Below are 72089 nucleotides of genomic sequence, written 5' to 3' on the forward strand. Positions count from 1 at the left end.
GTTCAGTGAGAGAAAATAGAGGGAAAGTGAAAGGGGAAAGAGTAATAGTTTTTTCTTTAAATTATTTTGTATGATTAAAAGAAGAGTAAATATCAAATACTTCTCCTTGTTCGGTACAAGAAAAATAGATTGAGAATGAAAGAATAATTTTTAAAATTTTATTAAGAACAATTTCTAATCATTTTGTACTAGTAAAATATGAACTTTTTTTCTGACTTTGTGGCTTTGGTATTATAAGTCACTTTTTCTTTCAATTTTTGACGAAAATAAAATTAAATTTCAGATAATTTTTATATACATCTAATTTTAGTTTTTCGTCGTCTATTCTTTCTAATCAAACACTAATTTTTTCTTATACGTCCCATTTTACTTTTATTTTTTTTAGTACACCTATTTTCGCCCCAATACACAAAAGAGTTTAAGCCTATTTTTAGATGAAATGATTTGAATTTGACCGAATAATTTAGGAAATTGATTTCAAATCAAAAGAATTTGAAACTCATCGACATACCAAAAAAACATAATTAAAATTATCCAAATAAATTCATAATTACTAGCTATATTAGTCGGTCAAAATTTTCCACCTCCGTATTAATTAATCCAAACACAGTGTAAAAACCGCTGCGTAATTAGTATACGATACACGTATTTTTCAGCTTTATATGTTCAAATATATAGAAAATAAGATATTAATTATATATCCATCCAATTTCCCACCAAAATTGCGTTGCAAACAGACCTATTAGTAGAACAGTCATACGATGTGCATTGAGTGAGGCCGTATATATGTATATACATATATATATATGTGAGTATTACGTGCACTTTGTTTCCCATGCAAATCCATGCACGTATTCACAGTTTACGCATACTCCCACATTCATGCACGTATTCATAACCCAACAGACAACTACTGGTGAAAAGTTAACTAAATTATTTAATACTCGGTAAAAATTAATAAACAAAAACTCGTTGGAACTAAATTCTTTAAATTGAATAAATCAAATTAAGTAAAAGTTTGGATGGAATTAAATTTTTAGCCCCATAAAAAAGAAATTCAATATTTTTTGTCCTCTGCTTTAGAGATTATTAAAATAGTATCAAAATAAAAAAAACTCGATGTATTTAATCTTATACTCTACTTGATTTTCAAAATGGTCCAATAATTTGAAAAACTGGACACATTTTAATTCAATAAATTCAATAAAATAGTAGGTCGAGTTATCTCAATTTGGGGTTATTTTAAAATCCCATAAAATAGAGGATAAAATGTGTTAAATTTTCATAATTTTGGAACTAGTTTGATAATTCCGTAAAACAAAGGACCAAAAACGTTGAAACTCCTATCCTAGTGGAAAAAAAAAAAAATACTTAAAGTTATCAATTACTCAAACTCGATTTTTGTTTGATCAATTAAAGTTCGTTTGAGTTTAATTAAATCAACAATCAAATCAAATTCAAGCACAAATTTTAAAACCCAATAGTAATTCATAAAAAAATTAAATAATGATATATTTGACTCGACTCTCGATATAATTTACAAGTCTACTTACAACCTCCAAAGTTTTAATCTACCAAATTTCTTATTCTAAATCATGCTATTATATATTTATTTCCATTTAATATATAGACTTCATCATCTATATGAAAGTTATGTATTTTTTTTAATTGAAGAAAATTATTTACATATGGAGTGTTTATATATTAAATAAAAAAGTAAATTACAAGGGCTCTACTGAGATTTGTCTAAATTATATATACCTCCTTATTACTTAAAAAATTACAAATATTCGTGCAATTTATAAAGATCCTAATAAATACCCTACAATTAGTTGACACAAAGAATTATTTGCTAGTTAGTTATAACCTTATTGGGGTATTTATAAATTTTAAATATCGAAAAAATATTTAAAATTATCATAAATTTGAGAAGGGCTCGTTGTAATTTGCACTAAATAAAATTTAGAATAAAAATCGAGTCTTTTCCTCCCACCAGTGTTGCAAGAAATAGAAAAATAGAGTTATCTCAGTACCGTAAAAAAAGAAAAGAAATGATGGAAAAGCATTGACAGACTTAATTCGCAAGGATTAAGAGAAGACAATGTGTGTGTGTGTGTGTGTGAGAGAGAGAGAAGGGGTTTGAGCTGCACCTACGTTTGTCGATACATCACATGAGGACCGGGGAGAAATCTATGAGGGTCGGCTACACGAATATCACATGGACCACCATTTCAGCAGCGAAAGAAATTGATCCACGTGTCACAAGTCTACATATGAATCCACCTGGCTAATTGCGTGGGGTTGACTACTCCGGGTATGTGGGCCCCTTCGCTCCTCAGCAGTTGTGCCACCTCAGCATAGCCCTGCGGCTTCGACTTCCCGTTCGGCTCGCCTTCCGTACACGGTTGGTTATGACTCAGGCTAAGCCTACTTCTCTTCGACTCAGCTAAGCTCACCGGCACAGCACCGGCTCGAGCCGGGTCAAACTTCTGCCCTAACAGCGTTCCCTTTGTTAAAAACTCGTAAGCCATGTAGCCAGCTAAAAGGCGGTTAGACGACACCGCTTGCTGCTCTGCTCCTTTACACGACGTCGTAGCTGGGTTCGTCCAACTAACGGCACGACTGACGGCCGTTGGCGGAACTAACGGCTTTGACAACGTGGAAGAATAAAAGGCCTCCATCTCTTTCCGCTTCCTTGACGCCCCTGGCATCACTAATCTGCGAGATTGGTAACTCATCCTGGCCGTTGATTTTATTTCAGGGAAACAAAAAAAAAAAAAAGTGAAATTGGACGCCGCGTCAGCAAAAGGACAAAACCGTCATTTCAGTGAAAACGACAGAGAAAAATTAAACTAAATTATACTGCAAATTGTTTAACCAAAATAACAAAAAAATAAAAAAGACGAAAAGCGTAAAACTTGAGGAATCAGAAGCGCAAATAGAGCTGAAAAATATCCATTTTTCACCCAAAAAATTGACAAAAAAAAGGGGAGTTGGATTTTATTTATATAAGGCGTAGAGAATTATTTAAGAATTCGAGAGAAATTTTACTGAACGGATGGAGAATGGGATTATCGGAAATTATAAATCTCCGGGCGGCGGATCTGGAGCGGAGGCGGCGGCGGGCTTCGCCGTGGGCGGTGGCTGAAGAGAGAGAGAGAGAGAGAGAGAGAGAGAGAGGAGTGCTGCAGATGAGAGGAACGAGATTTTATATATATATACATATAGAGAGAGAGAGAGAGGGAGGAATGGGGATGGAGAAAGGAGTTGTTGGGGAGGGAGCATTGTGGATTTTATAGCAGATGGCCGATGTTATGCCCTCTGTTTTTAGAAATATTTACTGAACTGCCATCGGATAACGTTTTGCTCCACCTGTTCTCTTTATATTGTAAAAATGTATTAGTGAAATGGCTATAACAGTTTACGGTTGCATAATTGATCATCCAATAATTCATTTATGAAAAATTGATTTTGAAATAATTCATTTTAGAAGAAATAATCACCTTTAAATTTATATGTTCTATGATTGACTATACGCATTGTAATTAAATTCCAAAATTATTATTTTTTAAAGTTAATAAAGAAATTAAAACATTATTTCTTGTCTGTTTGCCTCAGTGATCGAGCAGGCAAATCTTGTGTTTCGAGTACTAATGCACTTCTGTCCGTTTAATCTAATTACCCATTACGCCAGCTAAGTAAATTTTTAATTCCGTCTTTAACTTTAAAAATGAGATAAATTTTGAAATTTAGCTACAACCTGTATTTATATAATTAATTAGAAAATTGTGAATCCATACGTCATAATCATTTTTTTTAAGTCAATTATTCAAAATTCGATCTCACATAATAAAATATTTTATAACCAAATATGCCACTGTCCAGACAAAATGGACAATCAAATGAAAAACAATTATGACAAGCTAAAAGCTACAAATTGCGACTTTACATATGATTTTAATAAAATTTAATTCCAGAACCAATTATTTAAAAAGGGGTTAAACATCTTAGAAAATTACATTTTTACTCTGTTTAATTGCAAGCTCAGCTTTGGTGAAAATCCATGTGAGGGTATTTAGGTAATTGACACATTCTCAGCTGCATTTGGTACTCTTTTTTTCTAATTATGGATGATTAAATCAATGCGCATGTAATAAGATGTGATCTACTTACATATTATTTAGTTATTGGGACTGAAAAATTATATGATTCTTTTATATAGTAATATCAAATCTCATTTAATAATATCAAAATTATGTACAAATTATCAAATTTTATGCAAAATAATATAAAGTTGACGTATTTTTTTGTTATCATGGTATGATATGAGATGTCAATACACTATTTTATATGTAACTTAATTTGATAATGGCCCGAATAATATCTCGGGGCTGGTAGAACAACTACATTAAATTAATTAATTGTTCGAAAATTATGAATTTGTCTCTACAAAAGAAATTGATTATTACCTACAATACTATTGAATCAAAAGTTTAAAATAAATTATTAATTAAAAAATAAAATAAATTAATTAATAATTGAGTTTGAAATTAAAAATTCATCATAAAATTGGGTGTTTTATATTTTTATAACCATAAATTCAAAGGTCCACATCAAATTTGGGCCTTACGAGTTGGGAAGGATCGATCTAATATGAATACAAATATACTTTTTGGATTGGCTAATCGGGCTAAAACGTGTTAAAGTATAACCCGATAGCTGATGGGTCCATATCAAAGCTTATGGATCCAATAGATGTGAGCCCAGCTCATGGCTATCTAAAGAGGTCTCCAGCATACAACATTCCACACAATTCAATTCTATACAACACAAGGTTACACGTATACAATAAATCAAAAGACTCAAATTCAAAAGCTCTATGCCACGACAAAGCTCTGCAATCGCGAAGGTTTTACATCTTTCTTGGCATCAAATTCTTCAGCCTTGATACCAAATTTCAAGATGGCACATAGTTTGCTCTACAAATTTAGACGAAACTACACATCCATATTCAAGAACAAGCTTCAATTCCTTGGATCGAAACTCGAAGTGAAGAATCAGGGAATTATTTTTTTTACATAGACGTAGCCATTTTTTTCATTTAAATCAATAAAATTTATTTGTCCGTATTTCTCTTATCCCGCAATTATTTTTTGCAGACATGACTTTTTGTGTGAACAAATTTTTAACATGTCCAGTGGGACAATCCCTGCTTGAAGGTGGGGGTTCTGAGGGCTGGTCCCCAAATTTCTTTCTTCGGCTTAGAAAATAGTGTATAACACGACCAAACCATGTTGTTTTAGCTAAGTTGTGCTTCTTTTGGAAAGAAATTCAAACAGAGCTGAACACGATCATGTTTGAAAAAATCAAGTGGAACACGCTTTGGGCAGTTCAAAAATATAGATGACTCGTAAAAACGAGCGTCGCCAGCAACAGCATGAGAGTCGTGTTCCTTGACATGGTCATTTTCCTCTCCTCCATGTTCATAAAAAAAAAAAAAAAAAAAAAAAAAGGAGAAAATGACAATGCAGAAGTTAGGCAATTTTGTCTTCAAATTAAACAAGTTTTGAGGTTCCAACTTTGTACGATGTACTTTGTGATTGTTGATAATTAATGTTAACACAAACAAGAAACATAACACCTCATTTACCCAGAATGTAGTCATTTTTCCTTAACAAGCCCATTCATCTTCCCTGTAATCCCATCATGAAATAAGTAGGGTAAAAAGTTGCACGACGATTCAACCCTTCTTTCTAAGAAGTGGGAATAGCCGGTTCCCAATGGGAATGAGAGATGGGACCTTTTTGTAATATTTTTTTATGGACAAGAGACTAGCAGATAATCAAGGAACATGCAACACACTTTTTAGGAAAAAATCAGTAAATAAAGGGATGGTTCCCTTACCTGTAACCATAGCAAGAAATCCTTCTATAACTTTGACTTTTCGATTAGCAGGACAAGGTTATAAGTAATAAAAGAATAATGGGAAGTAGTCATATAGTCTGTAGCTTTTGAATCAACTACCCATTAACTACTTGGAAGGGTAAATGAGGCATTATGAGCATGAGAATTAAAAAATTTACCTATTTGAGCCAATGAACATGATAATCCATCAGAACCTTCTAGGGAATTCATGATGCTCCTTGAGCACTCAATCTCTTCTTTGCTAAGTTTATGTGTGATCTAGATTGGTCTTGACCCTCAGAGTTGCCAGAATCAGTAAAGAAGGCCTTTGCCTAACCTTCCTTCCAAGCACCTTTTTTTCTTGTTCTTGGAGGCTTCCCATATAGCTTCCAACATGTCTCATTGGTATGGTTTGACTTCTTACAGAAAGAACACCAAAGCACATCTCGATTTTTAGCTATTGGAGAGTCCAAATTAAAGTTTTGTTGTTGGTTTCTAGAGTCTCTCTTGTTGGATTTCATGGACATGAATGTTGAGCCTTCAGTAGCCTTAGGCTCCAACATCACCATTCTACGACTTTCCTCTGCTCGATTGACTGAGAAAGTGTCATTTAAAGATGCTACAGTTTCTCAGCCAAGTAGTTGAACTTGAATTTGGTGAAAATCAACATTTAGTCTTGCCAAAAACTTAAAAGTTTTTTCCGTTTCCACAAGTTTTTGAAGCTTCAGACTATCGGTAGCGCATTTCATACTAATATTCTGATAGTAGTCCAATTCAAGCCAAAGACTCTTCATTAGATTATCATACTCAATGACAGAACATGTATCTTGCTTGGTGGATGATATTCTGGTCTTAATCTCATAAATCAGAAAGACATCATTTACTTTAGAATATGACCAAGATACAACATCTAGGTCTCCTTAGAAGTTGAACGTGTATGCTCCTCTAATCTCTAGCTCCATTGAATTCCAAAGTCAAGATATGATCATTGAGTACTCTTCTTCCCAAGTTGCAAACTTAGGATCATTAACAGCTGGACCGCTTCCTAATAGATTAAGTTTTTATCCCTTGAGAAAAGTCTTAACTATATGTGACCAATGAAGGTAATCTTCCCATTTAACCAGTAAGAAAGAAATAGATTTTGCAGATCAACTATAACACACAAAAACAAGGTCATCAACTAACACATGAACATTTATGTAGTTGTTGTGTATTAATGAATTCAAGACAATAATCAGACTATTTTTGTCTTTAAGACAATATTGCGTAGCACTGGTGTTAATACTGATGGCAATTTGTCATCTAAGATACACTGATTGTCATTATCTCAAAATAGTAGGACTACAAATTTTAAGAAATTTCGAACAAAAAAACAAGTATCTTGAAACTTTCAATCATAAACACAAGAAGGCCGTTACTGTTAATAATGCTGGAATTCGATTCTGAATCTGATGGTGAATGAATTGAAATGGGGATGTTTATTTACACAAGTTGGAAAAATGTTGTTGCTAGACATCTCCAGTTGCAATTAACACTCGCTAGGTTAACAAGACACGATTGGATGATGATTGTCGTCATCAACTATTATTCTCGTATTACTAGGTTGCCATATAATAATATAACACAATCTGATCTAAATAAATTTATTAATTAAATTTTATATTTTAATTTCGCATTCAGCATTCTCCACCATTAATCATCACTAAATATTTATGATAATGTGATACAATGTTTTGGATTTGATTTGTTTAATTTTTAGCTGTTTTTTTCCCGGATCTAATGGGATGACACATACCAAGGAAATTCATGTATCACAAGTAGCATACAAATGGAAATTAATAGCTCTTGACTTTCTGATCCGAAGAGTAATTATTTCAAATACATCATCATCTTCATGCATCGAATATCGCACTTTTTCAAACTATAATTTATTAGTTGATGTTGACATATGACATTTTTCTGTTTCAATTACTCGATAAATTGTAAAAATAATAAATAAATTATAATAATTCATATAAAATGTGACGAATATTCGTACAAAATGAAACAGATATCTTGTATATCTAATGGAACTCAAACAAGAGGTGTTCAAAATTTAATTTTTCGGCCGAAAACCGACTAAACTGAATTTTCGGCTCATAGCGGTAATCGAATCGAAAATTCAATTCGGTTTTTGGTTATTTTTTAAAAAAATCGATTATTTTGGTTTATAAATTATCCTTGTTCAGTTAATCGTACTAAATTGAGTAACTAATTTTTTTAATTAATTATTTAAATAAATTAGTTTTTTCGATTTAAAATAGAGAAAAATCGAAATAGATTCAGTTAAATCGATCCTTTTTAATTCGATTTCAGCATAGAATTTCGATTCAATTTGATTTGCCAAACTGAACGCTCCTATTTCGAATCTATAACCTCAAATTTATGAATAAAATATTAAAATTGGGGTGCTTCCATTTAATCAAGTTAGCGTATTTTTCTTTTTTATTCTATAAGGTCATTATTCTGAAATATTTTTTATATTTATGTGACATAATATTGTATATGTATTTATATATATATATATATTTATTTATTAAAATATCAACAAAATAGAAAAACTTGAAATATTTTAAACTCGAGATCGGAAATATTAGGCTTGTTTCTAGACTGATAACAAATATATTTTAGTGCACAGGAAATCAAAATGTATTACATTGTTGATTAAGCTTATTTTTAGATAATATAAACTAAAATATCATATTATAATATTATTTAAAATTAAAATATGATATATTAACTAACAATTCTAATATATGATGAATTTAAAAAATAAATGCATTTTTTTGTACTTGATTGAAATTGTAACGATAAAATTTATATGCATTATATGAAATATGTATTTAGAAAAAAATATCGAAACGTATTAAATTGTTGATTAAGCTTGTTTTTAGATAATATAAATTAACAGACCTTATTGTAATATCATCTAAAATTAAAATAAATTTTGTTGTAGTGGATATTGAAATTATAACGACAAAATTTATATGCATTACACTAAATATTTATTTAAAAGATATTATCAAAATGTACAGAATTATTGATTAAGTTTTTTTTAGATAATATAGACTAAAAAAGCCATATTTCAAAATCATTTAAACTAAAATATGAGATATGGACTAATAATTTTAATATATAGTGATAATTGCATTTTGTTGTAATGGATTGAAATTGTAACGATAAAATTTATATACATTATATTTATTTATTTACAAAATAATTATCAAAACATACTAAATTGCCTATTAAGCTTGTTTTTAATATAAACCAAATATCATATTTTAATGTAATCTAAAACTAAATATGAGATATTAACTAATAATTCTAATGAATGGTGATTTTTAATACTTATTTACAAAAAAAGTATCAAAACCTTACTAAATTGTTGCTTAAGCTTATTCTTAAATAATATAAATAAAAATACTGTATTCATCATTATATAAAATTAAAATAAAATTAATAATTCTAATATATGGTGAATTTTGATATAAACTTGATATAATATTAAATATGCACTTAAATAATATTTAAAAAATTAAAAAGAAGGGCTGCTCACGAGCTCACGAACATGAAATATAGAGCTTGAGCTCGAGCTGAAGTCGAACTCAAATGCGAGCCGGCTCGGCTCAACGTGAGCCCTAGGCTTGAGTGCGCCGCTTGGGTCATTTGGGCTTAGGCCCAAGTGACAGTCGGGCCTTCAGCCCATTATCAGCCGAACCATAATTGGACTTCAGGTGGTTTTAGGAGAATGACCCAACAAGCTTTGAAATCCCTATTTTTGTTAATGGGTTTGGATCTAAATCTAATAACATATATTTTGGATTGAGTAATACATTTTTGTTCTCTATACATTTTCTTTTATTCGTTTTCTATCCCTAATTTTTGTGTGCTATGATTTTAGTTCATAATTTTTATAAATTTTTACAGGATTTTATAGATGGTAAAATTAATGAATTAGAGAATACGACTGTACTGCCCTACACGATCAGACCTTGTAACGCTCGAGAAAAAAGAGAGAGTTTACATGGCCTCTCCATGTTAGAGAACACTGCCACGTAAATCATATTATAGTTAGATAAAATTTATTATACATTTCTTGAATTTTAATTCCTTTTAGTGTTTCAAAAAACTTTTTTATCTTTCTGTTTCAGAAGAGTATTTTTGAAACATTTGAAATGACAGCTTCTACTACTAAAATTACTAAAAAAATATATTTTTAGGTCAAAAGCTAGAAGCACATTGAAAGGTGTTTTTAGTTGCTTTAATTTTTTTTTTGGTAAATAAATTTAACTTTATTTTTTATTATTTTATTTTTATTAATAATAAATTTAATTCAAATTTATTAATTTTAATTTATTTTAGAATTGTATATTCAAAATTGATATTGGAGTTTTCAAATAATTTGAATAATTTCAGTATAATCAAATTTACACTTTTTACATATTCAATAATTTAGAATTTTGATATTCTATTTGTTATATTATTTAATTATATTATTCCTGAATCATTAAAAAATACAAATTAAATAGTTATAATTAATTAATAATATATGTATATATATATATATATATATTATCTATCATGTAAGTTGGGCAATCTCTAAATGACCTAGGACTTCGTGGTCAGAGACTCAGAGATCAATTAGGGGTGGCAATGGGGTGTGTTTGGGTGGATCAGGGACCCACCACACCAACCTCAGGACGGACTCGGGACCCCCCCGCCTCGGTTTTTTTTTACACCCCACCCCGCCCCCACCCGCTCCAGTACAAAGCCCGTCGGGATGGGTCTAATTCGGTGGACTCGGTTATGTTTTAATTTTTCATTTGTAGTGAAAATATAAAAAAAGTTCAACATATCTGTTATAAATAAATTTGTTCCTCAAATATTCAAATCCAAAAATAATTTCTCAAATGAAAATAAATACAACATTATCATTCATCTTCTTCCTCGTCAAGAATTGTTTGGACAATTTTTCAATTCTTCAATTGTTGAAAAAGTACCTAACAATAAACAAATAAAAAATATAATATTTTCTTAATATTTATTCTACCAAAATAAAGTAAAAAAATATAATTAAAATTTTACTTACCATCTACCTCATTCCACAATCAACGACGAGAACACATCAATGCCTCCAAAGTAAAAATATATATATATATATTATATGCATACATATTATATTATATTATATATATATTATCCGGTCGAGTCTGGGGCGGGTCTCTATGAACCTGAGACACGGCCTGGACCCGGTGTTAAGGGCCGCCCGTGCACTCGGCACCCTTGACACACATTCCGCCACGCAATCGCTCAACTCAGCCGAGCAACAACCTTCACTGACAGATGCTGGTTTCTGCAATCTTAGAGTTTTAGGCGTAGGTCTTTTGTCTTGTACATGTTATACGCTTGTAAATACTTTTGCTTGCTCAGGGGGACGTTATACTTCCTGAGGTGCGATGTTCAACTTTCTTTGTATCTACTGTTGTCAATAGAAAAAATCTTTTTAAACCTATTATAGGGGGGAATGAGTTCTCGAAGTTTGGTGTAGTGTTGCGTGCTAGTGTCCCCCTCAAGGCGATCCCCTTGCTCTAGCATCGTTTATACAATGTATATGCAATTTGCTAGTCAATGAAATCCACATTCTGAATCTCGTGCTCAATTTATTGCTTTCTTACTGCACCTTACTTATTGTTGTTGCTGCTGTCGCGATCTGTGTTGCTATTCCCGTTGGCGTGTTGTGCTAGTGTTAGCGGGAGTTCGATTGTGGTGTTACTATTGGCAGAAGTAGTCATTTACTGCAGACTGCTAGCCACACGGTGCCCCTTTCTCCACATTGCGGAAGGTGCCTCATGAGAAGTGGTATCAGAGCCTCGATGCTTTTATGGGGCCGATGTGGATTGCTGTGACCCAAGCAAATTCTGCTGCGAGAATAGTGGGCCAAGATGCTGAGAGCCCGAGCGAGCCGTAAACCTAGAGGACAAAAACTCCTGGTTGACTGAATTGGTGATGAATTTGGAGGAGAAGGCCTTTTCCCTAGAAATTGAGATCACGGTGCTGAATTCCGAGCGGGATGAATATCATCAGGTGGTCCAAGAGATGGCTAGTGCCTTCGGAGGCAGTAGCATTGCAAGTATGCGGCATGAGATGGAGCAGATGTCTATTTAGATTGGTCTGCTGCAACATGCAGTGAGTAACGCCCCTGTTGTTGCTCATGATCCTAGTGCTAGACTTCGGATTCCTGAATCGAATGCTTGTGGTGGTGCTCGTGACACGAAGGAGGTCTAGAACTTTGTTTTCGACATGGAGCAATACTTCCTTGTGGCAAATATGGAAGATGAGGCGAGGAAGGTGTCGACTGCAACAATGTATCTGACGGGTGATGCCAAGCTGTGGTGGCACACCAAATATGTTGAAATCTAGGGTAACCAGGTGCGACTGGATACCTGGCCCCTTTTTCAGAAAGCGATTCGAGAGCAGTTCTTCTTGAAGAACATCGATTACAATGCCAGGCGGGCATTGCGGAAGTTGGAGCATACAGGCTCCGTGCGAGATTATGTGAAAGCCTTCTCGGTGCTGATGCTGGATATCCGAGACATGTCGAAGAAGGATAAGCTCTTTACTTTCATGGAGGGCCTGAAACCGTGGGCGCGTCTTGATCTGCAACGCCAACGGGTGACTAATTTGGGGTCGACTATGGTAGCGGCCGAACGCTTGACAGATTTCAACTTGAAGAACCAGAGAGATAGGCAGACGACGTCTGGCCCCATACAGAATAAGCCGAGCGAGGCGAGATCGAAAGTCCCATGCTCAGAATAGTTTGCAGGGCAGTTCGAGCAGTAATAAGCCCCAGGAGAACAAGCAGTGGGCGCCGTAGAAGATCAGCGGATGCTTCGTATGCGATGGCCCGCATAGATATCGGGATTGCCCGAAGAAACAATTACTGAATGCTCTGTTGACCTTTACCGACAAGATGTCGCCTGCAAAGACTGTGATGCCACAAACATCTGCGAGTGGCGGAAATGATTCGAAGGAGGACGAGGACAACTTGGGTGCCATCTCCCAATGGTGCAACACGTTGTCCCAGGTGGCGGCAAAGAAGACTATGCCACCCCGGATGGGGAAGAGTGCTCCGACTCTTATTGGGAGCCATCCTGAAGAAGCATAGCCCCGGAATCCTAGGAAGAAATGGTTGACGTTCATTGATGTGAAGATTGATGGCAAACCCATCTGTGCCATGATTGACATTGGAGCTTCTCACAACTACCTTGCGAGAGCCAAAGTAGAGACTTGGGCTCGTGCCGGAGAAGGGAATTGGGCGAGTGAAGGCAATTAACTCAGCTGCACAACCTATTACTGGTGTGGCCGAATTGTGCTGATTAAGATTGGTCCTTTTGATGGCAAGACCAATCTTTCTGTCGTGGTGATGGACGACTTCAAACTCATCCTTGGGATTGAATTTTTGCGAGACACAAGTACCGCGGTTTTGCCGCACGTTGATTCAATGATTATACTGGGCCCAAACCTTGTATCATCCCCACATTGGCTGGGCGCACAGGAGAGAAAATTTTTTCGGCTATGCCATTTGAGAAGGGGCACAAGCGGAATGAGCCATCCTACTTGTGCACTCTTCACTTTGAGAAACTTGAGGAGGCGTCAGGGCCCATCCCTGGCGAAATAAAGAAGTTGCTGAAGGAGTTTGAGGACGTGATGCCAGATGGCTGCCTTGAAAGCTACCGCTGACGGGGGCAGTGGATCACGACATTGAGTTGGTGCCTCGCATGAAGCTTCCCGCCAGGGCACCGTATAGGATCTCGCAACATGAGCTTGTGGAGCTTAGGAAGCAGCTGAAGGACATGGTTGAGAGCGGCATCATTAAGCCCTCTAAGTCGCCGTATGGGGCGCCGATCCTATTCTAAAAGAAGGCCGACGACTCCCTACTTATGCAAATTGGGCAGCTTGTCAGCCATAAGGAGATCATTAACAGGATTTTGCTTCTTTTTGGGGGTAAGTCTGGTTTTATGGAAGACAAAGGAACAGACAATAGCGGCAAGGTCATTTGCAGAAGCATGGCAACAACCACTTATGAGATCACTTGGGTTATATATCTTCTTCACAACTTGAGTGTCAACGTTGATACTCCAGTCCCATTTTTCTGCGGCAACAAAGGCAGCATTACACATCACAACCAACCCAGTGTTTCATGAAAGGACCAAACATTAGAAATTGATTGTCATATTGTTAGAAATAAGTATAAGGAAGGTGTGATTCAGCCAACATATATAGTTTCTAAACAACAAATTACGGATATTTTCACTAAGCCTCTGTCTAGTGCGTCATTCCTTCATTTACTTTCCAAGTTAGGCATGGTTGCCTTGTATCCACGCCCATCTTACGAGGGGGCTGATGAAGTTATTGAAGATGCTGAGCCTGAAGCAGCAAAACAGAGCTTAAAGAAGTTGGCAGAGCCTGAAGCAACAGAACAAACCTAAAAGAAGTTGCTGTGTTTTTTTATTTAAAGTCGTGTTGCGTTTTCCACTATACGTTAATTTCAATTTTTTAGTTAAAAGAGGTTAGTTTCTTTTCTTTTCTTGCTATTTAAGCAGATAGAGTGAGAGAATGTTCTACAAGTTCCATTCTACATATTCTCGTTTTTCTTCAATGCATCTATTCATTCTTTTTCAGTACTCTTCTTGTGAATGTTAGCACAAATCCCTTACACTGCCATCGCAACTCCTTCGTCCATTTGAATGCTACACCCACCTATAACGTTTTATATGCATAAATATTTACAATATAATATATATAATATTTATTATACATATAAAACTATTAACAAATATTGTATTAAATAAGCGGGAAATTATGTCATTTAATTGAAAAAAAAGCCCGTTATGCTACATTTTTAGTATCACAAGGGAGTTTTTTGCTGTCTTTTTCAATTACAGGGGTTTATTTTAACATTCGAAATAACACACGGGTGTAAAATGCATTTAAATCCTAATATAATTACTATTAACAAGAATTGTGCATTAAGTTGTCGTTACACATAATATATATAACACATTTATAATGACAATTTCGTGAAAACACAAAATATACCGACAATTATATTTGTTATTCACCACTAAAAAAAAGAATTGACTATTTTCTATGTACATTATAAATTACTAAAACTTAAAAAAAAAAGTATTAAATTAAGCCTATGTACCACAGTCAAACAAAAAATAGATGTGAAAACTTAAATTATGACCAGAGTTAATCAACGTTCGTTATGATTTTATATATTTATGGCCAAAATATTTGCTACAATGAAACAACAATTTATGATCGTTATACAATCGTAGTTAATTAATATGATCTCTAAATTTTTACTTTTAATTATAATAAAAAATTATATTTTTTTGAGTGCACTACATTGTCAATATATCAGTAATTATGTACAAGAAACTCATGCACAATTTTCCAAGTACAACACTATGAAATCTTGTTTTGTAATGCAAAGGTTGTTGTCCTCAGTTGACTTCTTACAAACCGCAATTTCCTCAGCCTCCTCTTTCTTTTTAAGTGTGTACACATCCATTTGTCTCCTATTGCAAGTGGATGAATTAAACTCTTCAACTACTGCTGCCAATGATTATCGCTGAAGTTTTTTATATTTAAACAAAAAAAAAATTAAAAAAAATGCGAGCAACACTCTTGTGATATTCTAAACGAGCAAATTATCTTTCATAAAAAAATAACAATTTATCTCTCTATATTTTTAAAAGTGCAGTAATTTATCCACCTGTATTTTTCAAAATAAAGCAATTTACCTCCATTCACCTCCTTAGATATGAAGGTAAATTGTTTCATTATAGAAAATACGGGAAGATAAATTGCTATTTTTTTGGGTAAATTATATTTTGTCATTTGAACTATGCCCGTTTCTGTACTTCACCATCAAAATCCTTTTTTGTGTCAACTTACCATCTCAAATTTGCGAAATTTGCACTTTGCCATATATATATATGATCATCTTTTCGTTGATTTTTCTGCCAGAAAAACATCACATATTGTGCATAGGTGAAAAATAGACACAACCCTTAAATATCACATGTGTACTGCATGTGATATTTTTTCGGCAAAAAACTTGGTTGAAAAACAGTTATAAATGACAAAGTGTAAAATTTTGTAAAGTTGAGATGGTAAGTCGACACAAAACAAAGTTTAGATACCAAAGTGCAAAACTGCCAAAGTTCGGATGACAAAATGTAATTAACCCTTATTTTTTTTATATGAAAGTAATTGGCTCATTTACAATATCATAGGGAGATAAATTATATGAAACCCCCCAAAAAATATACCGACACCATTAATTAAATTTTATATATATTATTAAAAAAATTATAATTTAGATTAATTAAACATACAACCTACATTCATATTTTATATTACGTAAAAGGTCCCTCGTAAAAACCGGACGACCAGCAAAAAAATATGAATACAGCAAAACAGTTACATTAATGACAATTTTAAAATTGTCATAATATAATTATTCATGACAAGAATTGTGCATTAAATTGTTTCTTATATTATACGTTATTAATAATATATTAATAATAAAATATATTTTGCTTCCCTAAACTATTTTTGATATAATATTTACCCTTTAAATTAACAAATATAACATATTAAATCAATACAATTAACGTACATTATAAACCACTATGGCTCAAAACCATATTAAATCAATACAATCTACCACGTTAAAATAAAATCGATACAAAAACTTAAATTTTGACCACGGGTAATCAACATTGATTATGGTTTTATATATCTATGGTCAAAATATTTGTTACAGTTTTTAATTGTAGCAGGCCCCACTTGCAAAAACAACGACTAATAGCTGTTGCGTATCCATGGTTAATTGTTTTCCGCCTTGACTTTTTACTTTTAACCAAAATTATTAAATATATACAGTGAAAAATCATATTTTCTCTAGTGCATTACATTGGCTATATATATATCTATATCTATATATATATGCATACTAATTATTTCCCTTTTTTTCATGGTCAATATTCCCTCTTTTTGTAATAATCATCATTAATTATATCTGGATTCTGGGGAAACAATAAAATTTCAAAAAAATATATATACTCTTTGGTAATACACCGAAACTTCGAGGAGTCCTACGCAATATAAAAACAATAGTCCAATAGTACAAGTCTATAAAAGGACAGACTTGCTAGTAAGAACCATACAAACACAAAGGATAGTAGACAAAAACCCTCAGTTCTCAACCCCCCCCCCCCCCCCCCAACTCCACACACACACATACATATATATATATATATATATATATATGGCTATGGAGGGTGAAGAAAAGGGATACACAGAAGATGGAACTGTAGATCTCAAAGGCAACCCCATACTTAGATCCAAGAGAGGTGGATGGACTGCTTGTTTCTTCATTGTTGGTATATTTTTCTACTCTAATTATTTCTTTTTATTTAATTTTTATAATAAGGTTAATTTTTCGCGTCAACGGTGCTAAATATATATCTTCTTTTTTCCTTCTTTAAAGTCTGTCATGATTACAAAAATCCTCTCATTGTTTAAAAAAATACAAGTTTTTTGTGACAGTAAGCATTTGTTAGACAACTGCTGATTTTGGGGAAATATTTATAATTTTTTAAATAATAAGAGAGTACTTGTAATTATGATAAACATTTGGGAAGTCTTTTGTAATTTACTCTTATTTCGTAGACCTTCTTCTCGTCCTGGTTTTCGTAGTTTCATGAAATAGTAATCTGCTTGATTAATTTCTCATTGCAGCAGACTTTTGTAGTAAAATAAACAACGTAGGAATGGTAAATGATATAATGATGTTTTGGACATTTATCAGCAGAATCTCGTTGTTTTTGTATACGTATCATACGTGTACTGATGTGTATAATGAAAAATACTTATATCGTGCACGCACGTATTGTACATCGTTTGAGTGCGTTGCTTATATATCGTCATTCAGATACAGTATGGAGACGACAAATATTAGGGGTAATTATATTTACAATTAGACGATCTATTTACATAAATTATTTTTTATTTTTTGGATAATTATATTTACGTACATTCACTAAAAATATTAATATTAATTACACAAACACCCCTGTTTTCTGAAAAGTTACATGTACACCCCAAATACGTGAATAATAATTTCTTATAATTGTACAAAATATAGAAATAATTTACGTAAACTGAACACATTGATAGGGGTGTTAATGTAATTATCCCTAAATACGGGATAATTATAGTTTTGGTCATCATATACTACCACTAATTCGTTTTCAGTCGCTAAACATATTGAAGTTCTATTTTAGTCCTTTAACTTTTAAAATATTAACAGTTTTGGTCCTTAAACCTAATTAATGACCATATTGCCTTATTAAAGAGAACATATAGCCCAAATGTCTCTTCTCTATGCTCATAATCAGACCCAACATGCTTCTGAAAAAAAAAATTAAGCCTCCATATATTTGTTGAGACTTAATTTTATTTTCAAAAATATATTGAGCCTAATCATGAGTATAGGAAAAAGATAATTGGACTATTTCAATTAGGTCTAAGGATCAAAATTATTAAATTTTAAAAGTTGAAGGACTAAAATAGGATTCTAATATGTTTAGAGATTGAAAACGAATTAAGGACAATATACGACAGACTAAAATTGTACTTATCCCCCTAAACACAGTTGTGTTCATGATTTGTAGTTAGCTTGAGTTAGACAACACAAGTGTTGGAGTTTATTGCATAAAGAAGTTTGGGATAGAAACTACTGATCTTTTAGGTAGAAAGCTTGACTTTATTCCTCCACATGTTAGAGATCGAAGATATTTTTGTTTTTAATAGGGTTCTTTTAGTCAATTAATAATAGTTGGTTGACTTGTAAAGCGACAAGCTTATATAAAAATTTAAATGATCAGACACGAAAATTATTTTATATTAATATCTTAACATATTTTACGTAAAATGTTTGACCACAAGTTAGCTAACCCTATGAAAAGCATATACATCAATTTGGACAAGCAGAACGTTAGATATATTTCCCATCGAAATTAAGATTGAAAATACGCAACGTACATCTTAAGTTCATTTAATACTTAGCGAAATTAAGTGCTCAAAAAGTTAGGCTCATAATTTTTTCTAAGAAAATTATGAATTTTATGTCGACAGAATTTAGAAAATATATAAAAACTAAAATTACGTACGCACGCGTACCTGTCGACCTATTCTATTAATTAAAGCACGCGGACCTATCTATTCTATTAATCAAACGGGAGGAGCTTAATTAAAGCACGTAACTATCACTGGTTGATTATATGCACAAATTAAGATGCCCTCAAATAATAGAATTTTTCAGTCAGTTTCTTTAAAGTTTAACTTAATTTCTGCTTGTAAACATTTCTTATTCGTACATTTTAGTGTACTCATTCTGATCAACCATTCATATTAACTTTATTTATTATAAAATATAATATAAAATTTAAATTATACACACGAGTCGAGAGTATTCTGATAAGCAGAATACACAATTCTTGCATCATACATTTATGTATATTCTTCGTCTACTTGTTTCCCATAATTATTACATAGGTAATTAGGCCCCCTCCCCAACAAACTTCTTGCACTAATTACGACACAACTCATCACATAAATTCATGAACAAGTTGTTGGATGCATCAAATTAAGGTTGTTGGAGAATTGAATGGGGATGACATGTTGTGCGCGCAGTGTACGAAGTGTTCGAGCGCATGGCGTATTATGGGATATCCTCGAATCTGTTCATTTATTTGACCAAGAAACTGCACCAGGGCACTGTGAGGTCGGCCAATAATGTCACCAATTGGGTGGGAACCATCTGGATGACCCCTGTTTTGGGTGCCTACATTGCTGACGCTCTTCTTGGCCGCTACTGGACTTTTCTCATTGCTTCTGCAATCTATCTCTCGGTATGTCTCGTCAAAATTATATTTTTAATCCTATAACATAGAAATTTGATATTTTTTTAGTTTTTGTTCTATAGGAATTCTGAAATGATCTTAAAATTAAACAAAAATTGACATATTTGGTTCTCTACTTTACGGGATATTTAAAATGATTTTAAAAAATTGAGAAAGTTCGACACATTTAGTCCTATATTTTATGGGATTTATGGGATTAAATGTGTCGAGTTTTCTCAATTTTGAAACTATTTTGAAAATTTAATGAAGCATAAAACTAAATGTATTAAGTTTTTGGTAATTTTGATACCGTTTTGAAAATCTCATATAAAATTAAAAGTGTTGATCGCCTTCGCCTCTCACGCTTCTACATATATATATGTGTGTGTGTGTGTGTGTGTGTGTGTGTGTGTGGAAAAATAACATTTATGTCCCGCAAGTTAGTCCTTTTGTGATGTTGGTCCTATTGGTTTTGAACTCACTAAAATGTACAATTTTAATCACAAGCCTTAATTCTATTAGATTTCTAATGAAAAACAACCTTAATTTCCCCTCAACTCATGGCATGCACGTGCTGTTTCTGTAAAAAAATTAAGAGAGATTAAAATTTGAGACTAAAATTATTAATTTTTTAAAATTATAAAATACAATGTGGTGAGTTAAAAATTAATAACACCAAATAAATCACTTTATGAGACGGAAAATGTAAATTTTCCACATGTTATATATATATATATATATATATATATATACACGGATACTGGATAGAGATAAAGTATACGTGACGTAGTATAGTTCCAAGTGTGATACGTATTGTGTTGGACATTTGTTTGTTATGCATTATTGCATTTCGTACAAGTGATTGCATCGTTAGACACATCGTGTCCGTAATTTTTTTATTCTCTTATAGGTTGAATTACAATTTTTTTTAATTCCATATAACTACAAATATTTTTTCACTTTTTTAGAAAATATACGTATCTTATATGATTTTAAGGTTCGTTTAACAACAAATTTATTTCGTTAAGCCCTTGTTAGGTTTACATCTAATTTTAATAGTGAACAACTAAAATTCTTTTGAAATATGAATTATATTTATATATATATTTTTAAATTTTTTTAAAATATTTTATGAACTAATATTCCTTATAGATTATTTATTTTACTTACCCGTATTTTTTTATATTTTTCAAACATATTTCTTTTTTATAATTTTTTTAAATAATTAGCTAAGGCAGAGTAGTGATTTGCACTTCACCGTCTAAAAGCTACACAATTATTTTTTATTTAAAAGAAATATTTATAATTTTTTAAATAACGAAAGGAATATTCATAATTAACGAAACTTAAAAAAAAGATAGTTGTGATTTGCCCTTTCTTATATTGTAGGTACGTACATTTTGAATTTCAAACATATATTTCAAAACTTTCCGCAAGCTATATTACATTATAGGTAAATTACAATTATCTCCTCTAATATTTGGACCATTTGACATAATTACGAATACTCATTCATTGTTGGGAAGCTACAAATCCCCTTGAAATGAAATATAATTGTGTAGCCCCTAAATGAAAATTACTATTTCACTTTTATTTTTTTCAAAAAAAGTTGAAAAAATATAAAATAAATTGAGGATGGGTAATAATCCATAAGGCATATTAATCCATAATAGAGGGTGGGTAAAGAAAATTAAAAAAATAATATAAAAATATAATTCATAATTCAAAAGGATATTTTGATCAGTTTACCACAAAAATTATATGAAAATCTAATAAAGGCAACGGAAACGACTGACTCGTTGTTAGATGAATATTAAAATTAGGAAAGTATTTATAATTTTTTAAATAATAAGAAAATATTTATAGTTATATTCAATTTCAAGAGAAGTAGTATATTATTATAATTGGGTAATTTAATACTTGAATGACTTGGTTTTGGAAAGTATATACTCTTATCTCTTTGGGGGGCTCAAAAATATTTAAACGTAATTTAAAGTCAGCAAGTAGTTGCACGCATTATTTTATCAACTTTAAATGCTCAATTATTAGTAATTTCAGTCCAATCTGCAAAATTTTGTTTATTATATTTACAATAAAAGCGACGTTTATATATGACGTCCACCACACGACTAATGTATATGACTTGAATTCACAAAATATAATAATGCAAAAATTATATTTTTCTTCTTCGAAATTTGATATATTATATATAAATTTTTTATAGTTTAGAAAATTATATTTGTACCTCTGAGGTTTGCTTCCGTCTAATAAATAATTTCTTGTATTAGTCAAATTCTTCGAATTTATTGATATTAACAAAAGAAAAGATTAAAAAACCACATTTACTACCGATTGATTTATTACTGATTTGTTGTAGGTCAGATAAATCTTTTTATGATCAAACTATTCTTATACATCTTCACACGTTAATGCTGTGAGGAGGTATATCTTCACCGCTATAAGAGTACTTTAGTCATCAAAAAATTATTTGACCTGCAATAAGTCAGTAATAAATCAATTAAGGTAAATATCAATTTTCATTTACTTGTTTTTATTACTATCAATAAATTCAATAAATTTTGATTAAAGGGAAAACTATTTGTTAGACTGATACAAATCTCAAAGGTATTATATGTACTACAAAAGTTATACCTTAGAGGAGGAAACTGTAATTATCCCTATAATAATTGATCTTTTTATAATTCATACACATATATAAATTATGCATATATGTAATTTGGTCAATTATGGCGATTATTGTTTACTTTGGTTGTATGACTAATGATGCAATTTTAGTTTGTTCAATCAGTTCCCAGTAGACTAAAATTCAAGTTTTCAACATGTCATACATGTTGTATATTAATTTAATTAGCACATAATTTTATAGGATATTCTGTTAAGAAAATAAAAACAAATAGATACATATTTACAACTTTATTCGTAAAAATAAATAATACCGAAAATTAGTCGACTCGTAATATATCTTAAAGAAAATAACTCTGATTTTCGAAGATAACATATTATTTACGAGGGTCTTCAAAAATAATATTTGATTTGGTACAATAGAGAGTACTAAAATATTTTTGAGCCATTAATTGCTAAAATGTTGTTTGAATTTTATTTTAGAGTTGGATTAAAATTTCACGATCTATACCATTTATTAAGACAGAAGAGTAAACCTAGAGTAGCAACTGGAGTTGACAAAATATGAATTATCTGTAGGAATAATTACATCGTCGTTTTGGATATTTATACGTAGGCTCCATATAGTTTGAAAAATTAAATTTAGTATTTTTCAAATTTGTTTATGTCAACAAATAGATCCATCCGTAAATAAAATTCACGAAAATTACTGACATCAGCAAAAGGTTGAATGAAATATATATTTGCTCCCAATTGACTTGTTACAAACTTATTGTATGTTTCCTATTGACTTGAACAGAAACAAACATTAAGGGTACTAGGTGTAATTTTTCAAATTATAGGGAATTTATATGTAATTGTACTAAAATTCTGAAAGGTGGAAGGTCTAATTATCCCTCACCTAAAATACCCTTAATCACACTTATAGTTTCTTTCACAAACTAACATATGTCTTAATTAATTAGTTTTATTAATAATTTTCTGTTGATACACATCTAAAATTAATTCATTTTATTAATTTTGATCAGTTATTCATTTCATCTTCATTATTTACCATTCAATTAAATAAATATAATAAAAAATTAAATTATGTACATATCTCGAATGCATTTTCATTGTTAATTTTAATAAAATTCTTTCTCTAATTAACAAAAAGAAAAAGGAAATCTTAATATTTTTCTCTTTTTGGACTTGAAAAAACAGGGAATGTCCCTCCTAACACTCTCAGTATCAGTAGATCCACTGAGGCCAGCTCCATGTTCAGATCCAACCGGTGCCAATTGCAAGAAGGCCACACCACTGCAACTGGCTGTGTTCTTTGGTGCACTCTACACATTGTCACTGGGCACCGGCGGAACGAAGCCCAACATCTCGACGATCGGGGCGGACCAGTTCGATGAGTTCGACCCCAAGGAGAAAGCTCACAAGCTCTCCTTCTTCAACTGGTGGATGTTCAGTATCTTCTTCGGTACGTTATTCGCAAACACGGTGCTTGTCTACATACAAGACAATGTCGGGTGGACCCTAGGGTACGGGCTCCCGACCGTTGGTCTGGCCATATCTATAGCCATATTCTTGGCTGGGACCCCATTTTATAGGCATAAGTTGCCCACGGGCAGCCCTTTTACTAAGATGGCTAAGGTCGTTGTGGCTGCACTACGAAAGTGGAGCGTGCCTATCCCCACCGACCCTAAAGAGCTGTACGAGCTTGATTTGGAGGAGTATGCTAAGAAAGGGAAGTATCGGATCGATTCTACGCCCACATTGAGGTTCGTCCTCGTATTTGAAATTATAGCTTTGATATTCTTTTTTGGAACTTGTGGAGTGAGTCATTAATTCGTAGTTGTCCAAATTAGGGGAAATAACAACTTTTTTCCCATATTTCAGGATCAACACATTTTTAGTTCACTTAATTATATAATTTTCATTAATGGTCCCATAAGTTACAAAAAAATAATATTTTAATCATTTCATCAAATTTCATTAATATTTTGAGATGGAAAGGCACATATGTGCTTAGCACGTGATTTTATCTAGAAAACTAAAGACTTAACGGCTATGTACTGGTAAGTGGTATTTTCCGTCAAAATATTAATGCAATTTAACGAAACAACTAAAAATAAAATTTTTTTATAATTTGTGGAATCATTCTCATAACTATGAAATGAAAAACACACAGACCCCAAATTACAGGACGTAAAATGCAACCTCCCCACAAAATAGTTAGTGACATCTATTATGGGGTCGATGATGGATCCCACGTAGTGTCATATTGTCAATGTTTAAGCGTGAAATGAAGAACCAAGCATTAGAAAACGAGTGATGGTCGTGATGGAGAAAGGGACAAAAGGAATGGAGGAATTGGACAGCATCTCAATTTTGGGTGGGTACGAGGTAGGTCCCGTTCACATGTTAGAGGGTGTCCCATTAAACTTATTTAAAAAGATTTCGTAAAAGATTTTTTAAAATTACAAGATATTAATAATTTTCTACTTTTTTTAATATTTGATTAAAATAAAATTACAAGATTATAAAATATTAGTATGAATACTTTTGTAATTGATATAATTAAATCAAAAGAATATGTTAAAACCTTAAAAATAAACCAAGAACATCTTATTATTTTTTTTAATAGAGTTTATAAACTTTTAACATTTTATTTTCGAATTTTATAAGTTCTTGTTCTAAAAAAATATATCAAACACTATTACACTGGGAAAAATTCAAGGACCCCCCGTGATTTTAGAAATATTCAAAAAAGCTCCTGTAAAAATTAAAGTATTAGTTACATTCCTTGTGATATAAAAAAAAAGTTAAAAAAGAATTCCTGAAGCCAAGGTTGGCACCACATGTGCGTTGACTGCAAAATTGGTCAGAAAAGTACATTTTTTGATATTTGTGCCCTTTTCTCAAATCTAATATATAATATTATATATATATTTTATAATAAATCTTAAAATAATATATAAATATTTATTAATAATAAAATATAATTTTATATGTAAATATATAATTATATTAATATTTTTAATATAATTATTTAATTAAATTATTTTTTAAAAAAACAGAAGCAGCAGTAGCTTCGAATAAGGGCGTGGCCGTGCCTTCCTCACCCAGCAGCGAAGGCGATCACCATCGCCCATCATAGGTGAGGGCGACAGGTGGGGCGTGGGGGCTAGGGGCTGGGGCGAGATTGGGACCTAGTGAGCGGTGGGGTGGGGGGTTTTATTATTATTTTTTAAAATAATAATTTTATTTTTTATAAATTATAATAATTCATATAATGTAATTTTGTCTAACATGTGACCCAACTCATTTTTTAAAGCCACATAGGACTAGAAACCACAAAAAAATATCCACTTGACATGTCCTGTCAATTTTTGATAAAAAATTAAATTTTCAGCCGCTGAAGGATTAAATTTCATTATTTTAAAACTTAATGGATTTATAAAAAATGGGTTCTATGGAGCATATTTAACGGACTAAAAACATACTTTTTTCTATATAAAATTTTGATATAAATAATTTTATACGTATATTTTAGTAGATGTATTTTTTCTATATAAAACTTTTCCTATAGATATTTTTTCTAAATAATTTTTATATATTATAGATATATTATAGGTATATTCTAATAGGCCTAATTTGATCAAGTTGACTAGGAGGGACATTTTAATCATTGTATCTAAAAAAATAGGTTTAAATTGATCAGGGGCAGCGGCGTGAGTCATTGTTCATAACATAAGGGTGATTTTTTATATTTAAGTTTTCACAAGAATTTTTTTACATTTTTTTATAACATAGGAGGTCAAAATTAATTTAATTCCTATAATATCATATAAACTTTCAGATATACTCTTTAAACTATTTTAGAAAAACCTAACACCGACAAAATGTGCGGACAACTGATCCCATGTCAGCTCAAAACCTCTAATTTCTTGATCACATTGGTCAAAGATCCATATCCACATTTGATTTTTGGGCGAAATTTTGATGTGATTTGTCAAATGGAATGCGATAACGTCTAGTTTCCTCCACCTTCATGTCCATGTCCTTCTAGGAAGTCTACTCTCAAGTGTCAACTTGCCATAATATCAAAATGGATTGAATTTTCAATGTTCAATTTTCTTACATCATTTATTTTAATTTTATATATACACACCATTTGTATAATTTTATCGCAAATAAAATAAACGACGTTTATAAAAGTTGTGTTGGTATATTAAATAGAATAAATTGATTAAATTGCACTTTTAGTTTTATAAAATAAAGAATTCAATAGTTTTAGTCCTGTTTTATAAAATTTTTTAAATGATCACAAAATTAACTTTTTTTTGACAATTTAGTCTTTTGTTTTACAAAATTTTTAAAATGATAAAAAATTTGAAAAAACTCGCCACATTTAGTCCTATGTTCAAGTTTCAATAAAAAATATAGATGACAAGACTACGTGTAATGTAGGTGTTCGTTAGCTTGGCTTCTCATACAACTGATGCGCAGGCGCATTGCACTGCCCTTATCGTCTATTTTTTACTACGGAAACTTGAACATTACACTAAATGTGTCAAGTTTTCTCGATTTTGGCACCGTTTTAAAAATTTCGTAAAATAAAAGACTAAATATGTCGAGTTTTCTTAATTTTAATACTATTTTAAGATTTTGCAAAATAGAGAATTGAAAATATTATCTCCAATCTTGTAAAACTAAAAGTGTAATTTGGTCGGATTAAAAGATACAAGAAGACTTGAAATAGAAAACAGCCAATTCGATATACAAACTTCTTCAAGAACAGATTGAGCACTGATTTTTGCATTGTTTTGCTGCATTCAGACAACCTTAGTTCTTGTGAACTTGACATTTTCCGTGCCTAAATTCATGCAGGTTCCTCAACAAAGCCTGTGTGAAAACAGGTTCCACCAGCCCCTGGATGCTGTGCTCAGTCACACAAGTCGAAGAAACCAAGCAAATGCTGAGAATGATCCCGGTTCTGATAGCCACCTTCGTCCCAAGCACGATGATAGCTCAAATCGGCACCCTTTTTGTCAAGCAAGGCACGACCCTCAACCGAAACATCCGCAACTTCAAGATCCCTCCCGCCAGCCTAGCCGGATTCGTCACCATATCCATGCTAATATCTGTCGTGCTGTACGACCGTTTCTTCGTGAAAATTCTTAAAAAATGGACAAAAAACCCTAGAGGCATCAGCCTTCTCCAGAGAATGGGAATTGGGCTGGTTTTTCACATAGTGATCATGGTAGTCGCCTCGTTGACAGAACGACATAGGCTCGATGTCGCCAGGGCCAACGGCCTGGTCGAGAATGGGAATCAGGTCCCATTGTCCATCTTTATTTTGCTGCCTCAGTTCGTACTAATGGGGACTGCTGATGCGTTCTTGGAGGTTGCCAAGATTGAGTTCTTCTACGACCAGGCGCCGGAGAGCATGAAGAGCTTAGGGACGTCGTATTCGATGGTTAGCCTTGGAGCTGGGAATTTCATCAGCAGCTTCCTGTTGTCCACAGTGTCGAAAATCACAAGGGGGGACGGGCACGAGGGGTGGATTCGGAACAACCTGAACGCGTCCCATTTGGACTATTACTATGCCTTCTTCGCGATATTGAACTTCTTGAACTTCCTCTTGTTCGTGGTTGTGGTCAGGGCTTATGTGTATAAGGCAGAAGTTTCAGACTCGATGAGAGTGCTTAGAGAGGAACTGGTGGCCTCAAGGCTAAAGGTGACTAATGAACAAGCAGTAACGAACTAGCAGTGATATGCCAAAGGCCCAAAGGAAACTATTGTTATAATGTAGTATTGTAGGCGTTGAGACAATGTCATTGATATGAACCAAGGGAAAAAGTGAAATATACTTCTTTTTTAACAGCTTAACGAGCTATCTGCAATAGCTTTATTTTGTAGCGGGAATATGGGGAAATTCTAATTCAAATTCGACTCGATTGAAGTTGAATTATTAATATGACAATTAGTGTAATACACTTATCGTATGATTGGTGTAAAGTTTATAAAATATGACCAATCATATAACAAGTATAATGCACTTGTTCAGTGATTAATTTGGTTCAACCAAATTTAATTCGGGTAAAAATTTTCTTGGGAAAACATATATGTTATAAAAAAATTAAAAGTTTAAGTTCTAGGGAAACTTGGGAGGGTTTGAAAATAAAGTTAGAGCATTTGGATAATGAGAAGCTTAATGAGTATAATTATACATGAAAATAATTTAATGGGTCTTTTAAAGTTTGGTGTAATTACATGTAAATCTCCTATGATTTAAAAAATTACATTTAGTACCTCAAAGTTTACTTCAATCTAACAAATAAGTCCCTCTGTTTGTCAAAATTCACTAAATTTGTTGATATTAACAAAACACCTAAATGAAAATTGATATTTACTCTCGATTGACTTATTGCAGGTCAAATAATTTTTTTCGACTAAACTACCCTTATAACGATGAATATATACTTTCTCACATGCATTAACGTGTGAAGAGGTATGGGGGTAATTTGATCATGAAAATATTTATTTGACCTGCAATAAGTCAGTAATAAGTTAATTGGAGGTAAATTTAGATTTTTTTTTTCAAATTTTTTGTTAATATCAACAAATTCGGTGAATTTTGACTAATGGAGGAACTTATTTGTTAAACGAAAGTAAACCTCAGAGATGATAAATGTAATTTCCCAAACAACAAAGAATCTACGTACAACAAAATTTCAGAGGAGGAATGTAATTATCCCTAATTTAATACAATGGTAAAAGGTAAATAGTTATATATAAAACTTCAAAAGGCCGCAACTCATAATAATTGATCAAAAAGCTATTAATATCAAGTAAGATACATAATATTATTTTGTATTTTGATGAAATAAATGGAATACTAATTTCCGTTCACCTGAAATAGCATGTGCAAAAACTATCGATCATTGTGGTTCAATAGTTAAAGTTAAACATTGTCAAATCCATGATGTAGTTGTTAAGGTATTTGGTGAGACTAAATATATATCCTAATTTGTGTGTTGATTTTGACGTGGTTACGACCTTGATTCTTGAAGATAACAAGTCAGCTATAGAACCTTGGTCGGTACACATGGTGCACACACAATTTTTCCTGATAGATCTATAGGGTGGCACCCTACTTCGCATTTTTTTAACCAAAAAAAGAAAAAAAACCCAAAAGAAAGGATTTAATGTAATTTTGATTCTCTATCTTTAGGGGTTTGGCAATTTGGTCATTTATCTTTTTGGTATGGCAATTTAGTCATGTATCTTCTTAAATATTCACGATTTTGATCCTTTAGCCGAATTAAGTCAAATTAATGCTCATTTTGCCATTCTATTGAGAAAACCCCTTATTGTCCATTCACATGCTCTTAGTTTGACCCAATCGAAATAAAATTAAGCCTCTATAAAATCATACCGTATTTCGACGGTCTTGTTTTCAGGTATTCCAAGTCTTCGATTTTAAAGACTTCCTCCAACCATACTACCACAACAGATAGTTTGCAAGCACTTAACTCCAACAGACAACACAATCTTATTTCGTTTTCTACCTTAGAGCATAGAAAGTACTCTGATATAGAGACTGAATAATATTTTTGGATGAACAAGTGGAACAGATTAATTTATTCAAGATAATTTGAAATATTACTTAGATACCTCTTCTCTATAGGAGGAAACAACTATTTAGCCTCTCATAGGACTATACTTGTTGGGGAAAGCCCCATAAACTGAAAATTTTGTACACAAGAATTTGAAAGACTCAAAATATTATCTATTGAAGAGTTGGAGAAGTTTTCTGATGGCCTCTATTTGCTTCATTGCATTCTTATTTATAACTATCCGCGGACTTCAAACACAAATTTCAAACTAATTCTTTTATGACATCATTGCGTTCATTATCTCTTTGTCTTTTTTGGATGACGTCATTGAGTTCATCATCCCCACGTCCTTTCCAGCTGTTGGCAATAATGGATTGTCGTTCATGTGCTTGTTAGCTGGCTTTTTTTGCTTTTTGATTGTTGGCCTTTGTCATTTTCTGCCGACAACTCTTGTTTTTAAATTTTACATTCTAGGATTTTTACCTCATCTTGTAAAATTTTTTTCTTTTACCCTTGTCATGTTTTAGTTCGTGTTACTTTTGGGTTACCCGAATTTTAGTCCCCAGCAGGAGCTTTTCTTGTTTGTCACAGCAAGGGCATACATGTCTTCATCCTCGTAGCTTCAGTTGTAGGCAACTTACTCCCATATTAGCATTATCTTTTTCTCAAACAAGCTCTTCACAAACTCGGTGCACGTCCTTGTCAAGGAGTTTAACAGAAATGATCCATTTAATTTATCTGAAAAACTTTTAGATGGATACTTGATTTTGTCCATCTCCGTAAGATAGACCCATAATCTCTAAGCTCTTCTGGTAAAAATATCATCTTCACTTATAGATGATATCAGTGGAGCTTCTCTTGAGATAGTTTTGATTTTGTTGAAAACCACCAACATCTGGTTTCTACAGTTTGATGAAATGAAATGCTGGATGAGACCCTTTTCATGTGGTTTCTGGAGCTACTGAAATGAATTTTAACTCCAAAATATCTCCTCTTTCAAGTGGGGGTTATTTTGATCCACTTCAGAAGCTTTGAAATTTTTGAAAAACTTGGTGACATAGTATGAACCAAAGCCAAGACTGAAATAATACCATTCTCTCACATTTTCTGGTTTAGACCCCTCTAGCATCCAGACTCAATTGTATTTTTCGAATATTTCGATTATGGTTTTGCCGGGTTCACTGTTTTGCAAGAAATTAATTTTTCCTAGATTTGCTGATATACCTGCCAAGCAAAAGATGAAGATATCAAATTGTTACTATTAACCTTAGATGTACCGGTCATTGGCATAAAAGGCTAATATCTCCATCTTTAATTCTAGATGTGTTGGGTTGACTTGAATCATCAGGAGTTTGCACTTCTTGTGACTTAATTGTTGCCTTTTTACAAGAGTCTGGTGATGGCCTCATGGAAGCGGTACTTGAATCCACCGCTATAGGTGTAGAGCCCTGTACTATAATTGGAGGTTTAAAGTTCTGCTTTCTCAACTCGCTAGTCATCACTTAGGGCAATGTCTTCCCAATTAGTTTCATGAGATCATTCTATAGTGAGCTAGAAGCCAGCAAGGTACGACAAGAGTGAGCTAGAAGCCAGAAAGGTACTCCTTGTCGCGATCTAAACCGTGTCAAAATCTGCTTTTTGAGCTTGATCAGCTATTTGGGCTTTCACCGTTAGCTGTCCAAACTTCTTATCAAGCTACTCAAGATTTTCTCTAAGATATCTAATCCTTAAAATGGTGGAGTTTGTTTTAGATGCCTCCAACTCTTGTCAAAAAAATCTGTAAGAATATTTTCATGAGATTTTATAATGGCAGTACTATAACAATACTATTGGCATTCTGCTTGCCATATGACAATACGTGCCTTCACAATTTTGATTCTAACTTATTTTTTAAAAAAGCTTTAACATTTGTATTATTAACTTTCAATGTAAATATTTAGCAAGTAAAAATAAAGGCCATTTCTTGAATACCTTCCAAACTGCAAATAACTCTTTATCATTGATGTGTCAAATTTGGGCTTATTGTTTAGTGAACAACCCTCCTATTTATCTACATGGTTATTTATTACTAAACGTCTTTTTTGTGAGCAAGGTTGTCCATCAATAGTTATTGGCATCTATATAGACTGTCAATTTGTCCTCCTGTGGAATAACAAGTTTGGGCAGGTTATTGCAAACCTGTTTTAGCTTATGAACCTTTGCATATGAATTTCCTCCCATTTTCACTTTGAACTCTCCGTTTCTTTCAAGAGTGGTTAGAAATCCTTCCTGTACTTCGCAAGATCCTTGATAAGATTCTTGCAAAATTAACAACTCTCAAGAAGCTTTGAAGTTGCTTCTTATCTTTCAAGATATCAGGAAAATTACTAATCTTTTCCATAATATGCTCTTATAACTCAATCCCTATTTTATCAATAAAATTTTTTAAAAATTCAATTTTATTGTGGCTATAGTAGTTTTTCTTTTCAGAAACTACCGAACCTTTCATATGGCATGTATCAGAAAATATTTCAAGATGTTTAATATGCTTTTACATATTTTTTGATGCAATTAATATGTCCTCAATGTAGACAAACATAAACTCAATATAGTCTTTAAAAAGATTATCCGTTTTTTTTTAAAAATATTAGGGGTGCATTAGCAAGTCCCATTGGAAGCACGTTCCAGATATATTGTCCCTGTGGTATGGAGAATGTAATAAACTTCTTTGGTTCACTCTCCATTTTTATCTGATAAAAACCATATTTGCAATCGAATTTAGAAAATACTTTTTCACCTTTAATGCATCAATTAGGTGCTTTATGCTAGAAATGTAATAACCATCAAATTCTAATATTCGATTAAAACCCTAATAGTTAATTACCAACCTGAGCTTACCTCTCAAATTTCATCATGATTCCTTACCAGAAAATCAGGGCTAATGTAGGCAAAGACTCCAGGCTCTATGAGTTTAAGCTTGATATGCTCCTTAATAATTTCCTACATATCTTTCTTATCATTTATGTTCATTTGAATAGGCTTGTATCGAACATATTTGTACTTTCATTCGTCTTTGACTTTTAGAGTAGTTTCAATCTTATTCCTATCCTACCATGCAAGAGGGTTCTCACTGAAATTTTTCTGGATGAGTCTCTTGATATTTTCTCGTGATAGCCTGCTCTCCTCGCTTATGTCCAGTGACTTTATCTCCTATAGTGCTTCTTTGAGGTTCCTAATATCTTCTTTAGAAACCTTATTGAAACTATCGCTATCACTTAGACCCTGTTGCCTGAAAGACAAAAAAGCTATACCAAATTTTCTCTTATCTTGTATTTTGGGATGAGGTAATTTGGCCTTGTCATAATCACCATATTTGTTCCGAAATTTATGGGCATTATCCTGTTAAATGCCTTTTCTCTTTGCAAAACCTATATCTAACTACTATAGTTAGTAGTAAATCTCAACTAATTTCTATTGTTATCCTATATATATATTTTTCCAAAGGTTTGGATAAAATCATTTTCCAACAAAATATCTGCACTTGTAACATGAAAATAGATAGGAGTTTTTACCCTGTACCAAGATGTTTCAAATATTCCTCCATTTATGATCTTTACTTATTGTATTCCTTCCTACATTAACGGATAAGGTTTCTATAGTTTCTAGAGTGAAAACTCCAGGTTTTGTTGTGCAAAATTCTGATCCAGAATCAATATAAACTGCAAAATATTCTGTCTTATATTGATCATATAATATATCAATAGATATGTATATAGAAAAGGGACTGGTCATTCAGTCCTTATGGTAACCCCATCAAGACTGAATTCCATACCGTTACCTTTTTTTTCCTCATGATTTATGATCTTCGAGAAAGCATAACCTCAAAGTCATATTCCCATTTTCTTGTCCTGCAACACATGCAATCATGACCTCATGACCTGCTATTTCTAGCATGTCTTCATATTTATCAATAATAGGTTGCTGCAAATGATATAAGTTATCACAAGAAAAATAATTTTCTTTCTCAGTGATGTCAAATGTAACTTGAATTTCTTTCCAACCTTCAGGACATCTAAATTTTACATTATCTACCCGAATTGACTAAGGAGTTAAAGCTTTTAACAACTCTTTCTCCCTTCCTTTATAGCTTGTAATCCTATCTTCCGAAAATGGCATCCTGCTACTAAACTCAATTCTAGAGCTAAGTGTTCGATCTAAAACTGGGCGATCCTTTATAACGATATCAACACCACCTATTTTAGGTACCCAAATTGGATCTGGTGTCATTACCTTGGCAAATTCTTTGAAAATTAGTAATCTCAATATATTCTTTTCTAATAAACAAACCAGAAAGATGTATATGGAAAAGGTATACACTATTCTATAAGTTGTAGAATATGGTATATTTCCTTCTTTCATAAGATCTTTTCTCTTGAAATCCCGGTGAAGGGTCAAGGCACGACTGAAATATTGGCCAGGTAGGTTGTATGCAATCCTAGGGCGAATATTGAACATTAATTTTTCTACATAAAAATTATTATCATTGTTCTAAGACATCCATCTCTTAGGTTGTTGATTCTTCCATCCATTATACATAAATGTATTTCTGAATTAATCCATTCTTTAAAAATTTCTTTTATTACTACTTTAATAGTTCCTAAGTGGATCCATTATATAGTAACAACTACTTTTTCTTAGAGCTTTTACTTAATTCTTGAAGAATTTCTTCCTTATGAATAAGTTGCATTTCCATCACACTACCAGTAAGTTCCATAGAAATAACAAACTCATCTGAATTTACTTTGTAGATTATGTGATGTTTTCTCTGGTTCAATCCTATATGGTTGAGGACTCTACCGATTCCTCCAATCCTAAATCCATCATATGGGCTGAGATTGAGGTTTTGATGCATTATTCTTTTCATGGTTTTGTTTGTCATCCTTGAAAAATCCTGACAGGCTTTTAGAGGAAGCCCATCTCCTTTGTTGTAATTTTCTAACTCAGTTGAAGATCCATCAGAATTAGTCTCTATTTCTTTTTCATAGACGCTTTCATTTGAAGAAAGGTCTTTGAATTGGTATATGAGTACCAAATCGCCATCGTAGACTGCATCTAGGTTATCATCTATGGCCTCAAATTTTTGTAATTCACCATATTTCTACGAGCAGTCTTGATAACTCTGCAATTATAATGATTTTATAGCAATTTAATCTTCCTTTTTTAAGCCAAAATATTCCTAATTATGTGATTTTATTGCATATTCAGCAAAAAGGAAGATTACAAGGACGTTTCTGCAAAATTGACAAAGTGCGCCCACGCTTAATGGAGTAGTCAACTCGGGATAAGGATAAGCACGAACGATTCTCCTAAGAGATAAAGGAATCAAGTGTTTAGATTTAGAAAGGATTCTTTTAAGCTTATCTTTTGTAATCTTTTTACCTTTTTTAGAGTTTATCACATATCTATCCCCCCACTACGTCTAGATTCGTAGGGAACTTTTATTATAAATAGGGGGGATCTCTTCATTAGAAGACATTCAGTTTTTATCTTAGAACTCTATAGAATTCTCTGTTCATCTCTTCTCTTTTATTTTATTTTACTACCGGAATTAATGGAATTCCACTTTATAGTGTGTTCTTCCATTAATATGTCCGGCTAAATTCCCTATTTTCTGGTTAAGGTATGGTGATTGCTTGATTCCCGTTATGTTGTGAGATCTAATCTGCGTTCTACACTTGTCAAACAAATATTCATGTTATTCTCTGTGCTTAAATTACAAACGTCTGATTTATGAATGATTCGGCCGGTTGTTCATTATCAAGAAGGTTTGCTTAGCTAATTGAACTTTATAAATCCGTGTAATTGTTTATTTAGTTCAATACTTAGTGGCAACGTAGCATGATTAGTTATGTCATAGTATTTAATTATGTTATGGGGAATGCATGATCTAGTTTAAACGAATTGTCCTCGTAGGAGTTTGTTGATTAGAATCAGGCCTTTCTAATTCTTAATGCTGTTAATAGATTAAATCTTGTGGACGTTCCCAAGGTTGTCTGTTAATTAGAGATCTAGTCAACGGTCGTACCTTGGCTAACGAAAAGGTAAGGAAAGGTGAGGTTGTTAGGTCGTACCAACGACCATAACTGGTTTATTTGTCCATACATGTGTTATTCTTGCATCAATGATCAACTCACGAGAATCAAGCATGATCCTAGCCTTAACCTGAAAATCTCTCTCTCATATTTTTACCAGGTATTTTTAATTATTTAGTTTCCAATTACTCCTTTTTATCAACAACCTTTCCCATTATTTTCTATTTTTCTAAAAAGAAATTAACTTAAAACCAATCCTTGTGGATCGACCCTACTCCCACTTTCACAAGTGTAGTAGGAATTATTTTTGGTGACTTCGACACTCATCAAATTTTGGCGCCGTTGCCGGGGATTGGCGTTTTTAAGTATATTTCTTTATTTTCTTTTATTACTTGATTTTATCACCATTGATGCCAAGGTCTTCTCGTACAGGTAAATTGGTATACGATCCGGAAATCGAAAAGACCGCACGAAGACTTCGTCGAGAGACTAAACAACAATTGGAAGGAACATCCGCTCCATACGAAGACGAAGAAGATATAACCTTGGAATTTGAAGAATCCCTAAGCGAATCCGAAGAAGAGACAATGGCTTTGATCCCTGAAAGATCGATCAATGACATGACGTCACCCGATCTAAACCAGCAGCCACTGTGCATTGAATACCCCGACTTAGAGGTAGATTTTGAACTGAAATCTGGATTAATTCATTTACTTCCTACCTTCCGTGGTCTCGCAGGTGAAGATCCACATAAGCATCTGAAGGAATTCCATGTGGTGTGTTCCGGAATGCGACCACAAGGCATAAGCGAGGAACAAGTCAAATTGAGAGCATTCCCCTTCTCTCTCGCCGATCAAGCGAAAGATTGGTTGTATCTCCTACCTTCAGGATCCATTACAAGATGGAACGATCTCAAAAAATAGTTCCTTGAGAAATACTTTCCTGCCTCAAGAGCCACAACAATCCGGAAGGAGATCAGCGGAATTCGACAATTCGCGGGAGAAAGTCTTTTCGAATATTGGGAAAGATTCAATCGACTAGTGGAGAGTTTCCCCCACCATCAAATCCCGAATCACCTGTTGATCCAGTATTTCTATGAAGGTCTATCAAATATGGATAGAAAACTGATAGATGCGGCAAGTGGTGGAGCACTGTTCGACAAAACCCCCACCGAGGCGCGTAAACTAATCTCGACTATGGCGTCCAACACGCAACAATTTGGGGTTAGACATGATGATCCACCTAGGAAGAGCAACGAGGTAAGTAATCTTGAAGAACGTTTAAGTCAACTAACAACTGTTGTTGAAAAAGTTGTTGCAGATACTTACCAGCAAGTCAAAGCGTGTGGTATTTGCACCTTAACGGGGCACGCTACCGACATGTGCCCAACTCTTCAAGAATCAACTACCGAACATGCCGACGCCGTAGGAGGATTCGCCGGACAACAACAGCGAAGATATGATCCTTTCTCCAAAACATACAACCCCGGATGGAGGGACCACCCGAATCTGAGTTACGGCAACCAACACTTTCAAAAACCTCAATACCGACCACCTCCACAACCTAACCCCACGCCCAACACATCCCTCGAAGACATGATGAAAGCGCTAGTGACCAACACACAACAATTTCAGCAACAGACCCAGGCGAACTTCCAACAATTCCAACAACAGACACAACAATTCCAACAACAGACTCAGACGAGCATTCAAAATCTAGAATCTCAAATTAGTCAATTAGCGTCGTCTGTTGGTAAGCTCGAATCCCAAGGTAAGCTACCTTCTCAATCTGTTATTAACCCTAGACAAAATGCTAGTGCTATTACGCTTCGTAGTGGAAAAGAACTGCAGGAACATGTGAAGGAAGATAACACAAAACGTGGGCACGATGCGGAAAGAAAATCGGAAAAGGAAATTGAGGTCCAACAAGAACAAACCGAACACGAAGTGGATCATCCGAAGCCTTTGGTAACTAGACCACCCTTCCCAGAGAGATTCACCAAAGCGAAGAAGGAAGAGGAAGAAAAAGAGATTTTTGAGACATTCCGTAAAGTAGAGGTAAACATCCCTTTACTCGATGCCATCAAGCAAATACCCCGATACGCGAAATTTCTCAAAGAATTATGCACTAGCAAAGGAAAACTCAAGGGAAACGAACGGGTAAGTATGGGGGAGAACGTCTCTGCAATTCTCCAACGAAAACTACCCCCAAAATGTAAGGACCCAGGTACGTTCTCCATACCTTGTAAAATTGGCATGATTGGAATCAAGAAGGCTATGTGCGATCTTGGAGCATCTATAAATGTTATGCCACTAACCATTTTTGAGTCTTTGAAAGTTGGTCCTTTAAAGGAAACGGGGGTAGTCATCCAACTCGCAGACCGATCTGTAGTCTACCCGGAGGGAGTCTTGGAGGATGTTCTCGTACAGGTAAATGAATTAGTATTTCCTGCTGATTTCTACGTATTGGATATGAGGGAAGACAACTCCCCCAATTCCACATCAATCCTGCTAGGAAGACCATTCCTCAAGACGGCTAGAACAAAAATCGATGTGCATAGTGGAAGTCTCACTATGGAATTCGATGGTGAAATCATAAGATTCAACATCTATGAATCCATGAGGTATCCAACTGACTTACCCACCGCTCTTCTTGTAGATATTTTTGACCCTTTTGTGCAGGATTCCATAGCAATAAGCAGCGAGGACCATGTGAAATATGCATTAGAAGAAAGCCTCACGTTGGAGAAAGCAAAAATTTTGGAGGAAAAGATGATCATAGATCCAAACATCGGTGACACCGTTTTTGAACTCGACTCCCTTCGAATTTTACCTACTAAAACTGCTTTCATCGAATTACCGCATTCTCACACTAAAATTGTTCCCTCTATATTACAGGCACCCGCATTGGAATTAAAGGAGTTACCAAAACACCTCAAGTACGCATTCTTGGGGGAGAACAAAACACTACCGGTGATCATCTCAAGCAAGCTCACCGATCTTGAGGAGGAAAAACTTATCCGGGTGCTTCGCGAATTTCGAGAAGCCATTGGATGGACTATTGCCGACATTAAAGGTTTAAGCCCTTCGACTTGCATGCATAGAATACTCCTAGAGGAAGGCACAAAACCTTCAAGGGAAGCACAACGCCGGTTGAACCCTTTGATGATGGAGGTAGTAAAGAAAGAAATTTTGAAACTTCTCGATGCAGGTATGATCTTTCCAATTTCTGACAGCGAATGGGTAAGTCCAACTCAAGTAGTACCTAAGAAAACAGGTATTACCGTAATAAAAAATTCTGTTGGAAATTTAGTACCCACACGTGTTCAAAACGGGTGGCGAGTCTGTATTGACTATAGAAAGCTTAATGCCACCACGAGAAAAGACCATTTTCCACTTCCATTTATAGATCAAATGTTAGAAAGATTAGCCGGTCAATCTCACTATTGTTGTCTTGATGGATACTCAGGTTTCCATCAAATTCCAGTGGCACCGGAAGATCAAGAGAAAACAACATTCACATGCCCATTCGGAACCTTCGCCTATAGAAGAATGCCCTTTGGTCTTTGCAACGCACCCGCTACCTTCCAAAGATGTATGGTTAGTATTTTTTCCGACTTTGTTGAACACTTTATTGAAGTTTTTATGGACGATTTTACCGTCTACGGAAACTCATTTGAAGATTGTTTGGAAAAATTGACTAAAGTACTTGAAAGGTGCATAGAAAAAAACCTCGTTCTAAATTATGAAAAATGCCATTTCATGGTCGATCAAGGTTTAATTCTAGGACATATCGTGTCTTCTAGGGGGATAGAAGTAGATAAGTCTAAAATAGACGTCATAAAATCTTTACCTTACCCCGCTAGCGTGCGGGAGATTCGTTCTTTTCTTGGACATGCAGGATTCTATCGACGGTTTATAAAGGACTTTTCGAAAATCGCCCAACCACTGTGTGCGCTGCTGCAAAAAGACGTCACTTTCACATTTGATGAAGAGTGCATGAAGGCCTTTGACAAGTTAAAGGATTCCCTAACGTCTGCACCGGTGATTCGTCCACTTGACTGGAATCATCCTTTTGAGATAATGTGTGACGCTAGTAATCACGCCATCGGGGCTGTCCTAGGCCAAAAGATTGGAAAAGATCCCCATGTGATATATTACGCATCACGGATGTTGGATAGCGCTCAAAGCAATTACACGACAACGGAAAAAGAACTTTTGGCTATTGTTTTTGCTTTAGAAAAATTTCGCCACTATTTACTTGGAACTAAAGTTGTTGTGTATTCTGACCATGCAGCGTTGAGATACCTGTTGTCAAAGAAAGAGGCAAAACCACGATTGATAAGATGGATACTGCTGCTGCAAGAATTCAATCTAACGATCAAAGACAAGAAAGGGGCGGAGAACCTCGTAGCTGACCATCTTAGCCGATTGGTCACCGACAAAAACCCACCACCTCTAAACGACGAATTCCCGGACGAACATCTCCACACCATTCAAGGAATCACCCCATGGTACGCTGATATTGTTAATTTCTTAGTCACTGGTGTCTTACCACGAGATTTAACTAGAGCACGAAAGGACAAAATCAAAAATGATGCCAAACATTATGTGTGGGATGAACCTTACTTATGGAAATTTTGCTCGGATCAAATCATTCGAAGGTGCGTTCCTGAAACTGAAATCCCCTCTATTCTTGAGTTTTGCCATTCATATGCATGTGGAGGCCATTTTGGACCAAAAGGAACAGCACGAAAGGTACTAGAATGCGGCTTGTTTTGGCCAAATATGTTTAAGGATGCATATCTATTTTGTAAATCTTGTGAAAATTGCCAAAAAGTAGGTAATCTTGGCCATCGTAATCAAATGCCCCTTTCCCCAATACTTGTGTGCGAAGTATTTGATGTGTGGGGGATCGACTATATGGGCCCCTTCCCATCTTCTTTTGGCAAGACTTACATCATTTTAGGAGTAGATTATGTGTCTAAATGGGTAGAGGCAAAGGCCACTCGTGTCGATGATGCTAAAACTGTTGTGGAATTTGTCAAGGCTAACATATTCTCTAGGTTTGGTATGCCACGAGCAATTATAAGCGACCGAGGGACACACTTCTGCAACAAGGTAGTCGATGCATTGTTTAAGAAATACAACATCACGCATCGAATCTCGACCGCCTACCATCCCCAAACGAATGGTCAAGCGGAAGTCTCCAATCGAGAGATCAAGTCCATACTCGAGAAAACGGTGAATCCTAACCGAAAGAATTGGAGTACACGCTTGGATGATGCACTTTGGGCTTATCGTACGGCATACAAAACACCCATAGGTATGTCCCCTTATCGTTTGGTTTATGGTAAATCTTGTCACCTCCCTGTCGAACTTGAGCATAGGGCGTATTGGGCGATCAAGCAATTCAACTCGTCAATGGACGAAGCGGGAGGGCAGAGAAAGTTGCAAATACAAGAGCTCGAAGAATTACGGAATGATGCTTACGAGAATTCAAAAATCTACAAGGAAAGAGCAAAAGCATTCCATGATCGCACCATATCTCGAAAAGAGTTCGTTGTCGGACAAAAAGTTCTCCTTTTTCATTCTAAACTCAAGTTATTTCCTGGTAAGTTGCGTTCTCGTTGGATTGGACCTTTTATTGTTACTAATATTTTTCCTCATGGCGCAGTCGAAATCAAGAGCCCCACGACTCAAAAGGTATTCAAGGTGAATGGACATCGGCTCAAACCTTTCTACGAGGGATTTCAAACATCAACAGTCGAAAAAATTCAACTTGTGGATCCCGCAATCACCTAAACGAATTTCTCTTCGTCTAGCCAAAGACGTTAAAGAAAAGCGCTGCATGGGAGGCAACCCATGAAATCCCTATCCTCTCCTTTCCTCTTTCGTCTAATTTTAGTTTTTGCAAAATTTTATTCAATTCTGTTTGGATGGATGAAAAACAGATTTTTTTTCTTCTTTCAGCAAAATCGCCGCTGCCGCTCAAGACACCCTTCGCCGCTATCGACCATCACCACCACCTCCGACGCCACAACAAACAACCTTAGACGACATAGCTCGCAAAATCGCTCGCATCGAAGCCAACTTGATGGGTTTATTTGAACACTTCGGGCTGACACCAAGGCAACCACCCACACCTTGACCTCTTCGTCACATGCACTCAGGGACGCTTCCTTAAACTCTCTCCTTTTAATTTTTCCTTGAGTTGAATGTCATAGTACACATTGAGGGCAATGTGGACTTTAAGTGTGGGGGTATTATTGTTGAGCATGTTTATTGAAATAGGTGTTGTTGGTTGCATGATTGAAAATGGTTGTTGCCCTTGCTGATTGTTGAAATTGAGAAGATATTTTTGTGCTTGATTTTCTTAACTCTTGAAAAAAAAAAAAAAGTCTTGTGGAAATTTCTTAGCCTTATGGGACATTTTTGCCTGATTTTGAAACATTTTGGCATGATAAAACCCCTTCAATTTTGGATTATTCTTGGTTTTGATGATGTTATGTGTAAGAAAAATATATGTTTTATGCTTAAGAATAATTCACTAGTTGAAAGCTTGTCTTCACCAAAATGACTTGAGTTAAAACCTTCTGATGTAGGATTAGTGGACTAAAACATACCTCGTGAGATTTTGAGCTTGATATATCCATAAAAATCTTCATTCTTTCTTGAGAGAGTAACACTTTTATGGCTTTGTCTTCCTAGAATTTGCCTTGAACCACATCGAGACCACACAAATGTGCATTTATTTGGATATGATAAAGGCATTAGAAACCACTTTCGGCCTTCTTTAACCACCTAACACATTTTTAACATTAGAGAACCCCTTTGAGCCTCTTGACCTATTTTGTTGAATAACCCGTCATATACAAACCTATCCCGTCGCTTGTTTAAAACCTTGACTTTGACCCCCCTAAGAACTACTAGAGCATCAAGGAAAATGGGTTTATGTTCAAAAGAACAAGTTCTCAAAATGGGAGATTTTCAAAAACCTTTGTGATTTACATGCTTAAAAGATGTATCTCAAAATGAGTGTGGGGGTTCCAAATTATGTTCTTTACTTTGTGGGAACCGACATCAATTTTCTTGGTCTGTGCCTATCACAAAAAATGGAGAGGAGAAAAAGAAAACAAAAAAAAAAAAGAAGAAAAAAAAAAGGGGAAAAATATATATGAACTCTCCAAAAGGAATAAGAAAGGCATAGTTCAAGGAATTGTCGAAAGATCTTGAAGGGAGATGAGTAAACTTTGAGAGCTTCGAATTTTTGTTCACTCAAATTCTTTTGGTGCTCTAATTGGTTTCTTGGAATTAAACCTCATTATCCTTTTATCCTACCCCAAACCAAAGCCCCATTACAACCAAAATAAAAGACCTTTTGACCCCTATATGTGCATATTTCAAAAGTGGTGGAGATGTGGTGTATAGGCAAGCCTATGGTGAAGCATTGTCGTAGTAAGTGTCGAGAGATACACTTGAGCCATATATACACTTGAGAGAATGGAAAGTGGAGAGAAAATAGTCCACTAGTTTTATGCGATAGATTTTGATAATGGTCATCACGTGAAAACTTGTTTGATACATGTTGAATTATCTCCTTCATAAAATATGTCATTTACTTTGCACATGATTACAAATTGCCTTGAGTAGTTTAAAATTTGGAGGGATTTTTGAATGCATCTTGAGTTTGCTTGAGGACAAGCAAATGGCTAAGTGTGGGGGTATTTGATAACTCTGCAATTATAATGATTTTATAGCAATTTAATCTTCCTTTTTTAAGCCAAAATATTCCTAATTATGTGATTTTATTGCATATTCAGCAAAAAGGAAGATTACAAGGACGTTTCTGCAAAATTGACAAAGTGCGCCCACGCTTAATGGAGTAGTCAACTCGGGATAAGGATAAGCACGAACGATTCTCCTAAGAGATAAAGGAATCAAGTGTTTAGATTTAGAAAGGATTCTTTTAAGCTTATCTTTTGTAATCTTTTTACCTTTTTTAGAGTTTATCACATATCTATCCCCCCACTACGTCTAGATTCGTAGGGAACTTTTATTATAAATAGGGGGGATCTCTTCATTAGAAGACATTCAGTTTTTATCTTAGAACTCTATAGAATTCTCTATTCATCTCTTCTCTTTTATTTTATTTTACTACCGGAATTAATGGAATTCCACTTTATAGTGTGTTCTTCCATTAATATGTCCGGCTAAATTCCCTATTTTCTGGTTAAGGTATGGTGATTGCTTGATTCCCGTTATGTTGTGAGATCTAATCTGCGTTCTACACTTGTCAAACAAATATTCATGTTATTCTCTGTGCTTAAATTACAAACGTCTGATTTATGAATGATTCGGCCGGTTGTTCATTATCAAGAAGGTTTGCTTAGCTAATTGAACTTTATAAATCCGTGTAATTGTTTATTTAGTTCAATACTTAGTGGCAACGTAGCATGATTAGTTATGTCATAGTATTTAATTATGTTATGGGGAATGCATGATCTAGTTTAAACGAATTGTCCTCGTAGGAGTTTGTTGATTAGAATCAGGCCTTTCTAATTCTTAATGCTGTTAATAGATTAAATCTTGTGGACGTTCCCAAGGTTGTCTGTTAATTAGAGATCTAGTCAACGGTCGTACCTTGGCTAACGAAAAGGTAAGGAAAGGTGAGGTTGTTAGGTCGTACCAACGACCATAACTGGTTTATTTGTCCATACATGTGTTATTCTTGCATCAATGATCAACTCACGAGAATCAAGCATGATCCTAGCCTTAACCTGAAAATCTCTCTCTCATATTTTTACCAGGTATTTTTAATTATTTAGTTTCCAATTACTCCTTTTTATCAACAACCTTCCCCATTATTTTCTATTTTTCTAAAAAGAAATTAACTTAAAACCAATCCTTGTGGATCGACCCTACTCCCACTTTCACAAGTGTAGTAGGAATTATTTTTGGTGACTTCGACACTTATCAAGTCTAGAGATATTTATCATTTTGCTCTGCATGTCCAGCAGTTACAGCTTTTGAAGCTTTCAATGGCTCTGGTATGGGCCCATTTAAAAGTTCTCCTTGTAAGGTTCTTCCTATGGATCTTGTATCCGTTCGTCTAGATTCTTAAGATGAAGCTCTCGTTGGTCCTGATTTATGTCCATATTTGTATGTTTTGGCCTGAGATTTGGACCACCATGATCTCCTTCAGAAAGAGCATTTCTGGAACTCGTAGGGTAGGAGTCACTACTCTGTTTTCTCCACTTCCTTGGCTCGCTTAATTTTTCTATAATTGTTGAAAAATCATTATTATCGCAATAGAGAGGGGTTCTTTTGATTTTACCTCTCAGTTTCATGTTCTTTTGGATGGATGCTTGATAACATTAATCCTTCAATTTGTCTTTGAAGAAAGACATTCTCCTTGCTATTGAGTCTAGCTGTACTTCGGGTACTTTATATGATTGGATTAACATTTTTCCTCCGTGGATTGCAGATTTTTGCAAATAACATGGGAGCTGCTACTTCTGTTGCTGCTCAGTTCTGAAAGAAATACTAGCGAAACCAATAGATATATTCATCTACCACGCAAATATTTCTTAATTCATGGCCTACAGTGTTTGTGCATATTCTCTAGCCTTTTGTGTTCTACTTCCTTTGAAGTATCCATCTCCGATGAAGTAAATCTTTATAACCCTTCCTAGCCTTTCTGCCATTGCGCTTTTTCATTCTCCGGCAAGGATACTGGCTTTGGTATCTGTTGGATATTGTCCCATCAGATCTTTACAGAACCCTCCAAGCTTAACTCCAATAATCTTATAAAGTTTTTTCGTTGAGTTCTAGGATCGTTGCCGCTATCTTCATGGTTGCAACCCATTCATTTATCAATTTTTCGATGTTTCAGAAGTCGACAACGTCCAAGTTGAGTATAATACCATATGGACTCAAGGGCTGGAGCATAGTTCTTGCTCAATGTGTATTTTTAGGCATTCTCCCTGGATTCTCCCATAATCTGGTTCCCATAAATGCCAGGATGGCATTTGTGTGGAATTTTGTACTTTCTCTCATTGGATGATCTGGTGAAAGATCATTTGAACCTGTACTTTCCTCCTGTAGAGGTAGTGCTTGAGTGATTTCATTAGTTTGAATATTAACCAAATCCACAATCCTAAGTCGGAAAAGTATTCAACCAATTCATGTAGATCTATAGATCCACCCTCATGACCTCCATTATTTTGTGAATTTGATGGCTTCAAGGATTAGATCATCTCTTGGTTTTGGAATCTCCACCCCCTTTCCCTTCTGATGTAGAAGAGAGACTGGTCCAAAGACATCCCTAATTCGTTCTTGTCAAGATTTGGATGTTTCAAGGCTTTTCCTCTGGTTTCTTTTTAGATCTATAACTTTATTTTCATATCCGCAAGATCCTTATGTAGATCTAGGAGGATCTTAAGGATCTCATCCACTTTTTGATTCAGAGTTTATATTTTCATAGGTATATGGATTAACCTATGTCCATAGTCATAAACGGTCTTTTGGATCTCTTTTAGATCTTGAAAGATTTTCGAGGTATCCGGCTCAAATTCTTTTGAGTCAATTCCTTTAATCATAATTTTTAGAATTGTATCAGTGAAGGAATTTACCCATTCCGTTTCTCCTTGATGGTATTCTACCATGGACTTCAGTGGAGTATAAGTGCCTCACTACATTTCCTGGTAGTATCTGACGGACTTGAAAATTCCACATCCATTCCTTTTCTTCTTCTACCATGAGAAGAGTGAAAAAAATTCTTTTCAAATTGTTGTCACATTTTTCAAGAATTTACATAAGAAAATTCCTTCTTTGTATTTTAGAGTTTGGAAATATTCCCTGTTGTCATTGTAACTCGAACTCTCGTTTGGTTCCATACTTTTGAAAAGTTTTCTCCATTAGTAGTAAAAATATTTAAATGTAATATAAACATATATTTTTTCAATAGATTTAGCCTCTGATGCCATTCTATGCGAACATGGATAAACATATGCATTAAAATGCAAAATTAGTAAAAATGGACTAAAAATCTCGCTTTGAAGTCGTAGAGGGGTAAAATCGTTCAAAATTTACACAGATCTGACCAAAGGACAAAAACAACTACTTTTGAAAAAGTTATGAGACTAATTTGCTAGTGCTTAAAGTTAAAGGATTAAAACGTCATTTACACAAAGTTACAGAACTATTTTTGCACTGAACCCCAAAAGAAATAACATCTGCAAATAGTCAAAAAATTGCACGTTAATTCTCTCATGGTTATGCTTGGATTTTGACGATAATAAATTAGCTAGAGAAATCTTATCCGACACATATGACACACGCATAATTTTTTCTTACGAGTCTGTGAGTTACCACCCTACTTTTCATTTATGTGAAACATATAATATGTGCAAATACTAAAAAAAGATTCGAATACAATAACTATACATGAATATATATACATCATTAATGCCAAATACGAATAACATTAATTTTAAAATCCAAAAGGCAATGACTACTGCAACTGAAATTAGTAGCCCTTCCTTAAACCTCTTCATTTTACAATAATACATAACATCCATAGCAAGTACATACATAGTATTATATTAATGTCCAAATTTGTACAAGTAGATCAAACTCCTAAAAATCCTACTCAAATTTCCAGTCCCACCAACAGTATTAATACCAGGAATAAGGTAAAAACATAGCAAACAAACATATGTCCCAGTCTCTCTCCTTTTTTTTTTTTGGATTCCCACTACAGAAAAGTACATGAAAAATATGTTAATAAATTAGGCAATCAATGTTTTCTACATTTTCTCTCGAATTCCATTACATACATAAGTTCCATATATTATTGTAAAATATCACATTCAAGAATAAAAATTGTTCAAATCATCTTGATGGTAGGCCTCCTCTTTGCCAACTGAAATGTTTTCTTGAGGAAGTGACTAGCCACCCGATCATTCCTACTACAAAGTACCCTCAGTACAGTATTAGGATCACACCTGTTCCACTTCCCGGTCGTTGGCGGCATCGGGAGCTTCCGGCTGGTGCTGACACCACCTATTCCGCATGCGTCACTAGCCACACTGCTGAAATCCTCCACCAACTGCTCAGTAGTCTGCCCCATTAGTGCCACCACACCTTCCACCACCTCGGCCTCTACTTCAATCGTGTCCTCGACGATTAGGCCTTCTGCACACGTGCAGAACACTCGTTTCAAGCTCTCAAAATCCTCCTCGATCATGGGATGATCCAACCGGGAGAACAACCTTGTGCTGCCCCCTGCCAGCAAGACCATAAGGAACGCCTCGAAAGAAGCCTTCATTACTTCTTTTATTGCAAGACGTTGAGCCCGTTCTGTGACGATTGCACACAAAAGAGTGAGGTTCTGTTTCAATATTCTCACTGCCGGCTGGATTCGTGCACTGGATACGTCACCGACGTATAGGCTTCCGTAGAAAACAGAGTTTGAGTCCAAGAATATCAGACGGTAGGCAGCTACCTCCGACACATGTTGAGAGGCTATCTGTAATGTTGACAGGCTCTGTTCGAAATAGGAAGTAACTGGCTGCTTTCGGTTCGCGAAACGGCCTTTTATCGAGGTAACCTTTGGAGAGATGGACAACGCTTTGTCGAGGGAGTTGAGCTGTGCGGTGAGGTAATATAAGGTGTTGAGACGAATGTAAAGACGTTGTGTTCCACGACTAGTCGAGGGACGTGGATTGTTTCCTTCGTTTGCTGCTTTCTGGTTCGGATCTTCTGCTCCAATGTTACATGCAGCTTTTTTCCACAGTTTGAAGAACTTTGAGTCCCGGCTGCATCGTGTCAGCGGTGGAAGCGTGGGGATGTAACTCTGTTTTGATCCTAGAAACATAAAGATAGCATAGTGACAAACTGTAGCTTAGTATATGGAAATTCATAAAATTCTTGTTCTTACCACATGATGCAACAAAGGTAATGTAATCTACGAAGACGTTCTCCAAGCCATCAATGAGATCATAAAATAAAGTCTCCGATATGCTTATTGGAATCTCGAAGAAGTTTTCCAGAGCTTCCTTGACAAAGCTGACTATTTCCGCAGCCGAATGAGCGTATGGCTCCGTCTTTGACTTGGGATTCCAAGTCTGCAAGACAAAGTTTCCAAGGAAGTGATCATAGGACTGACTGCATTAAAGGTGAACTTAAGGTCATAGTTTAAGCTTACTTCTGTTTGTTTTGCTCTCAGGATGTATTCCTTTCCCTTCTGCAGCCTCTCTTGAATCCACTGTTTCATTAGTCTTACAATGAGCGCATCAACCTCGTACGGAACCATCTCCCTCACGATCATCTTGCCTCCATCTTCACATTCGACAGAATCCTCAACCACCAGCTGTACCAAAGCCTTCTCAAGCTTCCCAGCCCTCTGCAATACCAAGACTGTCTCATTCAATGAGGATTTGCTCGTTAGGTATTGTTTCAGCAAAGTCCCATAGCAAGTGTGAAGGGTCACAGCGGCAACTCCAGCAGCAACCGGGTGCCATTTCTTCAGAATAGGACTGAAAATGTCCCTCTCCTTCACGCCCAGTTCTTCGGTCTTTCTAGCCACTTTAATTAGCACCTCACTCACTTCTTGTGGTTCGGTGGTCTTTGTTCCGTTGATGTTCAGATCTTCCAGCATCTTAAGACACAACAGTTGATTAGCATCTCCAGACAAAGCGTAAGTTGTTTTTTCAATTATAATCATACTTGAGTTTCCTAACAAGATTAAGTAATTTAAACACAAACCTGAGCAAATGCATTCCTTAACGATGATCGAACATAAAGATCAACCCTATTCCCTGTTGGCTCTTCACCCGCATCTCCCTTTTCCTGCGGTGCGTTAACATAGTAAGGGACATCCTCTTCTAAAATCTTTGTAGCTGAGAAAAGCAGAGGAAGCATATTTTCCATTAGTCCAATAGTTTCCCTATTGAAATTCCTATGGTAGTCTAACAATCTCTTGTCGCACCACTTCTTCATCACATTCAAAACGCTCGCCAACATCTTCATGTAAATAGGCTCTCTGTCAGGCTTCTTAGCATCAGTTGCTACTTCTGTCAGCATCACAAAGGACGCACCAAGAAGATCCGGTTCCACCTCTTGTGTCATCACATACTGCTCGAAAAGCACCCAAGTGAAACACAGGTTGTGTATTGGCCTATTGATCCCCAACGTCGACCACGTCTTCTTCATAAGCTCTAGCAGCTCGTCAATTTCATCGAGGACTAAGGTTTCGTCCTTTGAGTCAAAAATGGAAGACAGCAATGCAGTGTAGATTAGGACGTTGAGGGGGTTGCCATCAGCCCAATGGCACACGTCGGTCGTTCCACCATCAGGGCTTCGCCACGCCAGGGCTACAACACAGTTACATAGTGTTTTCATCACCGCAGAGTTCTTCCCCGTGTCTATTGGCTTCATCTCGCTAGATTCAATAATTTCTCTAAATTTCGCAGCAGATGCATCTGATTTTTCTAGTGGAATAGACGGGTGAAGTAGTAGTCCTGCCTCTAGGATTCTGAACTGACGCTTTTGCCATAGATGGTACTCGTGAGGATCGTTGAATTCAGACGGCTTCAAATGGCGCAGCAGCTCAAGGGGAAGGATTATCGTCTCGGCCCGTCTGCCCATCTGATAAAAAATCAAAGAATGTCACAAATTAATAATCCAACAAAGAACGATAATCAAATTACGAGGAACTACTACTAAATATTGAATCATTCTCTATATTATAAATGGCTATGATTTAAAAGTCCTGACAAATCAATACTATTTAAACAAAACCATTCCAAAAATTTAAATTTTAACAACGAATTATCAATATTTGTACATTTCCAATCACAGTTTTCAACTTTCCTCATTCTAACAGAACATCGACCACAATTATTCTCTTCGATCAATCTAATAACTCACCACATTCCCAAATGAAGGAGTGAAAAATCATAACAAAGAAGCTACTGATACATAAATTTTCTCATCAACATTATCACACTCTAAATTTCTCAAACAAAACCATCAAGAACAGATGCATATCAAACACCAACACCACATGAGTCGACTATTGTTACGATTGTTCTTGGAGCCATCAACTTTCTAATTTCTATCAAATTATTACAAATTCAGGATTTGGTTGATTATAGTATTTCTCAAATTAATACAACTTTCATGCATGCAACAAACTTTTGTAGTATACGTACTTGGCCAACGAGGGTCCTCATCAGAGTTTTCCGTAGCCTATTATCGCTCTGCTCTGTCACGTTCATCTGCTGCCTCATAATTTCGGCCGACGTCAACGGCCGCCTCAGCTTCCCCCCCTGCGGCACCGTGAAACCCACCCTCGGGCTCGACCCGGACCCGGATCCAGACGCGCTCGGGGACGACGGATTCGACCCACATGAGCTGGACCGCCTTGAGGATGGAGACTTCCTCAACATTTTCAGCCCCAACGCATTCTTCACCCGGCTAGTTACCGCCATTCCTACACCGGGCGGCCTCACCGGGGAGCCAGGAGTCGACCCGTTTCCCTCTCCACCGTCGGAGGAGGAGTTGTAGTACGTGAGCGCACTCCGGCCGCCGAACCCAGGTGAAGACCTGCAGGCCGTGAAGAAGACCTCGTAGGCGGCTTCACGGAAGTCATAGCGGTCGAGGCCGTCAAGCTTGCCAAACGGCGACGCAAGATCCGACGGGGGACACGATCGAATCGGGTCCGGGCCGAGCCTTGGAGATGAGGGTTCAGGTAGAGGTGGGGAGTTCAGGCTGAGGTGGGGTAGGCGGAATTGACGACCCATTTGCGGACGGGTCGAATTTCCGGCGAAAATAAGCACGTGATCAGGTATCCGGCGGGAGGGAGGGGAGAGAGAAGCTGACGAACATTATATTTTTATTGCTAATTAATTTGAGAAAACAAGAACAAGTGAGAAGATGATGTAAGCAAACAACATTGGTTAGAGACAGATGGAGATAGAGAGATAGAAAGACAGAGATTGATGGATGGTTTTTAGTTATGTTCTTGAGGTGTAGTGCTAAGAATACGAGAAAAGAAAGGTGGTGGAGACTTCTCATATGCATGCCCTAGGAATTTTCCAAGGACACAATAATTGCTCTTTGAGGAATATTTCTATATTTGTTGGGAATTTTGCTTTATCACTGAAATTTTTAATTGCAGTTGAGGTGGGCTAAACACAATTATAATGAACTACTTAATTAATCCATGCATGTTTGATCAAAATTTTATTCCGAATTAGATTTGGTAGAACCAAATTAATTATAAAGTAAATTTAATATACTTATTATGTGATTGGTCATTTTTTCTTAATTGTACAACAATAACATTATAAGTGTATTACATTTGTCATATAATTTATTTAGATTTGACCGAACCAAATTCAGACTAAAATTTCTCGTGCAACAAATCACTTCCATGCACACGGCATTGATTGGTAACAAATTACATTTAATATAAATATATTTTAATTCTTCACATACATGTTGGATTATATATTGAGTGCGAAAGTGTAAGAATATAAGATACTTACCCTTTGGCCATTTATTCAAATGGCAAATTTAGGAGGAAATTGGAAAGATTGCACAAAAAAGATGTTGGATTCTTCAAAATATGATGTAATCAAATTTATAGTGTGTATTTTTAAAATCACAGGATTTTAACTCAAGCCTTAATCATGTTTTCTAAAGAAAACTCAAACAAAAAACCCAATATTTGTTTGTAGTTTTTTTTGTACTAGTAAGGTGCATGCACATGCGTTGTGCGTAGATAATTAATATTTATTTTTTTAAAATTCTTTAAAAAGATAGCTACGAGAATTATAAACATATTATAAATTTTGTATTTTTGTGAAAAATATGATTAGTAACAATTATTTTTGTAAGCATTAATATAGTAATTATGATATGGTGTATAATAATTGTAATTTATTATTATTTTTTAATAAAATCTCCTTAATGAATTATTATTTCATTACAATTTATGTGGATTTGTTGACTCGATTTCTCAATTTTGGATCTTTGTCTTTACTTTTGTATGTTTTGTATTACTATGTTAATCCTCTCGATGCAATTATTGAGAAATCTAGTTCTAATTTTAACTTTTCTATGAAATTTTTCTAGGAAAAATAGGATTAAAAAATTTGTTTAGTCCCATAAAATAAGGATTGATTTGGTATCACAACTATGTTAGGCGATGCTTTTAGTCCCATAAAACTCAAAATTACATCTTTTTAATCCAAAAAAAATGTGATTTTGGGTCTTTTCAGTCCCAAAATTATAATGCCTTTTTAGTCCAAATAACGCCTTTTAGTCCCAAAACTACAACGCACGTGACTTTTTGGGATTAAAAATACGTAATTACGAGTTTTATAGGACTAAAAGCGACACCTACATTAGTTGTGGTACCAAAACAAATTGTGTTATTATTTTATGAGACTAAGAAAATCTTTGCCCCAAAAATAGATTCTTAGATTGTGTAGGTTGTTGTAAATTATATACACTTTGCGACAAAACTTATCATCTTTTGTTTGGGTTAATTACTTCTCTCTTAATAGCTAAACTCGTGTTACAGTTTACATATTTGAAGGAAATTTATTAACTTGTTAAATGAAAATTCAGAGCATTGATATTTATGCTAATTTCAATAATCCATTTAAGTAATTGTTATTAATGTGTATGGCCCAAAAACACTCAGCCCAATAAAAGGTGTACAGCCCATATTCGGCCCACCAGCCAGTGATGAAGATAGGAGCCCATGATGAGGACGGCCCAGTGGAAGATTACCAAGCTCAACTCAAGAGGGAAACCCAGTACACGACTTACCAAACCACAGGCCTACCTTTCAAGCCCAGCCTAGGAGAAGGGAGGCGCCCCCGAGGTTCTGGATTTCTTGTTCTAGAAGGACCTATTGTAGAGTAGGAGTCCCCAAAATAAAGGAGTCCTCTCCCAACCAAAAACCTGATCAAGCCAGAGATAAGAGGAAATATGGCCTTATCCACGGTTCTTTCACCTTTTTTCTCGAAAATGCAAGTCACATATAGAGTCCCCACCAAGGGGGACTCCTTCCCTACAAATACAGGCAACTCTCCTCAATTCGGACATGTTCAAGAATCTGAAAACTGTCTTGCTTTTTTGCTGCTACTCTCAACTCGTGCTATAATCATATTTTGCTCACAAAATTCTTACTTCTATCTCAATTTCTTATTACGATTTATTTCTATATTTATTTATTCTTAAATTCGAAACTAACTTGAGTGTCAGAGTGCTAACATGTTGTTTTGCACATCTTGAAGACCACGACTGATCCTAAAAGGGAATAAATGGAAAAAATAACATGTCGTATCAATGGAGAGTTCTGAGGATATTTTATTCTTATCAGATCGGTACAAAACCTTGTTCCTTTCTCAAGTTGTTTTGCTCAATTAGCCCAAATTCATCATCAAGATCCAAAAATATTGGACTCGCGCTAAAATCGCACGCATCAGTCATTAAAATAAATAACAACTCTGATAAAGACGGATTTTATTCCGTCTCTAAATTTTGGTCTCTGATATTCTATTTTCTTGTAGTGTATGCATTTTAATGAGTTTTTATCTTTTATTGTCTTTTTATGTTTCTATTGTCTAAAATTTAGATATGTAATGCATTGTTATTGTAAACTTGTATCCAAATAATCTGCTTTTGGAAACAACAACAAATAAAATAAATAAATTACCACTATCTGCATGTTTCAAATAAACAATCTTCAACAGACCACAATCCATAAAGCTACAACAATTGAAACAAATAAATACTCAAATTGCAAATAAACCACAATCTGCCTTTGAACATAATTCCATACAAACAGCCAGTCATACAAACGACCACGTCTAAGAACGTTCCCTTTTCGCTTAACAGTAAAACTAAGTTTACACAAGAAAAAATAGAAGTTTGGACTAAAATTGGCTGTTTTCAAAAGCATGGAACCAAACTTGTAAAAAAACCTCATAATTTGGGACTAATATTACAATTTTCTCGAATATGTATAGTCACAAAAAATGAAATATATATGCCACTAATGATTGACGGGTTGCTCTTGAACCCTGAAAAGACAAATCTTGTACAGTTGCAAAAGAAGCCAATTTATTAGAAGTGAAACTGTCAGTAAGCAGAAGGTATAGTCTTGTATGGATCACCGAAGGCCTCAACATTTCCAGGTCGACTGAATACAATCTGGTATTAGGAAAAAAGAAGGAAAAGAATCTTTTTAGAGAGAGTTAGAGAAACACATTTATAAATATAAGGGTTAATTATAGGTTGTCATTCGAATTATGACCGTTTTTATATTTTGACACCTAAACTTTTTTTATTGTCAAACTTATCATTTCAAATGTACAAAATTTACACTTTGCTATTTATAACTGTTTTTCAACTAAGTTTTTTGTCGAAAAAACATCACATACAGTGCATATGTGATGTTTAAGGATTATGTGATGTGATATTTTTCACATATGCACAGCATGCGATGTTTCTCCGACAGAAAAATCAATAAAAAGACGATTATATATGGCACGGTGCAAAAATCATAAAATTGAGATGATAAATTGATAAAAAAACAAATCAATGGTGAAATGTAAATATAAACATAGTTCGAATGGCAAAATATAATTTACCCTAAATATAATGTATATGCTATGCTAAAGGAATTCCAGAACTTTATGCCCTGGAGGTTAAATAAGAAGTAAGCAGCTTTTCTATATATTACCAATTGAAGCACACGCTCAATGCATATGTAGTATAATTATGATTTTTTGTATTATATTTATTAATTTAAATGAAAAAAGAGGATAAGATTAATAACCGGTCACAATTGATTAGTAAAATAAAATAACATTTAATGTGTATGAATGAGAAATTGTTAATAAATAAACAGCCGATTGTGAAAGAAAAAAAGGAAAAAATGCAAGCAACCCCCTTGTGATACCGTAAATGAGTAAATTATCCCCTAATAAAAAAACAAATATTGATTTATTTTTCTATATTTTTTAAAACGCAATAATTTACCGTCCTATGTTTTTAAAATAAAGTTATTTATCTCCATACATAAAGAGGTTAATTGCTTCATTTTAAAAAGTATAGGGGATAAATTACTACATTTTTTTTTATAGAGGAGTATTGTGCTCATTTTCAATATCAGATGGGTAAATTGCTTTTCAACCAATAAAAAAAAGTATAGTTTGGGCGTTTTAAGCTATCCACGTTTTGCCAACCATCATTATTGTTGTAGAGATTCCCCCTTAATAAATAGTAGAGATATAACTTGGAATTTGAGAAGTTCATTTCGGCATTACAATTGAAATTCTTTTATGCACTTTTATAAGGATTAAGAATGTGTATGGTTAAATTCTTGTAAAGGCGTAATTGTATTTTAGTCCTCTAATTATAGTTATGTGGCACTTTAATTTTATAATTTGTTCGGACTGTAAAATGGTCCTTTATTTTTTCTAATTTTGCAATTTTACGACAAAATTGGACAGTATTATGACATTACTTTCCGGCCGATTTTCTCCTAAAATCGCAAAAATTTAAAAGGTGAAGGACAATTTTATAACCCTAATTAAGATGTTACATACTGAATGCCAAAGTGATATAACAAGGTACGGGACTAAAAATGCAATTAAACGTTCTTGTAAAATAAGAAGGAAAAAAAAAATAGCAGCTTTAGGTACCTGGTAGTTTCCAAGAGTACAAGTTTTGAATCCAGCGGCACAATAGTCGAAATAATATTCCCACGTCCTGATGAACTTTTCATCGAATCCCAGAGCCTGGATTTTACTGACAAGTATAGTCATGTATTAATTCCAGGTATCGATTAATGATAAGAAGTTCTCCGAGGATTAGAAAGTTTTGCATATCTCAGAAGACATATGTTCTTGTGTACTGCATGTTACTTAGGTCTGAAATCATGGGAAAACCAGAATCAGGACATGTGATCAGGATATTCCTACTCGGGTTCTTACCTTTGCTTTTCGAGGAAGCTTTCCCGCCAACGTCTGAGCGTTTGATAGTAATGGATTCCTATGTCTTCAAGGTGCTCAACGCTGCGCGAGCGCATTGTAATAAAATTTTGATCTCTATTACATAGATATAATTCCTTTAAGACATAGGAAAAACTAAGAAAAACTTGTCGTTTTACCAAAGTCTTGATGCAGCAGACATGGCTGTTGTTACTCGGCTAAGTGAGGGCAGACATCCACCAGGGAATATATATTCCTTAATGAAGTCTGCACTTTGCCTGTACTCGTTGTACCTCTCATCTGGTATCGATATGAACTGAGATTTAAAAGGAAAAAATAATCTTCCACTTTTACACGACGGAATTCATATTTCAGCTGCTCAAAAATGCGGACACATTGATATTTAATCACGACTATACAATGGCTACTGACATTATTTCAGCAGGCGAGGCCAAAATGTTAATGAAAAACTAACTAAAAACCAGCATGACAATGTTTTAGTAATAATTAAGAACCATGCTAAACACTTTGGCCATGGCTAAAACCATGGCAAATATTGTTGAAACCATGAGCAAGACCAATGTTTTCACATGGCCGATGGTTAATAGTAGTAATTTACCATAATTTTAAGCCGTACTTATAATGTAGGGAATAAATCCAATTTTTTACAGCATACATAAGAACTTTGCAAGAAAGAGAGTGAAGATATTGCCAATCAAGCACTGTAATGAAACTCGTTGCTCGACTGACCTGAAGAACGAGAATACCGTCTTCCTGTAGTACAGATTCGCAGCACCTAAAAAACTCTTCCATATACTCATGCCCCACAGCTTCTAACATCTCACTGCAGGGAAAACAAATAAACGCCAATCGACAGCTTGAGATAGGATGTCAAGTTTTTAGTTCAAGATGCAAGTCCATTTGAAATAGTTTGAGTAACGGAAACTTACCAGGATATTATCCTGTCGTATTTATCGGTGTTGGGCAATTGGCGGTAGTCGCATAGAAGAAATTTTATACGATCCTGAAGCATAAATTCACATTGACAATTGGATAAAAACAAATAAAATTATGCAGTTGAAATGTATACTGGACTAGCAGGAGATGCTTAATTTGTACCTGAAGGCCAGCTTCCTTGACTTTAGCTTCAGCATATTGCAGCTGCTGTTCCGACAGGGTGATGCCCGTATATTTGCAGCCAGTTCGTCTAACGGCTTCAATGGCTAATGTTCCCCAACCACATCCTATCTCTAAAATGTGGTGATTCTTATTGATTCTTGCCTGTTATTGAACAGAATATCAGCTCCGGAAGAAGAATCAATTCTCTACGTTTAAGTGGGACGGGCGTAGACATCTGGCTTAATTGCAGTTTTCGTCCTGTATATATGGAGGAGTGGTGGTCTGGCCCGTGAAAAGTTGATTTGACAATTTATTCTACCAATTTATCAATTTTCACAGACTTAGGACCTTTTCCGCTGGACTTTTAAAGATTCCCAATTTTATGTGCTTATGAGACGTGCAAGTGGGAAAATCCAGTGAGTTTCGAAAATTCCAGTAAAAAAATGCCTTTCGAAAAATCAATTTTTCATTCACCTTTTCAATGAGAAGAAAGACTTTCCTCAGCTGAGCAATCTTCAAGTCTTCATCTTGAGTCTTGCAAGAGAGTAAAAAGGGATAACTTTTGGGAATGAAGATTAAGGAAATGGTCTGTCTGAAAAATGTTAAAACAGATGTGTCCAGAAAAGAACAATATCTAACCTTAAATATTGCACAAGAGTACGTCATTGTCTCGTCCAGGAACAAGGAAAAGAGTTCGTTGCTCTAGAAAACAACGCACAAATCAAGTTTCAGTCTTCTAAATTGTTACAAGAACCTCGTGATCTATATATGTGGTGCAAAAAGACAAGAACTTACAAGGTCGTAATGCCTTGAGATGTTGCGGCGTGCCTGAGTTAGTGTGTTCTGTCTTGACATATGTTGAAAGAAATACTTTGCAGATGCTATTGCGGAAGTGAAAAGCAAAGGAGTCCACCATCCCCTAGTGTTGAAAAACATAAATTCTACAAAATATATTTGGAAATACTAGATGTCATAAGTACAGCAGATTCCCTTAGAATTGATACCTTTTGTTGTTTAACTTTGAGGTAGAAGTACTTAAATCTCTGTTGGCAACAAATATCTGCAAAATGGAGTTCAGGAAGGCCCGCGATTATTACCAGACACGACATCACAAAGACAGAGATCTTCGAGAAAATGAAGAACAGGTAAAACCTTATGATTCAGTACTGAAATAACTGAGACAGTGAACTTAAAGGCATTTCATTTCTCACCATGAAAAGGTTGAGAAGCCCTTCATTCTTATCAACAAAAGAGAAATCCCCGTTAATATAGGCGTCAGCTAGGCCTAAATCAGCTTCAGTCGCAACCTGGGAACCGTATATAACAGAGAACATCACTGATTTTATCCGCTTCAAGAACTGAAACGCCGGCCTACATGCACTCAAATTTGATCTTTTTGCATGTAATTAAGAGGGTCTTTGGGTGAGCTTATAAGCTTTTAAAATATCTTATAAGATGTTTGTAAATTTAATACTTATAAAATGCTGCAAAGTGTTTGATAAGCTTTTAAAAGAAAGAGCTTATAATCTCAAAAAACTTATAAAAATACGATGTTAAGAAATAATTATAATCTCTTTTAGACAAAGTACGAAGTTCCCTAACTTATTTTTAAAATCTTAACAAGCTCCTTTAAATTAATTAAAACTTTATCACTAACAGCATTTTGTAAGCTTCATCGTCTTATTCTATCCAAACAGTTTAAAAACTTATTTTTAAAATAAGATTTGACATCTTATAAGCTCTAAATGAACTTATTAAGATTTTTTTAATAAATTTAATGCTCTCTAAGTGTCGCGAGAGTATCCTAGTTAGTACCTTCCAGTAAAACTGAGGAGTATGGATTCTCAAAGATACTTTCAAGGAGCTCTTCTTTTTGGTGCCTTCAAAGGTAAACATCGTACCTCCGGTTTCCAATAAACTGTTGCACCGCAAATTCTATCATCTTCGTACATGCAATAATCTCGTTATTAAAATCCAGAACTTGTACTATGAAACTCACATTATGCAGCCAGTCGCTATAAAACTATCAAGAAACCTAGTAACAAGAAGACGTGCCCCGGTTTCCAGCCAGGTAGGTACCATGTGTTTGGGGTTGTTATGAAGCGTACATCTTTCTCTAAGCAAACCGTTTGCAGCAACTACACCTGCCTGTAAGGATTAATGATTTAACGTTACGGTCCAATATCAACTCGTTCTGATTAATATGATCTCAAATTCTCTCTTAAGTACCTTTAGTCCATCCTCATGAAAGCCATAGCCTGAAAGAATAATACAAGGCGTACGTTTAAGTAAGCGTGTAATGAGCAATGTATCAAATGTTGTGCAGTAGTGAAAATTTGAATTAGGTTCTTGATTGCACCTTGATATGCTCCACAAAACCATATTCTCCTCTTTCCTTGGATTAGATTTAGCTCGGATGAAGCTTTTGTTGCAGCAACAGATGGGATTGGGTGGCCTGTCGACCACTTAAGCAGTGTGTGTTCAGGCGTGGATGGGGGATTTAGCGTCACTAGAAAAGGAAGCCCAGTCTCAGAGATGTTCTGAAAATGTTTGGAGAAACAAAGGTTGCAAGAAAGCAAGAACTCAGTCAGCACTTGCAAGAAGAGAATTCTTGTAATAAATGGAAACCTTGCTCTAACAAGATCACCACTGCCATTGCACTTACTATTTAGAAGGTGTTTGCGTGATTTTATAAGTTCTTCAAAAAAAGATGTTCGAAAATGTTAGGTAAATTTTTGTAAAAAAGACTTGAAATACAAAAGGGAAAATTATTTGTTTATTCCTTTGAGTTTGTCTCTATTAATTTTAGTACTTTACCCATTTTATTTTGGTCCGTTAATTTTCAAAATTACTTAATTTTAATCATTTTACTCAATTTCGGATAATTTTTTACCTCTACCCAGTTTTTCAAGAGCAAATTTAGTCAATATTTATCCACTCATTTTGCGTCTCATAACTAATGCTCGCTTAGAATGGTATAAGAGTTTAGGTTTATTGGAAAAATATTTGTTTATATTACACTTAAAGTATTAGAATAGACTATTAGCCTTTATCATCAAAAGGACAAAAGAGTTATAAATTAGGTTAAAGGACGAAATCTACGCAAAATTGATAGATAAAGGACTAAATCTAAAATGTTGCAAAAGATAAATGACCAAAATGAATTCAGATCAAAGTTGTAGCTATAAGACGAAAATTTTGTTTTTCCCAATACAAAAAAAAAATGTCATGAGCTTATAAGTTTTTTAAAATAAAGTAACGAGATTCTAATTTTAAAATTTTAACAAAACCAATTAATTTTATTACAAAAATGTCATTACTAACATATTAAAAACTCTATAACCTTATCTTCTTCAAAGACCATAATAACTTTTTCTAAAATAAGATCTAATAATATCTTATAAGACATATGAACTTATAAAATCTTTTAAATAAGTTAAAGTCGAACACCCTCTTAGTCAACTTAAATCATAAGCATTATAACTTTCGGACTCACATACCTGAAGGATGTTGAGCCAATACGTCACACAAACTTTGTTATCGACGGATCCAAGAAAATTCCAAGCGCTCCACGCGGCTGGATTTCTGGGCATCAATGTTTTGTCGCGATGAAGGAAAATATCACTGCCATAAAGGGTTTAAGAATGATCATGCATCGCAAGATCATAGGTCTCGAGCTTCGATCCAAAAAAACTCAGTACGATAAGTTTCTACAACGAAAGTTGTAAGAAAAATGGAACTTGATGACATTGATTTACTTTAGTCCAAGGATTCGCACACGAGCTGTACCTGTAGGCGTATTGAAATGCTCCGAGTATTCTTAATTCATCAAAGGTTGCCTGCTGTCCTAACATCTTGAGAGCATCCGGAGCGTGTGCAGCAATTATGCACCCATCGTATGTGTCTTCCGACCCATCCTTACAACTTATAGTACAACCTGAAAAGTTCGTCCTCCATTCCATCACATTACAGTAACATCAATTGAAAATGTCTGAATCTTTCAGAACTGATGCAACCTTCTTTCATCCTCATTTCTTAACATCAGTTGTACAGATGTTTTCTACTACAGAAAACTGAATGCTCAAATACTTCAGTGCAATAGCATATGAGCATTTATGAGTTGGTTAAATTAAAGTTCTTCGTCAAATTTTTTGAGGGTGTTTGGCTAAACTTATTTCAAACATTTTATAAACTCGTACGTCTCATCAAATCTTTAGAAATAATTTAAGAAGACCGTACTTTCCTATATATGAAGCTTAATTATGAGCTCTCTCAAAAATTTATAGAATACTTTGTAACATCTTAATTATAAGTTCTGAAGCATCTTCTAAAATATTTTAAAAAACTTATAAGTCCACCCAAACACCCCCCAATCATAATTTCTTCTGGTTTTTAAGGTTGTAAGAGGTGAACCAAAAATAATGGATGATGTGGGAAATTCTAATCTAATGATATTTGATGAGAGTTGAATTAATTATATGATAAGTGCAGCTAACATGCCATATGATTACCGTACATTTCAAAAAAAAAGTGAATTGACAAGCATATTATATTTAATCTGTGATTAATTTGATTGATAAGGCTGATTTGGTTAAAAAAAAATTCCATGAATACTTAGGGACATACTCACCGTCATCATTTGTTGAAACTGAACACACTTCGGAATTGGTTCTTATATGACTGCCTCTACTTTCGAGCACATCCCTAACCTGCATTTATTTCGATCACTATTCTAATCATTAAAAGGAGTGCTATGATGCCTAAATTATATTTTTTATTATTCTAATTATATTTTTTATTCTTTTATTTTTTCAATTTTGAACAATACAATTTATATTTATATATATTCTTTATTTTTTCTCAGATAAATATAAATATGCTATTATTTTAAAATTTCATCATGGAGGCACTTCCAACAGTAATTAGACTAATATTTGACCACTTTTGCCGTTAAAAATTGATGGTAAAAGTTGTGATTGACTAACTTGAAATATTTTTTAACAAAATAAGACCAAAACAGAAATCCCGTAAAGCACGGAATTAATAAGGAAATGTGTTTTTTTTATGGGACCAAAAAGATAATTTAGCCTGGTTACTAAACTATAAGAGGGTGTTGGAGTGAGTTTATAATTTTTTTAAAATATTTTATAAAATGTTACAAAATACTAATAAATTTCTTAAAGAAAAAGTATATAAATTCCCAAAATAATTTACGAGTTTATAAGCTCTTTAATTAAAAAAAGTAGGGATCGAGTTTCTAACTTATTAACCTTAACAATTTTTTTAAATTAATTACAAATTTAATATTACTAACATCATATAAATTTTAAAAACATCTTATAACACATATAAGCTTATAAGATCACTTAGTTGAACGCCCTCCAAATAAAAACATATGCAAACGTACCCTATTAACATAATCTTGGGAACGCCATTTGACGGTAAGCCATTGAGGCCGACCAAAAAGCTGAGGATCGCAACATAATCAGTGAGCGGAACCACTACAAGAAAATCTCTTAATAGCAATCAAAATAAATCAGTATTGAGCTAATTAGCAAGTAAAATTCTCGTCGCTAATCTATATTATCTAATACAAGATATATATTAACTTGCTAACGACGAAAATTTACTTGCTGATAAATTTAGCAACAAATTGTTTAAAGCATATATATCAAACCATGTAAATTAGCAACGAAAATTTTACTTGCTAATTAGTCCGACAGTGATTTTAGCATCAATTTTTTTCGTAACTATTGAGCCATTTTCTTATAGTATACATATCCAACAAAAGAAAACAGCTATAGAAATAATATCGACGTAAATTTACCTGTAAAAGATGGTGATTTCGACAAAATGAAAGTATTGAATATGCTGAGAAGCTCATTACTCCTTCCGAAGAGCATGACCAGATTGAACCACAGATCGGAATCTGAAAAAATTAAAAAACAACATAAATATGTATCTTTTGCATCAGTTAATGAGGATGACCAAAACGTTGAGCAGCCTCGTACAAGATAAGCTTTCTGAAATAACTCGGAGTAACCATGTGACTGGACGAAGTGGCCTAATGTTTCTGTTCGATCGATGTCTGGATTATTGTCGAGCTGCTCAAGGTAACTGCAGAGAGTGGAGAACTAGCTATGTATTAGAGTATTCAAGAATGTGGTAGGATTAGTACTGGGGTTTTTATTGTTTTCTTGAAGAATATGTACTTACTTTAGGACATCATCCTTGAATTTGATTATTTCTCTAATCATTGTCCAAAAGTATGGGTTGAGAATATTCGTCTTCTGCGCAAACAATCCTGAGAAGCCGTTCCGGCTGCCCCACTCGCATCCTCGACCTCCGTCCAAGCTCACTGCGAACGACATGTCCGAGAGCTCCATGTCGACTCCAAGAGTCTCGAAGAATTCCATCATGTTTGGGTATGTAACCTGTCCCAAAACCTCTAGCGTTCATAATGGAGCGTTTGCACTCAGTTTTTCGTTGAAAATAGTGTTATTTTATTTATGATTTTTACTTTTGAACTTTTTAAAATAAAGATAATTTAGTCCAAAAGTTATAAGCAACCCCCTGCAAAAATTATTTGTAAAATCGTAACATTAAGTGATTATTTTCCCAAACGGTCCAAGGTTCAGTTTTAATCTACTCTTCACTTTTGTTTCCAAACACTCTCAACTTGCACGATATATAGTTAATAACTTACAACTTCTTATACAATCCATTCCCACTATAAAAATAAAAACTACTGCAAACACCTCCAATTATTAGGATAACGATGTCGATCAATAGTTAGTACTTTTAAAACCTTGTAATGCATGAACATCTTGATCTTTTGGACAATGTATAAGATAACTCAATCTTAGTTCAGCAATCATATTTAAGGAAACAGGTATGAAACATCCACCTTAACTCCAATTTGCAGTAAAATAACTTGAGGTTTCCTTTGCTACACTCATACTAATGTACGAGGCTGCACTAAAACATGAAGTAAAGAGACATTATTGATGCCAAAGCAGACAAGAACGACTTTCAAAATCCAGCACAAATGCTACGGCGTCCCACATGGAACGGAGGCAATTCTCACGTCCAACAAGCCTAAAACGTGACAACAACGGGGATAAGTTCGATTTAGTTATGAGCTACAATTCTTAATCCTCTTAAACTAATCTAGATGCACTAAAACTGGAGGTGCAAGATGAGTCGAACTGGCTATTTCATAGGCTGAGCTCAAGCATATATGTTCCCATTGCAAGATCAAAAGTTTCTTTTTTTCAGTTTTTTTCAAAGTATTTTATATATTTAAAGTAATGCATAATCTGTTGTAATGAATATTATATTAGAAGTAATTCTAATTAATATCTCAATTTTAATTTTATATGATAATATGGTATATTTCACTTATTTTATTTATTATATATTTGAAAATTATAAGATTAATCAATGATTTAGTATTTTTTTTCGGGATAATGCATATAATTTTTATTAGTCTACTTTATTATCATCAATTTACTGTTATAAAATTAATAATTAAGTTATATACACTATTATATAAATGTGGCAAATAAATTCGAAAAAGACATTTTAACAAATAACAACAACATTTTATATTTATCTTGTGAGTATAGTACTTTTACCAAAGAAATATAAATGTGAATAATAATGTAATCTATTTTTTTTATAAATTTGTTCATAATTTTTGGTAATACCCATAAATAAATATTTAAAGTTAAAATTGTATATGTTTTCATTAAAGTTGTATATTATGTTTAAAATGATATCAACCATTCGCATTATTTATAAAATTCTTCAATCTTATCCTATATATGTAAATAATATATCATTAATTTATTGCTATTATCCTACCTTTATAATTATATTTTTTTATTTTATATATTATTGAAGTAAAAAAAATATATATAATTTTATTAAAATCAAATAAATTCTCTAGTTATATTTCTTTACAAAACTGACATACTCCAAGAATTATTGAACTTTTATATATTCCACTCATATTTTATATTATTTTAATATTTCAACATACCAAGTCACATATAAATAATTAATAAGCTTATAAATATTTCTTCCATTAAGTTAAATAAGTGCTAGATCTTGTAAATAATTAATTACATAAAACATTTAAGTTTATGTATAGTTATACTTAATTAATTTAGTATTAGTTGGCATTATACCTTTTAAATTTATCTTTTTTTTTATATTATACTAAACTTCCAAATATTAATACTTTTCACATTAATTATATATTAAATATCTATACTCGTTTAATAATTAATGTGGGTGCAATTTGGTGTCCTTGGACTGTAATTCGCCTATTCCCATTATCCCCAATTATAAAATTATAATTTTTTGGTAAGTTATTTATATTTATTTAATTTTTTTACCCTTTTTTTCCTCCCTCTCATTCCAAATTAATTTCTTAATTTTATCTCAATATATTATCTTTTTAGTTTCTTCGTTCTATTATATACATTTCCTTAATAAAAAATTAAATAAATACATAATACAACTTTTAATAAAGAATAATTATCGATAATATTTAAATATTTCTGTACACGCATCGGTTGTTGCATATGCCCACTAGTTAAGATAAACTAATTTATTTATTATTACAATTTAAAGAAAATGCCAAGTCCATAAATTAAATATAATTACTGGACCTATGATTTTGACATTTTGGACCATTATATATAAATATATATTCAAGTGAAAATTTGAAGAGATATATATATATATATATATAATAAATAATTTTGAGTTGAATATTCCTAGTGGGACCCAAGTTATCCTCACTGGAGTGATGTATTGGCTGGCCTATGGGACCATCCAAGGAAGAGAAGCAGGCGAAAAGGATAGATAGAGAGAAGAAAGCCTTCAAAATAGACAAGCAAAAAGACAACTGCCCACCCAATTAACAAAAAAATATTTAATTCAATTTATACTTCTTGGCCTATGTTTGGTAATATTTATTTATTAGCATATAACCCGTGTTATATACGATATTCATCTATATATACATACCAGCAATCGAAACTCATTTAATCCGTATATAATTTAAAACTTTATTATATTTAATTAATTAAATACAATGTAGAATAAATAATTGAATAAAATTGATGTATAAAAGTATAAATAAATAAAAAAAATACTTTTAATGTAACTTTATCTAAAACTTATTTCCACAATAAAAATAGCAGTTATTTCATGGTCGAAAAGCTAGATTTTTTTGTACCAATTTTATTTAATCTTGATCAAATAATAATTATTTATCGTAATTTTTAGTCATATTTTTAATATGATAATTAATAATATTTTTTTTTGCAGTGCAAATATTGTATATTTTGGTCTTTGTAAAGTTTGCTAAATTAGAATAATAAGTCACGTCGTTGTCCCTAAATATAGAAATCAAATAAATTACTCATTAATTTTTCTATTTCTACGGAAGATTACAAATTCACCAACCAATCATGCAAACAATGATTTCTATTTTTTTAAGAAGTAGCTATTGGTCAAAAGTAGAACCCTTATTTTATTTCCATAAATATAATAATCATAATAATTAGATTGGAATTTTTCTTTTTAAAAAAAAAATATTTTATTAACTTCCGACAAGGTAGTCCAAATCCGCAACCCACTTATGAAAAATTCTAGTTCAAGTAGAAATTATTAAAATTTAAATTAATTATACGTCAAATACAATATAATTATTTTTTAATTAATGTACAATATTAAAAAATTGACCAATCATACAATAAATGCTCGGTGGTTACGGCATATTGGTCCAAGAATTTCTAATTTGAAAAAATTGACAAACAGACACCATTTATGTCTTTGCTTTTATCACTTGGAAAAATAAGTGAAGAATGTGTAAATGTAAATAAATAATTATGTAAACTTTTTGGAAATTACTAGTGATTTTATAAACAAATATACTCCTAAAAATCTGGCAAATATATCACATTTTCAACAATATATATATATATATATATATATATATTATTTAAAAAACACGATACATATATATATATATATAACTAATATTAGTGAACTATTTTGGAATTATTAGGAAATAACTAAACTGAAAATTATGTAATAATGTGGAAAATGAGATTTTTTTCATCATTTTTTTCGACAAATGAGTTAATATTTATTGATTTAAAGACTACACAATATTGAAATAAATGAATTGAATGCCGTAGTAGCAAAGATGATGGAACCAGAAGAGAGGAAAATAAAAATAAGTCATATTTATCGACATAACACTGATAGCAACGACATAGATTTCTTACAGAATAATAAAATTTGTTATTGACGCCTGATTTAGTAAGAATTTTACTTATTAGTTAGCTCAATACTAATTTTAGCATTATAACTTTTCGTAGTTTTTGAGTCATCCTCTTGGAGTGATATATATAACTATATGTAAAAAAATTTACTTACTCGATTAAAGACCATAAAACCAAGGTCGAGAGAAGTTCCATCGACAGTGACGGTCTTGGCATGGCCGCCCAAGTAATCCTCCTTCTCGTAGAGTACCACCTCCACCCCACCATCCGCCAGAATGTATGCGGCCACCAGCCCACTTACGCCGCCTCCCACCACCGCCACTCTCATTCTCGGCGACATTTTCCTCTCAATAGCTAGTTGAATACCTTCGATATTCACACTGCAATGTCGAAGTACATCGTCATGTTAACATGTCGTACTAGAAAAATACACGCGCGTTGTACATGAGCGAACGGAGAGAGAGAGAGAGAGAGAGAGAGAGAGAGAGTTAGTTGAAGTTACAGCAGCAGATAGAGGCAAACGTAGGAGAAATGGTAGTTGGAAGGATTTCCTTATCGCAATGACATTCATGAAGATAAGGTTCTTATAGTCCCATTTTGAAAACCTATGATGCACGAAAATGCACGGATACACGTACCCACGGATTGAATTTTCTATTTCAAATTTTGTTGTACTATCTATTTTATTTAATATATACATATATATATATGTGACTTGACGTATATAAAATTTTGGCCTAAATAAAATACTTAATATTTTTTTGTACACGAGCGTGGAATTTATATGTTAAATAGAGTAGAAAATACAATATTTTCTAAAATAGAAAATCCGATCAACGGGATAACTTTTGAGTGGATTGATGACAATTACATTATGAATTGGATAAATTACAACGAATTCTCCTGAAATTTGATATAATTATAAGTAGCCCCACGTTATTTGAAAAATTACAAATATCTCCCTGATGTTTGGTGCAATTATATAATCATTGTGGAGGTTTGAAATTGTCAACTTTGCTCTTATTGTATTTTTTTTTCTTAAAAAATATAAAAAAATTATTAAAAAAATCGGATGAGGTGGATGGTATATTTTAAAAAATTATAGATAAATTATCCACTTAGTTCATAATTTTTTCTTAAAAATAAATAAAATTATAATTTGTAGTGTACAAGAGCATCTTGATCATTCACTACAAAAAACTGAAAGAAAACCTAACAGAAATTAATGCATTAGGCTATATATTGTGTGATGACTGAGTTAAAATCAATAGGTACTGATAATTTTTCAAATAATGAGAAGATATTTTAATTATGCCAAACATCAACAAAACTTATTGTAATTTATCCTTATGAATTTTAATCATAATACTAAAGTAAACCAATACCCATAAATTTAATTTATCAAAAAAATTAGAATACGATACAACTCTATGTAGATTTTAATATATTCATACACATAAATAATAGATAATTTATTAAAAAATATAAATACAACTATAATGAGAAATATTTTCCTTGTGGGTATACCATTAGGTATAAGTAAAAGTGATTTATAAACTATTATATTCTTGAAAAACAAAGTATAATCTTAGAAAAAAGTTAAAAAAAATCAGAATAAATTAGAATAAAACTAAATGGAGTAATACTATATCTTTAAATTAATTTTAGAAATATTTCTTAAAATTTCATCACCTTTAAAGTTACAAAATATACCATAAAAAAAACTACATATGTGACGCCCCAAATATTATAATATCTAATTGGGGAATTAATTGGTAATTTTTATAAAATTTAGTTAATTAGTAAATAAATTATGTCCCCTAATTGAAATATAATAAAACTTGAACGGGTTAAATTGGAACTCGTTATAATATTTGAGAACAAATTATAGTAATTAAGAAAATTAGAAAGGATGTGATTGGTATTATAAGAAAAGTTTAATTAACTATATATAATAATAATAATACTTTATATATATAAATAGTATATATATTTATGTGTGTAATAAGTGAGGAGAGAGAGAGTTTGAAATGGAGGCGGTGGGGCCTCCCTCTTCACCCAATTTTATTTTAAAATACATACACTACACACATACACATAATACACAAATTCACACACACTCATACACACACAGTAACGCACACACACTCATACATACACAGTAACGCACACACACATTTCGGAAAATAGAGGTATGGATGTTGAATTTTAATTTTTAATAATTTATATAATTATATTATTTAATTAATCCATTTATTAAATATTGTTTATACTAAGCGATGTACTATTTAATCGGAGTATTTTACGAGTTTGGCTATTTAAAATAGTGTCGAATTAAATATCAAATTAGATATAAAAATAATATCATTGGTCAATTAGATTGTTAAATTTATTAGATTTGAATGTTGCATAGCCAATTTATATAATTCCATCGGAATTGTTAACCAAATACGCAATTATATGTATTATTGTTTAATTAAAGAGTATAGAAATTGATAGAAAATTCATAGAAATATTCCGAGAATTATATTTAATAAATGGTATGTTAATAAAGAGGAAAAATGAAGATTTGTATTTCGATAGAAATGAAATATTAAGGAATTATTAGAAATTGTACAAATGATAGTCAACATTATATTTAAAAGAAATTACGATATTCTCGATATATTAATTGTATGTGGTATAACTCATTATAGGATACGGGAGTGGAGTGAAAAGACCGAACCACTACCTATTGAATAGATAAAGGCGTTGTAAGGTCGAGGTAAGTAAATAATTAGTATTATCTATATATGTATCTTTATTTGTGATTTTACTGTTATCTGAATTTGTGGTTCATGCTGATGTTGATTTATCTAAAAATATATGAGTGATGGATGATCTGATTTGATTGACGATATTGTGTATGTGGAATGAGAAAGTACATTGAAATATCATGTTTGTTGTATGTTATGTTGTGGTGTCTGAAAATGAGAATGTATTGATATATGGTTTTACTTTACTAGTTGCTTACAAGAATGGTGATATGTGGAAATGAGGGAATGGTGGAAATTGAATATAATTGTGGTGTGAATACCCCTTGATGTGTTGAAAAGCCTATAAGGTGATATGAAAGTGCTATGTGCGAAAAGAAAGTGCTATGTGCAAAAAAAAAAAATGCTATGTGTGAAAAGAAAATGCTATGTGCGAAATGAGATTGATGAACCGGCTGTCAAGGGGGTTCACTTGAATTTATGTAACGGTGAGATTGAGTTGGCGGGAAAAACACAATATCACCTTCTGGTGAGCAAACTAGGAAAAATGGAGTTTGGTTGGTTGTCTTATTATGAGATAGTCATGTGGTGTAATAAAGTTGACTATGTTGGAATTAAATTGATTGTATTCTATTCGTGCTG

General features: G+C 33.7%; 4 protein-coding genes and 1 pseudogene across 13 annotated transcripts; 2 read left to right on the forward strand and 3 right to left on the reverse strand.

Moving 5' to 3' along the window:
* Window positions 1-1961: 1961 nt before the first annotated feature.
* LOC105158477 (uncharacterized) lies at window positions 1962-3268 on the reverse strand. Of its 2 annotated transcripts, none has more exons than XM_020692287.2 (2): window positions 3057-3268; window positions 1962-2739 (listed from the first exon to the last, which is right to left on the reverse strand). In XM_020692287.2, exon 2 carries the CDS (start codon window positions 2736-2738, stop codon window positions 2268-2270), a length of 471 nt encoding a protein of 156 aa, XP_020547946.1. In that variant the 5' UTR covers window position 2739; window positions 3057-3268; the 3' UTR covers window positions 1962-2267. The 2 variants fall into 2 exon arrangements, with proteins under 2 accessions (XP_020547946.1, XP_011073563.1); XM_011075261.3 differs by having other exon boundaries at window positions 3052-3268.
* Window positions 3269-17242: 13974 nt separating this feature from the next.
* LOC105158479 (protein NRT1/ PTR FAMILY 5.2) lies at window positions 17243-28451 on the forward strand. 2 transcript variants are annotated; one of them, XM_011075262.3, is made up of 4 exons: window positions 17243-17402; window positions 19717-19934; window positions 23772-24337; window positions 27450-28451. In XM_011075262.3, exons 1-4 carry the CDS (start codon window positions 17288-17290, stop codon window positions 28327-28329), a joined length of 1779 nt encoding a protein of 592 aa, XP_011073564.2. In that variant the 5' UTR covers window positions 17243-17287; the 3' UTR covers window positions 28330-28451. The 2 variants fall into 2 exon arrangements, with proteins under 2 accessions (XP_011073564.2, XP_088735356.1); XM_088879230.1 differs by having other exon boundaries at window positions 17271-17402; window positions 19675-19934.
* An 8211-nt stretch (window positions 28452-36662) lies between these two features.
* On the forward strand, window positions 36663-42402 carry LOC105158538 (uncharacterized; annotated as a pseudogene).
* Window positions 42403-48020: 5618 nt separating this feature from the next.
* Window positions 48021-52290, reverse strand: LOC105158480 (protein unc-13 homolog). Its single transcript, XM_011075263.3, has 5 exons — window positions 51470-52290; window positions 50022-50903; window positions 49462-49914; window positions 49195-49381; window positions 48021-49121 (listed from the first exon to the last, which is right to left on the reverse strand). Exons 1-5 carry the CDS (start codon window positions 52058-52060, stop codon window positions 48142-48144), a joined length of 3093 nt encoding a protein of 1030 aa, XP_011073565.1. The 5' UTR covers window positions 52061-52290; the 3' UTR covers window positions 48021-48141.
* A 2762-nt stretch (window positions 52291-55052) lies between these two features.
* On the reverse strand, window positions 55053-69334 carry LOC105158481 (uncharacterized). 8 transcript variants are annotated; one of them, XM_020692198.2, is made up of 25 exons: window positions 69197-69334; window positions 68849-69074; window positions 64607-64824; window positions 64402-64507; window positions 64218-64319; window positions 63798-63857; window positions 63021-63099; window positions 62180-62327; window positions 61891-62014; window positions 60750-60930; window positions 60620-60648; window positions 60390-60538; window positions 60206-60308; window positions 59602-59697; window positions 59395-59450; window positions 59186-59309; window positions 59030-59092; window positions 58865-58924; window positions 58391-58552; window positions 58222-58295; window positions 58022-58115; window positions 57451-57587; window positions 57275-57355; window positions 56984-57079; window positions 55053-55487 (listed from the first exon to the last, which is right to left on the reverse strand). In XM_020692198.2, exons 2-25 carry the CDS (start codon window positions 69032-69034, stop codon window positions 55304-55306), a joined length of 2712 nt encoding a protein of 903 aa, XP_020547857.2. In that variant the 5' UTR covers window positions 69035-69074; window positions 69197-69334; the 3' UTR covers window positions 55053-55303. The 8 variants fall into 8 exon arrangements, with proteins under 8 accessions (XP_020547857.2, XP_011073566.2, XP_088735057.1 ...); XM_011075264.3 differs by having other exon boundaries at window positions 56984-57089; XM_088878931.1 differs by having other exon boundaries at window positions 58022-58148.
* Window positions 69335-72089: the final 2755 nt, after the last annotated feature.

The sequence above is a fragment of the Sesamum indicum genome, linkage group LG3, assembly GCF_026168435.1.
Source record: "Sesamum indicum cultivar Baizhima isolate 11 linkage group LG3, ASM2616843v1, whole genome shotgun sequence".
In the NCBI taxonomy this organism is placed as follows: domain Eukaryota; kingdom Viridiplantae; phylum Streptophyta; class Magnoliopsida; order Lamiales; family Pedaliaceae; genus Sesamum; species Sesamum indicum.

Bases quoted from the DNA above. Each gene is read 5' to 3' on its own strand.
- LOC105158477 (XM_020692287.2), bottom strand. From the start codon at position 2,738: ATGAGTTACCAATCTCGCAGATTAGTGATGCCAGGGGCGTCAAGGAAG.
- LOC105158479 (XM_011075262.3), top strand. From the start codon at position 17,288: ATGGCTATGGAGGGTGAAGAAAAGGGATACACAGAAGATGGAACTGTA. The intron at 19,935-23,771 runs GTATGTCTCGTC...TTGAAAAAACAG, and splicing joins CTTCTGCAATCTATCTCTCG to GGAATGTCCCTCCTAACACT. The intron at 24,338-27,449 runs GTTCGTCCTCGT...AAATTCATGCAG, and splicing joins GATTCTACGCCCACATTGAG to GTTCCTCAACAAAGCCTGTG.
- LOC105158480 (XM_011075263.3), bottom strand. From the start codon at position 52,060: ATGGGTCGTCAATTCCGCCTACCCCACCTCAGCCTGAACTCCCCACCT. The intron at 49,915-50,021 runs GTTTGTGTTTAA...TTGTGTCTTAAG, and splicing joins TAAGGAATGCATTTGCTCAG to ATGCTGGAAGATCTGAACAT. The intron at 49,122-49,194 runs GTAAGAACAAGA...TTATGTTTCTAG, and splicing joins TACCTTTGTTGCATCATGTG to GATCAAAACAGAGTTACATC.
- LOC105158481 (XM_088878931.1), bottom strand. From the start codon at position 69,034: ATGTCGCCGAGAATGAGAGTGGCGGTGGTGGGAGGCGGCGTAAGTGGG. The intron at 64,508-64,606 runs GTAAGTACATAT...CACTCTCTGCAG, and splicing joins TTCAAGGATGATGTCCTAAA to TTACCTTGAGCAGCTCGACA. The intron at 58,925-59,029 runs GTTAGATATTGT...CTCTCTTGCAAG, and splicing joins ACTCTTGTGCAATATTTAAG to ACTCAAGATGAAGACTTGAA.